The sequence below is a fragment of the Nicotiana tabacum genome, chromosome 15 (genome assembly GCF_000715075.1).
Source record: "Nicotiana tabacum cultivar K326 chromosome 15, ASM71507v2, whole genome shotgun sequence".
NCBI lineage: Eukaryota > Viridiplantae > Streptophyta > Magnoliopsida > Solanales > Solanaceae > Nicotiana > Nicotiana tabacum.
This window is the reverse complement of record NC_134094.1, coordinates 33541320-33613408: the sequence shown is the minus strand read 5'-3', so window position 1 is coordinate 33613408 and position 72089 is coordinate 33541320.

Here is a 72089-nt window from a genome sequence, read left to right as displayed (position 1 = left end):
ATGGGTAATTAGCAAGATAATTTTTGGGCATGAGAGTTGTTTATGTTACATGCATGTGATATCAAGGGATGTAGGAAGATGTTGAACTAGGCATGGAAAAGATTGGGTTGTGGGATGATGAAATTCTCCATAAAAGGACCTTGAAACCTTATGCATACCTAGTGTTTGATAAAATGCTCAAATGAGCTAGAACCATGAGCATCTTCCTAATTTTGGTTCAATTTATTATATTTCTAAAATAGATTGAAGTTGCTAAGAATTCCGAAACACTTAGAGTCTAAGGAAGCTCAAGTGAGGTATGTTGGCTAAACTCTTCTTTAAGAATTGGAATTCCCATTATCCTTGTAAGTTCCAAGATGTTGATTTTAAATCGAGTATTCTGATAAGTTTTGTGATAAAGATATATGTTCAATTCGTGTTTCAAATGCTCTTATCATATTGCATTATAAATTGAGGATATGTTCCAAACTATGGATTGTGTATCCACATGTTAAAATTTCAAGTCGTGACTTATGTCAAAGTTATTATGCCAAGTTGTGTAGAGATTGGGATTGTGATACACCTCCACCCACATATGTTGGGGTGAGGCGTCATGACCGCTTTGTGTAGGGATTATGGTATTGTGGGACTGCACCTCCACCCACATACATTGGAGTGAGGCGGTACGACCGCTTTGTGTATAGTTTTGGTATTGTTGTGGCACCACCACCCACATATATATATTGGGGTGAGGCGGCATAGCCTCTTTGTGTAGGTTCTTGGTACTGTGGTTATACATCCACCCGCATACATCGGGTGAGGCGGCAGAGCCGCTTTGTGTGAAGATGGTTTAGAGAGGATCTCATCTTATATCCTATAAATGTTATTGATAGCTCTTAATAACCTTGCTCTGGTTTAAATGGTTATCTATATTATTCTATTGTCGCTCTGATTCATCATATTCATATTGTATTTCTAAATTCTTAAATTGGTGTTTGGTTTTCATACTAGTACTATTCGACGGTACTAACGTCCCCTTTGCCGGGGGCGCTGCATCTTTAAATTGATTTAGGTGGTTCCAAAGTAGGAGGTATTGATAAGTGATAGCAGTACACCTTCTTCCCAGTTTACTTGGTGAGCCCCACTTCATCCTGGGGTCATGTTTCTTTTGTTCTTTGTATATTCTGTTTGAGGTATAGCCAAGGCCTTGTTGCCGGCATTATTATTGTACTCTTCTTTATCTATAGATGCTCCGTAGACATAGTGTGGGTTGTATATTGGTGCTGTGAAAGACAAATTATGTTATGTTGTGGTTGTATTACTTGTCACATTTGAGACTTTAAAAATGACGAAAACTATTGGTAATGAATTGGTATTGTAGACATGATCATGTTTCTGTCTAATTAATGAAAGTGTGTATTATCTCCATTCGTGGATGAGTTTGGGTAAAGGGAAATCTAACAGGCTTGCTCGGTCGGGTTCACTCGGTTGAGCACCGGTCATGCTCCTCGATTTTGGGGCAGCAGTGCATGTCCTCCAACAGTGCATGTCCTCCAACGGTGCATGTCCTCACTATCTGTGAGAGAATGAAAATTAAAAGATTCAGTTTTTGAAGTCAACCACTTCGCACGATAAGGAATCAAAGAAGTGAAGTTTTTCTAACAGTTCTGTAGCCTCTCGAAGATAAGTACAGGCATCTCCGTACCGATCCGCAACACTCTACTAAACCTGTTTATGACTTGTAACACATATGAGCCTATAGCTCTGATACCAACTTGTAACAACCCCAATTTCTCTCCGTAGAATGTTATGATGGCACCTAGTCTCTACGACTAGGTAAGCAAAACAATTAATAATAACTTGACAAAAATAATTTAACAAATGCTAAAACAAGGCTGAATAACTTATATAAACTTCCGAAATCGGGTCAACAACAGTACTCTCCCCAAGACCGCTGGAACTGAGTCATAAACTCTATAGAATGAAAACTATAATATCTAATACACCACTGTCTGAAAGAAAATACAATAGGAAGTAAAGGTAGGGAAGGTGACTCCAAGGCCTACGGACATAGGGTAGATATACCTTGAAGTCTCCAAAAGGCAGCTACTCAAATCAACTCTAGCGTCTGGCACGAGCAGACGTACTTGGATCTGCATAAAAATATGTGCAGAGCGTGGTATGAGTACACCACAACGGTACCCAGTAAGTATCAAGCCTAACCTAGGTAGAGTAGTGACAAGGCCAGGTCAAGACACCTACTAGGATATAAATAAACAGTATGAAAACGTAGTAAGGATAAATAATGGAAAGCGCAGAAATAACTGATACGATACAGTTAACAACATGAACTAATACCAGAATTGTAAGCACGGAAATAACATGAAGAACCCAATTAAGGAGAACCACAAGACAATATACGGACAACAACTGACAAAAACAAGGAAGAAGAAAACAACAAGAATTACCACCTCATGTACAATAAGAATCACCACCGGGGTACCGCCTCATGTATATATATATCAAGAATCATAACCGAGGTACCGCCTCATGTGTATATATCAAGAATCACAACCAAGGTACCGCCTCATTCACAATTCACAATCTCAATCACAATCTTTTCTTATACCGCCGCGTGAGCCTTACATTTGAAATAGGTTCCGAAAAATATTTTCTCGAAATAGCTCCACGCACTTTAGCCCACCTTATGATGCCGCGTGGCTTCACGTAGTTCCGTAACAAATAACATGCACATAAGTCCCACCTTATACCGCCACATGCACATTAACCCCAAGACTTAAACCGCCACATGCACATCAATATCAAATCACAATAACAACTCGCACCACAAGTGCCTATATATCACAACTTGCCAACAATCAACAATATCAATATTTTCACAATAATAGCCCATGGCTCCACCACAATGGGTATAAGAATATCAACAACAATGATGAATGAAAAATGCTCAACAAGGAAGATGTTTCAACAATAACATATTTGCCTAAACGAGATAACGGCTTTTACAACCTCAACACCAACAACTCAACAATGAGTTAATGCAAAAATCACGATATTAAATAAGAATAACTCACAATGGAGGAGATAACGTATAACAATGACTTAAAATAAAGGAAATCAACAAGGAAAGAGATAACATGAACAATAACTTCAAGTAATCGGAATTGAGAATGAAGGAGATAATACAAACAATAACTTCAAATAATAATAATTAACAATGAAAGAGATAACATGCAACATTAATACAGGCAACAAGTTCAACTAAAGCAAGAGAGCAATTTATCAATTAAAATGTAGGACAAGTGTTAATGAAATTATTTAAGGCATGTAAGGATAGACTAACACAAGCAAGAATAGATTAACTATGAGAATTTAGAACATGATACTAATTCAATTAAAGCATAGAAAGAGTCTAAGTATCCTAAACCGGTCAAATACCACATACAATCCTAAGGGGTAGTTCCCCCCCTCCCCCCACAAAGTTAGGCTAGATACTTTCCTCAACTAGGCCAATTCAACACTCGAAAATAGCTTTTCTCTTAAAATTTGCCTCCACACGGATCACCTCTAACCAAGATCGACTTAATATCATCAAACAATGCTAGGGAAATCAATTGTAATAGATAAAACTAAGATCTTTACATTTTTCCCAAAAAGTCAACCAAGGGCCCGCCCGGTCAAAACCCGGGTCTAATGGTAGATTCCGACTACCCATATATGTGATTAGTTGCAAAATCTGAGTCCAAATCGACTCTCCAAACTCAATTTGTTAATTTTCAAAAACTTGATAAAGTTTCACAAATTTTCACATTGATTCCCATGATATTGATGTTAAAATCTAAGATATATTGATGGAATTTGATTAGAAATAGATTAATATCACTTACCCAAAGTTTGTAGGTGAAAATCCCCTCTCCAAATCGCCTCCTACCGAGTCTAGCGTTTAAAATGAGAGAATGTTTTCAAAAATCCCGTCTCTCTGCCCTTTTACCAGCTACAAATGTTGCATTTGCGACACAGGGTTCGCATTTGCGAACCCTCACAATTGCGGACCAGGGCTCGCATTTGCGAGAAAGGCTTCGCAATTGCGAAGCTGGGAACTTCGCAAAAGCGAACAAATTTCACAATTGCGAACTTAGACCAAATTCTGCTGCCTTCACAAATGCGAAGGGGAAGTCGTATTTCCCATGTCTGCCCTCTACTGTCACCTTTGCAATTGCAAGGCTGGTGCTCGTAATTGTGATAACAGAGCACCAGCACACCAACAGTTCATTTTAAGTTCAAAACCATTCTAATACATGTCAGGAACTCATCTGAGCCCTCGGGGTTTCAAACAAAACATCCACATAAGTCTAAAAATATCGTACGAACTCGCTCGCGTGATCAAAACAAAAAAATAACATCTAAAACTACAAATCGAACTCAAACGCATGAATTTCAAAGTAAGGTTAAAAAATTCCTAGAATTACAACTAAACGTCCGAACCTTATCAAATCAACTCCAAATGACACCAAATTTTGCAGGCAAGTTCTAAATACCATAACGAACCTATTACAAGTCCCAAAATCAATTTCCGAGCTTGATAGATAAAAGTCAACCTACGGTCAAACCTTTTAACTTCAAATTGCCAAACTTCGGCAAATCAATACAAATCAACCTAAGGACTTCCGAAATTAATTTCGGGCATATGCCCAAGTCCAAAATCACGATACGAAGCTATCGGAGTCATCAAAACACAATTCTAGGGTCGTTTTCATAAAATTCAAAGTTTGGTCAATATTTTCTAATTTAAACTTCTATGTCAATAATCAAGGGTCCAAATCAACCGAAAGCTTCCCATCAAAACACAGTTCTTGGGTCGTTTTCACAAAAATCAAAGTTTGGTGAACATTTTCTAATTTAAACCTCTAAGTCAAGAATCAAGGGTCCAAATCAACCCAAAAGCTTCCCAGAACGAAACTAACCGACCCCGCAAGTCATAAAATCATAAGCGCACATATGTGAATCATCAAAAGGGGAAACGGGACACAATTACAGAAAATGACCGGTCGGGTATAACATACCATTTGGGGATATTCTCTCATAGTTGTTGATAAACCGCCTAACAACAAGTATGAGAGGATATCCCTAAAACGGTACTACTCTTGGTGTCTGATAAACTGCAGCAACTTGCTCAAGAGTGTGAGTAGTGGGACTTTGTGCCTCTCCCCCTGCTTGAGAAGTAATCGATGCTACATGAAGTACTTCGGTCTGTGCTAGACCTTACACAAGACCACATCCTAAAGTAATGGGGTAGCAATAAACCCCTCGGGGACCTGTGTTGTTCCAACTAGCTCACCCTGATAAAAAATCTACTCCTCCACCGCAACTACTAGTGGCTCCACAGTGACTGCCCTAGCAGGGGCTCTAACTGAAGCGTGGGCTCCACCTCTACCTTTGTCTCGATCATGGCCTCTCACGGTCCTAGCCTGAGGGGCTGATGCCTGTCCATATGCTCCCGATGAACGTGTTCTCACCATCTATGATAAAATAGAAAGACAAGGATTCAATCTTCGGATCAATAAAGCCGCATGATAAAGAATGAAAGAAGGGTAGTTTCCTAACATCCTGTAGCCTTTCGGAGATAAGTACAAATATCTCCGTACTGATGCACAAGACTCTATTAGACCTGCTCGTGACTCGTGAGACCTACACAACCTATAGCTCTGATACCAACTTGTCATGACCCAAAATCCTATCTCGAGGCCGTGATGGCACCTAGCTGAACTTGCTAAGCAAGCCAATTCACAATCCACAAATAAAGACCTTTTTTTAATTAACAATGATATAGCATAAGTGAAGACAGTAATAATCCAAAACAATATCAACATCTGATAAAGTCATAATACGGCCTAAATGCGGTCAATATCATACAGCCCCCAATACTAGGTGGCACAGGTACATAAGCAAACTACAAAAAAGGGAATAAGTCTGTATACATCACAAGCTGTCTGAAATACAAGTAAACAGAAAATATATAAGAAACAGGGACTCGGGAACTGCAAAGCAGGTCTATGAAGTGCAGCTCACCATAAGTCTTAGTGTAGTCTCTTAGCTCAATTAGGAAGCTCTTCTAGGACCCACTTACGGATCTACACAACAAGATATGCAGAAACATAGTATGAGTACACCATAATCGATACCTTGTAAGTATCAAGTCTAACCTCGAAGAAGTAGTAGTGCGGCTAGATGCTTCTAAATACTTACCGCACAAGTGTAATAATAGAGTTAAGAACTGAAACAGTAGATAACGTCATGAATAACAAGAATACAGCGATCAATAGTTAAAGTAAGAAGCGTGCTCTTCCAGTACAAAAATATTCTTAACGATGCTAAAATATGATGTTAAAAGATAGCATGCTCAAATAACGGAGGCGGAACTCCCAACTAGCGTATAAGGATATCAAGTAATAATTAATTGTTAAATAAATATCTCTAAATAATTCAATAATATGAATGCATGCTCATACTGGTACAAGATCCATGTACCCCGATACACAATCTATATGTCCACGTAACCCAATACAAAACTCATGTATCGACCCATTACAAAATTTATGTACTGACCACGCTCTCAGGGCCCAAAGTAACATGGGTTATCACCTGACTCCGGAGGGACGGATCCAAATCCAAGCGCAAAGCGGAGCATAATAGCATCACTCTTAAATCAATATCCAATGATCATGTCCAATGTGTCATAATCGTATCTCATCAGCACGATTTACCTTTCGTGCCAAAAATCCTCAATCTAAGTCAAGTGTCCTTATTCAAAATGCATGCATATGCTCAAGAATTACATATAAAAGGTGCACAAGGACTTAATAGAAATCATACAGATATGTTCTCATTGAATCTTTATTTGACTGCGGACAATTTAAGAGATTCAACATATCAAGAATAAGTTCTCATGCTTTCACAAATAAGCATACGTCTATGCATGATTTCTAACATAAATAAGAGAGCATATGTAGTCACATAGGTCAAATAAATCATGAATCAAATGAACATATAGTCAAAACAAGGCATAAAATATTTTAATTCTACCCCATCATGACATAAACTCGATAAATGCATATACGCTCACCACCACATATATACACTACCCCAATACCTTAAACACATAGCAAACAAGTAAAATCCTAGTGGTTCTCTCTTAAAAAGATTAGCCAAGAGACTTACCTCCACCCGCTCGCTTAAAATCACCAGAATGCTAAATCCTCAAAAATTCAACTCCAAACGGCTCGAATCTAGACAAATACAACAGAATAATGTCAAACAAAGCTATAGAAATCGAACTCAAATGATAAAGGTTGAATCTTTAATCAAATACACAAAGTCAACCAAAAAATCAACCTTGGTCGGCCTCCCAGAATCCGATTAAACTCATAAATCCGATCACTCATTTCAATACGAGTCCAAATATACAAGTTTCATTCAAAACCGACTCCAAATTAGGGTTCAAATCTCTATCATTCACTTTCAAAAGTTTTACCAAAAATAGTCAAATTTTACTTTAAAATCCAAGCTGTTAGGTGTAGAAATGCATGAAAAATCATGATAAAATTCAAATTCAAGTGTGAATTTCTTACATCTAATGATATAGTAAAATAGCTCTTCAAAATCTCCCACTCTCGAATTTTAGGGCTCAAAATATGATAAAGTGAGAAAAATCCTGAAATTGCAACTTAAAGCCCAGGCCCCTTTGCGAACGCGATAACTGCCTCGTGTTCGTGAAGCACACACTTCCTCCGGCCAGAAATACTTTTTCGTGAATGCGATAGGAGTCCCACGAACATGGAGGCAAAAAGTTCCTCCTCTTTGTGAATGCGGCCAACACCCTCACGAATGTGAAGGTCTACCTCCCAGCTCAGCTTCCTTATTCGTGAACGTAAATGCCCCTCCGTGAACTTAAAGAGTAAAAAAACCCCATCTCCCAAATCCTTCATCGAGAATGCGGAACTACCCCCATGAACGCGATGGACACCAGTAATGATTTGATGATTCAAAACTCATGAAAATGATCCATAACCATCCCGAATCACACTCGAGCCCTCGGTACCCCGTCCAATCATGCTAGCAAGTTCTAATATCTAATAAAAATGCTCAAAACACAATGAATAACATCAACACCTAGAATCAACGATAAAAATACATGCTAAATTTCTCTTAAGTTCAATGATTTCCAAACTCCAAACCAAGCGCCCGATTCTAGCCTAACCAATATGGAATGAGCCCAAAATTTGCACACAAGTCCTAAATAACATAAAGAACCTATATCAAGTTCTAAAATAAAAAATTGACCTCGATATTATCAAAGTCAACCCCTAGTTAAATCTATAAACTCTCTAATCCTATATTTTCTAACTTTTGGTAATTAGAACCAAATACCCTAGGGACCTCCAAATCCAATTCCGAACATATGCCCAAGTCCGAAATTACCATACAAACCTATTGGAACCATTAAAACATCTATCCGAGGTCATTTACACAAAAGTCAAACCTTCGTCAACTCTTACAACTTAAGCTCCAAAAATGCCGATAAGTGTTCCAACTTAGGTGTTGATACTTTTAGAACAGTGTGATGATGATATATCTGTGGTCACATGTACATTTGTTATCAACTTGTAATTGGAATTTTGCAAGGTTTTCGGTTCAAATATTAGAGCATAGTTCTAAATTATAAAATTATTATAATTTATTTTAATAATATTAGTTTAAATCTAAATCAGTTTTGCATAAATTGTATGCATCCAATTATAGCTAAATCATTGGTTATGAAAATACAACTCACAATAAGAAATTTCATATGGATGTGTTATTTAATGTACACCAACACTTGTGTATATCAAGTCAACGCATTATAATAAATTCTCCCTATCACAATTGGTTGAGGGTCTAGAACTAAATAATTACCATCTATAAATTTAGTTTTGTAATTTATATTTTAATTAGTCTACCACGATGCACAAAAATGAGTCCTCAAAGAAGGACGAGGATATGTGTTGGTGATCCCAATATGAGGGGGAGAAAATGGATAGCTGGAAGGTTATATATAAAATAAATTATTTCAATTCTCGTACTAGAAAATATGAACTTGAAGTTCAAGAGATAATCCATTTGAAAAATATTGCTAGGCGCATTTGCCGATCCAAAGCTAAATATCATATTTCAATTGTAAATGCTCCAAATAGAATTAAAGTCCATAAATAATAGAGTTTATGTGTAACGAACTGATTGGTCGTTTTGCTTTTAGGATCCCTGTTCCCCTAATGAATACTCCCCGTATGTGCCTTTACTATTTTATGAGTTGCGAGGATGGTTGGTTCGGGTTTATAAGGGTTCGGGTTGAAATCGGAACACTTAGTTCCTTAATAATGCCCTAAAATGGTCAAGTTTGACTTGAGTAAATATTTTGAGTAAACCACCTCGAACCAGAATTTAATGGTCCCAATAGGTTCTTATGATGGTTTTGGACTTGAGCGTGTGTTCGGATCGGGTTTCGGATGACAAGGGAGTATTTCAACGCTTAATACCGAAAGTTGGCGCTCAACTTAGTTTCAGTTTCAGTATTTATAATTCTTTATTTCAGATGCTTTATATACCAGTGCAATTCAAATGTAGTGACGTCTCTTTTTTCCCGGAGTCTGCATCTCACAATGTAGGTAATGATTTATAGGCTGACGATTCAGAGCGCTAGGATTCTCGTACCAGCTATTTGGTGATCCCTAGTTCTTTCGGGGCATTATCATTACCTTACAGTCTTCAGTATTTTCAGACAGTCAGTGTTTTTAGTGCATCATTAGAGGCTTCATAGACTAGAGTGACAGTTAGGCAGAGTCACATGCATTTAAGGTTAAGCAATGTTGATACATATATGTTTCAGACTTATATTAGTGTTTCCGCATTTGATTTATATCATTTAGACTTTCAGTATATCAGCATGTGTTAGTTTATCTTCCGCATTCAGTATGTTATGATAGCCAGGCACCGAGTGCCGTGTTACGTCTAGGCCCAGGTTCGGGGCGTGACAAAGCTTGGTATCAGAGCACTAGGTTCAAGAGTCCTAGAGAGTCTATGAAGCCGTGTCCAGTGGAGTTTCCTTTATATGTGTGTGTCGGCCACTCATATAAACGGTTAACTTCCAAGACATCCAGGATTGTCTCATTACTTTCTACTCTAGATTGTGCCATGAAGCTTAGAGCAATAGGTAACCTTCTCTTCCTATCGAATTCCAGAAGTATCGAATACCCAAGCGACGGGCAAGAAAAATCCAAGGTTCTAAAGAGGATGATTTTCCATTGGGGTATAATTATGGAGTACAAGTTAGTAACAAATGAGACTTGAGAGGATGTTGGAAGTGGGATGCAATGGATAGTAGTACATATCAGAGCATAACCTTACTAGAAAGTATGAAATTAGTTATTACGTTTTATGGTCATCAGTTTACCTTAGTTTCCAGTTATACAGTCTTTCAGTTAGCAAGTTTATGGTTATTCAGTATGCTAGTTATTAGTTATTCAGTTACCAGATCTCCAATTGTCAGTGTATCAAAATACTGGTGACTGGTGAGTATACAGTGATGCCTATGGGTGCTAAAGGAAAATGTAAGTAACAGTGATTATAGCAAAATCATCGCATATTTTAGGTCCGGATTAAGACCAAGACTCACCGGATGGCGCAGGAAGTGATTTATCAGATGATGGTATACTTTGAAGGATATGTTTGTGCATGGTAGTGTATTCATATGTGTTTTACCTCTTAGAACAACTTCATTTAATTCTTGGAAATGGAACCACAAGTTGGATGATGATAGTTTAGATGTCAGACCCTAAAATTGGTTACTATTGTTTTTAACAGAAAAGAGCCTAGGGGCAAAATACCTAGGAGTCAGGAACGATTGTTATTATCAAAGTTGTATTTTTCGTACGACTCATGTATATGACTAAGAAGACATGATGTACGAAACGAGAACCAAGAGCAGCCGATATTGAATTTTAAGGAATAATTTTAAGTTGTTTAGATTTATTCAAATCAGAACAAGAAAGTACCTTGTTAGTGAATTTGTATAAGAAGTGGCTATTATTGTGAGATAAAAGATATGAAAGTTCCCCTTCAAATGATGTGACTATGTGTTTAGGCCGGAGGTTTATAGTCTGAAGTGATTTTGAAGTGTATGGAAAGTTTGGGGTTAGATATTCCAATTTCATTTAAGATAGATGACCATCCCTAAGTGTGATCCATGTACATAGTTAAAAAAGAAAAAGAAAAAAGAAGAAGAAGATAGTATACGACCTCACAATAGGGTCGGATGATGAAGGAAGTTAGGAATAAGCTTGTGCTTCACTTTAGTTATTCAAAGCATGAGAAGAAAATATGATGCTCGCAGGTTGTTAGTAAAAAGGATAGTAAGTAAGTTTTGAGTAGATACAACAAAGTAGCAATTTCAGCAGAGCTAGTAGGAGTACAATTTGATTTACTTAGTAAAGTTAACACTAGTGAGTGGGTAAGAGTTTGAAACACCGAACGCATGTTAGAACCCGAAATGTTTAAGTTAAACCTGAAGTACAGTGGAAGTGGGTAAAACAATCAGCTAGTAGTGAGAGAGCAAACTATAGAAGAACAGCCTTTAGGAATTATCGAAATGTGATTTCTCGAAGATTGACAGTGTGAGTTGAGTTAAATTATTAAGATTATGTATGATAGTTGTGAATACATTAGCTTTCCATTAAGTGAATAATTTAGTTTTTCCTAGAAAGAAGGATTGCTCAGAAGTAAGTCAGAAGGTGAGTCTTCATTGACGTAAAGTGCAAACAATTACTGAAGATAAGAAAAGTTGTTCGGATCCCAACAAAAGAGAAGGATCCGCAGGTACAAGACCTTAACCTTTAGTCTAAGGGGGAGATGTGAAAATCGTCAATTAATCTAGTTGGAGATTTGAAACCCGCATAGTTAGCATGGGATATAAAAAAAAGAACTGTAAAATCATGCCTAGTTATGTATCACGAGGGCAGTGCCATCGCATGAGACTCTAATCTTCGAAGTATAGACTTAGCTCACAACAATTTTATAAGTGTTTTCAAGAAGTTCTTAAGAAGATAATCAAGTGTGGGAAGTATAACTCATGATTGAGGTAGATAAGAGAACTCTGGTGAAAGAAGTTCACTGCTTAGCCTAGCTAAGAGTTCAATTTGCGTACTCCAAAGATAGTAGATTTGATGTCTAGAATATGACTTGTTCCTCCTTAGTAGCCGAAGTGAAAGATAAATTGTTTGATGATCCCTACTTGTTGTAGCTGAAAGAGGGGATTCACAGGCATAAGATGATGGCTTTTAAACAAGGGCGAGATGATAGTACTTTGAGGTACCACGATAGATTGTGTGTTCCAACCATAGATGGACTTAGTGAGGGAGGAAGATGTTAGAAGCGCATAATTTCAGGTATTCTATCCACCCAAGTTCCCCAAAGATGTATCATGATCTCAAGGAGGTTTATTGGCGGACCAACATGAAAAGAACGTCATAGACTTTGTAGCCAAGTGTCCGAATTATCAGCAAGTGAAAGTCGAGCAGCAGGGAGCCTAGTGTTTTACCACATAATACACATACTCTTGAGGGGAGATTGTAAGTATGGACTTTATAACAATATTATCTCACTCATTTTAAAATCATGATCTTATTGGGTGATTGTAGATCGACTTACCAAGTTGGCTCACCTCTTGCCAATGAAGACTACAAATTTAGTAGAGGATTATTCCAAGTTGTATATTCAAGAAATCATCAGAGTGCATAGGACCCCGTTATCTATCATTTTATATCATGGTGCTCAGTTTACAATGAACTTTTAGAAGTCCTTTCAGAAAGGATTAGGCACACGTTTTCCATCCTTAGAAAGATAGGCAAGCAGAGCGCATTATTCAAACACTTGAGAATATCCTTGATTTTAAAGGTAATTGGGATGATCACATACCTCTCATTAAGTTTTCTAAAAATAACACCTACCATTCTAGTATCAAGATGGCACGGTGCGAGACTCTGTATGGGCTAAGGTGTAGATCGTCAATTGGTTGGTTCAAAGTTGGTGAAGAGGAGTTGTTGGGACCAAATTTGGTCTATTAGACTATGGAGAAAGTTAAGTTGATTCAAGAGCGTTTGAAGACAGCTCAGAGCCGCCAAAAGTCCTATTTGAATGTGTGGCATAGAGACCTAGAGTTTCAAGTTGACGATTGGGTGTTTCTGAAAGTTTCGCCTATGAAAGGCGTTATGAGATTTGGGAAGAAAGGGAAGCCTAGTCCCTTCTATATTGGGCCATATAGAATCTTGCAAAGGATCAATCAATTAGCTTATGAATTAGAGCTGCCACCAGAATTTGCGGCTATACAGCCACTATTTCACGTATCATGCTATAACATTCAAGTTTCTAGTACTTAGTTACTCATGTCAGTTCAATACTCAAATACTCATGTTAGTACAATACCCATCTACTCATGTCAGTCTAATACTAACACATTTATGCCAGCTTAGTACTCAGATTACTCAAATATTCGTGCCAGTTCAATATTCATATATCTATGTTAGTTTAGTATTCATGTATCCATGGCAGACCAATATTCAGTCAATGCAGTAATCATTCAGTTCAGTATCTCAATAGTTCAGTAGTCATGCATTCATTCAGTTTAGTATGCAAGTGTTAATGAAAGTTCATGTTTCCACCAGACCCGTTTAAGGTCCGGAGTTAGCAGAAGTTACAATCCGGACAATCATTCGAAGACGAATGATCCTAAGGGGGAGATAATGTAACACCCCGTACATTCGGACTAGGTGTGGATATGTTAAATGGGTATTCATTTGGTCGTTTAGACATATAATTTCTATCGGGATGAGTACGGGTGAAAATAGCTATTTCAGAATCAAGATGGAGAGTGAGGTGCATAAGATTCGACAAAATCTACTAAGTTTACAAAAGGTCCGTCTTCCAGTAGGATATAGTGAACTTTTATAAGGAATTTGGGAAAACACAAAAGACGAAAGTTGTAGGCCTTTGCAATATGTTTCCAGAAATATATTGTGGATCCTGAACTGAACTATGTGTAAAATGTTATGTGCATTTTACATAACAGTGCACAAAATGCGCGCCCAGGTGCGCGCCCGGAGGGTCACGTGCGCGGCCGCGCACTTGTGGCAGTGCTACTGCCATTTTGCGCAATCAGGTGCATAGTCAGGCCTTCAGGTGCACGGGGGCGCACTTGGGGGGTCATTTTAAAGCCCTACTTTGTCCCCCATAACCCCAAAACACAAAAACTTGCTCTAGGAAGGGGTGCTCTCAAAAACCTAACTCCTCAAAGGTCCCTCCACCATCCAAGGTAAGTTCTAATGGTGATTCTAAGTTGATTTCAATTCCCCAACACCTTATTAACATGGGTAAACCTTTCCAAATCACTAGATATTCGATTGGGGCATCATTGTTGAGAGAAGAAACCCTAGAACTCGAATTCAAGAGGATTGAACTTCAAAAAGGTAATGTCATCACCCTATAATTGATTATACCATTGGATTGATGATTATAGACTCTATGTTCATGATATATGTGTTGATGGGTTTGATAGAAAAACATGAACGGTTATAGGGTTGGGTTGTTGATTGTTGATTATTGGTTAAGGGTGTTGTTTACCTTATGGGTGATGAAGAATGATGTTGATTATAACTATTTGAGACTTTAGAGTTTATCTAGGAGCAAGGGAATGGGTTATTGGGGGTAGAAACACCATAAATAAGGACTATGAAGCTTTATGCCACCAAGTGTTTGATAAAATGCCTAAATGACCAAAACATGACTATTGTTGCTAATTTGGAATCCCTTAGACTTGTATTGATATAGATTAAAGTTGAAAGGGTTGGCGAATGTTGTATTATGCTAAAGAGAAGGCAGTTAAGGTATGTGAGGCTAACTCTCTATGTTTGGGAATGTTAATGATTCTCCCTACACTATGTTTCTTTTACCACATTAGTAATTGCCTCTGAAATATAGTTAAGCTTAGTTCCTTAAATAGTTGCAGAACTTCTATTCTCTAGCTTCATAACTCGTTCATGAATTTCATTCTGAACGTTGTGAAATCAGTGTGTAATCAATATAGACATGGGTTTGGTGCCCATGAGTCTCAGTCTAGATTACTCAACATGTCATAAATAGTTGAAGTTTCAGTTTTCATAATCAGTTCATGAATACATGTCTCAGTCTAGTTCTATTCAACATTCGAGTATCATGTAACTCAATATGATTCAGTATTTCAGTATCATGTATTGTAGTATTCTCAGTTCTTGATTTTAATTCCCTGAATGTTAAACCCTTGTATTTGGCCCTGAGGCCGTAGTTTATGCTTTATGCATCTTTGGGCCTAAGGCCGCAGTTTATGCTTTATGCATCTTTGGGCCTGAGGCCGCAGTTTATGCTTTATGCATTTTTGGGCCTGAGGCCGTAGTTTATTCAGATAAACAGGTTGTTCATCATTCAGAAGAGGGAGTATTCATATCCTTACTTCCTTTGTTAAGTTCAGTTATCAATTATCATTTCAGTTGTCAGTTATCAGCTATCAGTTATCATTTTACTTTCAGTTTCAATAGTTATCATTTCAGTTATCAATTATCAATTCTCAGTCATCAGCTTAGTTTCAATTTCAGTATTTATAATTCTTTCTTTCAGTTGCTTTACATACCAGTGCAATTCAAATGTACTGACGTCTCTTTTTGCCCGGGGCCTGCATCTTACGATGCAGGTAATGATTTACAGGTTGACGATTCAGAGCGCTAGGATTCTCGTACCAGCTATTTGGTGATCCCAGTTCTTTCGGGGCATTATCATTACCTTACAGTCTTCAGTATTTTCAGACAATCAATGTTTTCAGTGCTTCATTAAAAGCTTTATAGACTAGAGTAACAATTAGATAGAGTCACAACATTTAAGGTTAAGCAATGTTGCTACATATATGTTTCATACTTATATTAGTGTTTCCGCATTTGATTTATGTCATTTAGACTTTTAGTATATCAGGATGTGTTAGTTTATCTTCCGCATTCAGTATGTTATGATATCGCATGTTGATTCAGCCAGCCAGCTGGTTCGTTCGGTCATATGTAGTCAGGCACCAAGTGCCGTGTTATGTCCAGGCCCAGGTTCGGGGCATGACAATGATCCTGTAATTACACAAGTTATGTTAAGGCTAAGCCCTTCCTTCATTTTGGCATAATCTCGTAATTACATGTGTTTGATAATGAGACATAAAGAGAAGTTCATACTCCCGAATTTATATACATTATCCTAGTCTCATAAATTACAGTATTCTCCTTATCGGGACTTCATATTTAATTGAGTATTGTCTTCTTCCAGTCAAGAGAGCAGAGAGCCTATATATACAGTATTACAGTATTTTCATTACCATCGAGCTATAATCGATGGGCAGGCCCCTATTGGGCAACCTCTGATCATATGGTAAGTTATATACCGAGCCTACTGTGGCCGAGCGCCTATGAGCGAGCCCAGTTGGCCGAGATACAGAGCCTAGTATGGCCGAGCACCTATGAGCGAGCCTACTACAGCATAGCAGTTACATATACTGAGCCTTATAAGGCCGGACAACTATTTTACTTACAATATTGAGAGAATTGAGTCAGTATCAGCAGGTAAGCATATCTTCAAATTATCTTTGACTTCCAGTTACTTTCAGTTATTATATTATCAGTTCAGTTTCAGCTTTCAATTAATTTATTGCCTTACATACTCGGTACATTATTTCGTACTGACGTCCCTTTTTCTGGGGATGCTGCATTTCATGCGTGCAGGTTCGGATAGACAGACGAGTAGATCTCATCCGTAGGTATTGCCCGAGTTCAGCTTGATCGGTAAGCTCCACGCCTTTCGGTGTTGCCCGGTCTAGAGTTTTATTTGCATCTTATATATATATGTATATATATATATATATATATATATATATATATATATATATATATATATATATATATATATATATATGTGTGTGTGTGTGTGTGTGTGTGTGCTATTCCGATCACAGTACATCCATCAGTAGAGGCTTGTAGACATATCCTGTCAGTTAGTGTAGTATGTTGGGCTTGTAGGCCTTGTATGTATATTTGGTTGGTTTGTCAGTTGTACTAGTTATGGCGGCCTTGTCGGCCCAGCCTTATATTGATGTTTAGTCAACTTTAGCTTCCGTTCAGTTATATATTTTGCTTCGCAAATTGTCTTGGCAATGTGGACCATGGTCAGAGTATTACATTATATGTTCAAAGTCCCTTAGTCGCAAGTTGGTACGCAAGGATAGGTAAGGCACCGGGTGTCGATCTCGCCACCCCAGGTTCGGGGCGTGACAGGGTCACCACAAGTATAACAGGACCTCGACTGCTATGATGACTATCCCTAAAACTGGCCCTATCGACCTGAGTAACCACCCTGAAAACTCTGGAGCGGAGGTGCACTAATAGGAGCTGGTGGTGCACTATAGGCTAGCTGATCGTAATAAGGTATATGAGGGCCACGACCACCTGAAGCACCGTGGGGTGCCTGAATCACTGAATGAAATGGCCTGGGAGGATGGCCTCTACCAAAAGTACCCCTGCCTCTAGACGAGACACTGCTAAACCCACCGGAACGACGAGGCCTCTTTTCAGACCCCTGGCCTCCCCCTGTGCAAGAACCATCTCTACTCGCCTAGCGACATTGGCAGCCATCTAAAAATAATTTCACTCCAGGTCTCCTTAGCCATCTGCAACTTGATAGGTTGAGAAAATCCCTCAATAAACCACCTCACCCTCTCTCTCTCGGTAGGAAGAAGAAGAATACCATGACGGGTCAGATCCACAAAACGGGCCTCGTACTAAGTAACAACCATACTGCCCTGCTGGAGATGCTCAAACTGCCGACGATACTCCTCTCTCAATGTGATAGGGAGGAACTTCTCTAGGAAGAGCTGAGAGAACTGGTCCCAAGTAAGAGAAGGTGACCCAGCTGGTCTGGTCAACACATAATCCCTCCACCATTTCTTGGCGAAACTCATCATCTGAAATGCAGAAAAATCGACCCCATTGTTCTCCACTATACCCATGTTCCGTAGCACCTCATGACAGCTATCAAGATACTCCTGGGGATCCTCTGAAGGTACACCACTGAAGTGAACTGGAAAGAGCTTAGTAAACCTGTCCAATCTCCATAGAGCCTGAGAAGACATGGCGAGTCCATCACCGGCCTGTGCCGCAACAACTGGCTGAACTATCCTAACTGGTAGGGCTACTGGAGTCTGATACTGGGGAGACATTTGCTCCAGGGTTTGAGTAGCAGGATTCAGTGCTCCTCCCCCAGCCTAAAAGACGGCTGGTACCATATGAAATGTACCGGCCTGGGCCACACTCTCTATAAGGCCCACCAAACGTACCAAAGCATCCTGATGTACTGGGGTGGCGATGAACCCCTAAGGGAACTGAGCTGGTCCAACATGCACAGTCTGGGCTGGAACCTCCTCATCAAACTCCACCTGGGGCTCCACTGCTAGTGCTGGTGCTCGAGCTCTAGGGCTAGCTGTGCCCCTGCCTCAGCCTCTGGCGCAGCCTCAACCTCGACCTCTGCCCCTCGTAGGAGCTGCCACTGGGGGCTCCAACTATTGTCCAGCTGAAGACGTAGCATGTGTTCTCGCCATATGCGGAAGGACAAGAATAGAAAAGTTCAATCAGTAATAATACAATAAAATCGCACGACAGAGTAGAATAGAAGTGAAATTGTTCCTAAACTTTATAGCCTCTGGAAGATAAGTACATACATCTTCATACCGGCCCTCCAGACTCTACTAAGCTTGCTCGTGACTTGTGAGACCTAGGCAACCTACTGCTCTGATACCAACTTGTCACGACCCGGAATTCCCACCTTCGGGGCCGTGATGGTGCCTAAGAATTCACTTGCTAAGCAAGCCAACGTTAGAGAACCGTTCAGTCAATTTTAGTCAATTTCAATAACAGAATCAATTAAGCCAACACAAGATAAAAATGAAATACATGAAATACGGAATAACATAAATGCCCATAATATCTACTGCAATTAAGATCTGGAGTCACAACTCACGAGCTTCTAGAATTTTCTACAAACAGAGTCTGAAAGAAATTCAATTGTTCTGAATGAAAAGAAACAGTAAAATAGGGAAAATAGAAGGGGAATCCAAGGCCTACGAACCCCAGCAGATCTACCTCGAGTCTCCAATAAACAAGTCCAGGTGTTGTGCCTCAAGGACAGCTAGGGCCGGTACCAAAATCTTCTCAAGAAGTACAGGGTGTAGTATGAGTACAACTGACCCCATGTACTCGTAAGTGTCGAGCCTAACCTTGACGACGTAGTGACTAGGCTATGACAAGACACTCACATAATAACCTTTGCAGATAACAATATATGTACAAGATAACAACAGATAAAAGCTAATCATGTACTATTGGGAGGGTGACATACTAAAGGGGATACAAGATACGAGAGATACAACGGAAATGATAAACAGAACAATTAATATGCCTTTAACCAGTAAGAAAAATTAAGCACAATGAAGAAAATTATATGGCATCACCCTTCGTGCTTTTATTCTCAATCTTACAATGAAATAAGAACACTGCACGGCATCACCATTCATGCTTTTACTCTCACTTTCAGTATAAATCAATAGATACGGCACGACATCACCCTTCGTGCATTAACTCTCATAACATGGCACGACATCGCCCTTCGTGCATTAACACTCACATACGGCACGACATCACCCTTCGTGTATTAACACTCTCCCTTACCATATAAAATGAAAATAAATAAAAGGGAGACAAAATAAACAAGAACATGCCTCATATCAATAATGTTTCCACAATACCATCCTAAACTTCAGGAAAACATTGCTCAAATATCTCAAATAGCTAGCATATGCGTGCAGAAGAAACAATTTAATAATTAACTAGACTAAGTAGGGATATCATGATCAAAGAAGGAAATAAATTGCAAGAAAACCAGTTTCACCGCATGCTTTGACTCAACAACAATGCATAACTACTCGGTCACCTTACATATACGTTGTACCAAACATCTAAACCTGAAGCAAATAGGGAAACAAGTCATAATCCCTCAAGTCAAGGTTAACCACGACACTTATCTCGCTCCAAAGACCAATTCAAAGCTCTACCAGGTCTTTTCCTCTAGAATTCGCCTCCAAACCACTTGTATCTAACCACAATTGACCCAATAATATTAAATATTGCTAAAGAAATCAATTACAATGCAAAATTGTAGAATTTCCAAACTTTCCCCCCAAAAGTCAAAAATCGACCCTCGACCTGCTTGGTCAAAACCCAAGGTTTGGACCAAAATCCATTTACCCATTAACCCCCGAGCCCGGTTATATAATTTATTTCGAAATCTGACCTCGATTTGGGGTCTAAATTCCACATTTACAAAGATCCTTAATTCTACCCAAACCTCCAATTTCGACCATGAAACACTAGATTTTAGGTTGAAAACCTATGAAATGTAATGGACAATTGAAAGAAATTAGGTTAGGATCACTTACCAACAAATTGGAGAAGAAAAACTCTTGGGAGAATCGCCTCTATTGGTTTCTAGTTTTTAAATTTTGAAAGAATGGCAAATATACCGAGTTGGTTCTATTTTAACACTGGCTGTTAGTTCAAATCCACACAATTTATAGGTATTCCAACAAATGAAGAAGGTATAAACCCTAAAACTGCTCTTACGATCCACTCCAATCCCAACTCACTTATCAAGATTCAATCTTTTGGTTAGTTAAGTCTATTCCAAGAGTTAAGATTCTACCTTTTCCTCATTTATGTCAAGTATAAGCCTAAAGATTCTATCTTTTAGTCCTTTATCACATATATGCCATGAATCAAGTCAAATCAACATAAATAATATGAGATGTAGAGAATGCATGCAATGTAAGTGAATTGTATGCAATGCAAAGGCCAAACACACACTCCTGCAGTAGGTTTCACGTGACCCATGGGGGACTCATGAGGTCCATATACCCATCCGGAATGCCAGAGATCTCCTAGATCACATCGGGTCTCAGTCGCTGGCTGAATATCATCATAACTCCATAGACATGTACCATATCCAAAATCCGTCTTTCCATTTACTAGTCAAATGCTAGCAGTATAATGAAAGAATGAATGGATATGTGTACATCATGCAAATGCAAAATAGCAAGTCAATATCAAGATTTAAGTGCCTTTTTCATAAATCAGACAAGATGAAGAGTGATGAATGCAACTCAGTCAACAAACATAAGTACAAGATGAAGAGTGATGAATGCAACTCGGTCAACAAACATAAGTACTCAGTCAATCATGGCACTCATGGCAAAATAAGCATCAATCTTACTAACCTAAATGGATATATGCACCATTCTCATGGCCCGAAGGCTAAACACATAATCTTTTTCACAATTATACTACTTTCTTATTTGAATTACCCAAACAGATACACTGGTACCTACGCAAGTGTTCGTCACCTCACGAGTATGGGACCCCATATTCTCCTTAATACATTTACCAACACATAACACAACATAAAGGGTCTAGTAAGTCTCAACTTGCCTGAATCCGAAGCCGAAGAGTCACTCCACGTCCTTGTCTTTCCTCTAAGCCTCCAAACGAGTCCACTCTGTTCAAATATATGTTCTAGAAGAGAATATAAAGCTATGGATACCTATATTGTCATATAAAAGAATCCAGATAAAAAAGCCAACCTACAACCCCGTCCCAAACCCCATGGGTAAAACAGTAATTTAACGCTAATTCGGGTTCATTATGTCCATATTATTTTCTGCCATTGTTTCACCATTGAAATTGATAAATTTTAGCAATTTGTTCTAGTCATTCCACCCCTTCAAGGCATAATCGATCGTTTTGACTTGATGAAACTATAGTAGGAACTTCACGTATGTATGCTTCTTGAAGTGGTTCGTTGAACTTTGTAGAGAAATCATTTGATTCAACACATGGGAATGATGTTCCTCGTTTAAGTTCATTGAAGTAGCTAGCTGGTTGAACATGTGGAGCTTGTTGTTTTTGCACTCTGTATTTCTGCAGAAGGACCAAAAGATGAAAGATATCCAACCAAACCTCGAACCTAAAATGACATAACTAGGATATGTTTTTTAACAAATCAGAAACCTGCAGACGGTAGACGACTTGTTTCCGAGTGCACGCTCATCTTTGTAAAGAGTAGAATCCTACTGCATTTAGGATAGTTCATTACTTGGTGTCCCAGTTCTGTAGTTTAATCTAAGTCTAAAAACAAAGAAGATACCCCTTTATATAGAGAGGATATCACAAAATTGTACCTAAAAACAAGGAAATAAAGTCCTAAAGTACTTTGGACAACAAGTCCAATTACCTTAGGAAAGGAAAAATACTAGGAAGCCAAAACCAAATTATTCTTGGAAAGTAATTCCAAAAATCTTAGTAAAAAGAATAACTAACTAGGAAAGCAATAACTATAGTCCCAAAATATATGAAAATAAGTCTCAAACCAATCTTGGATAAAATTTTGAAAATCTTGAAGGAAATTTGCAAGCAACTTGGCACCAACTTGCACTTAATATCTAGTACGCCTATGTACCCTTCTTGGACATCAAGTAAGTCCTTTTTATGCTATAAAAATGTGGCTTTATGTAGGACTTCATGGGCTGCAAGTTTGAACACATTTTATGTGCCAAATTGGTTCAAAAGTGGACTGGCTAGGACCTTCTTCAAAGGATGTCTCTTGGGATCCAAACCTCCTTTTCTTGGACATAAATTTGGGCCATAAAATAATTATAATATCTTGCCAATTCATATCCTTTATCCTTGATCTCTTCATCCCAATTAACAACTTCTTTGCACTTGATGTCTAATGACCTCGTTTGGCAACACTTTAGCTTGACATCTTGTTAAAGGCCCTCTTTGAAATTCTAAAGCTTCATTCTTGTCTTGAATAGATTTGAGCTTCCTAGGATGCTATCACGAAGGGTGGTAGTCACAAGGCTTCGCGAACGCGGCCTAGGTGATGCGAACACAAAGAAGGAAGTAGCTGGGCAAATTGGTTTTAAAATGGGGTTTGGGTTCATTTCATCCATTTTTCACATGGCTTGGGCGATTTTTGGAGTTCTTCAAATGGGAATTTTCATCATCTAATGCAAGTTAAGTGATTCCCGCCTATTTATAAGTTAAATGCATGATTTATATATGGATTTAAACATGGAAATTAGTAAAAATTTGGGATTTTGAAGAAAAATCTAGAAACTGATATTTTTGGATTTTGACCACGAAATTGAATACGAGCTTGGGAATAAATTATATATTTGAGTTCGTAATATTATGGGTAATGTTTATCTTCGAAACTTTCTGGAATCCGAGCACGTGGGCCCGAGGGTGACTTTATCGACTTTTCGAGCGGAGTTAGAAATTTTTATAAATTGGATTATAATGAGTATTAGAGTATATATTTATGGAGTTGCGCATTGATTGACTAGTTTTAGAGCGATGGGGAACGGTTTGAGTTGTTGGAAAAGCTTTGGAGCCGGTTATGGAATTTCGGAGCGAGGTAAGTCTCTTTTCTAACCTTGTAAGAGGGAATTAACCCTATAGGTGAATTGATTTAATATGTGCTTCTAGTTCTAGGGGTTGCGTACGCACGAGGTGACGAGAGTCCGTACGTAGCTACTAATTATGCTTATATCCGGGTAATCTAGGATCCAAATCATGTTATACTTGCGTTGTTTGCACTCTGCTTGTTAATTTAATTTCTTAAATCATATTGAAACTTAATAAAGGAATTGTAAAAGGTTAAACTTCATTTACTTGAGTTTTGGACGGATCACTTGATCGCTAATGAGAATTGGTATTTCTTTAAATATTAGTCTCATAAAAATCTTGAATCGGTTGTTTTAATGTATTTTCTCTTCTTGTGGAGCAGACCAAACGCCTCGATAGCACATAGATACATTTATGGTTCGTGTCGTTCGATCCTCGGCAGTGCACAGTTTATATATTTGTATGTTAGATTGGGCCGTACGACCTCGGCATAATTCGTGTGTAATAATTCTTGGAGTCCAATTATAATTGATATTGTTTCATTGGCTTGAGATATTAAATTTTTAAATAGTGAAAATTAATTTGGGATTTACTACTAGTGAAAGAATTGATTAGTTATTTCTTGTTATCGAGTTTTCAGTTGTCTTTCTATAATCCATGCTTAATTACAATTTTGGTATTGTGTTGTTAGCCCATAGTAAGTGTCGAAGCCGACCCCCCGTCACTATTTCTTCGAGATTAGACTTGATACTTACTGGGTACGCGTTGATTTACGTACTCGTGCTACACTTGCTATACATTTTGTGCAGGTACATATATGTCTAGTAGTTTTGTTGGCACAGAGGCGCGGCTATTGCAGGGACTTAGGTAAGCAGCATCCCATGTTACGAGTCCGCAACACACAGAGTCTCCATCAGAGTTATTTACATTCTCCTGTCTAATTTGTATTCCAGACAGATGTTGTATTTTATCATATTTCCTAGTTAATGCTCATGCATTTGTGACACCGAGTTTTGGGAGTTCCTACTGGTTATTTAAAATGGGGTTTGGGTTCATTTCATCCATTTTTCACATGGCTTGGGCGATTTTTGGAGTTCTTCAAATGGGAATTTTCATCATCTAATGCAAGTTAAGTGATTCCCGCCTATTTATAAGTTAAATGCATGATTTATATATGGATTTAAACATGAAAATTAGTAAAAATTTGGGATTTTGAAGAAAAATCTAGAAACTGATATTTTTGGATTTTGACCACGAAATTGGATACGAGCTTGGGAATAAATTATATATTTGAGTTCGTAATATTATGGGTAATGTTTATCTTCGAAACTTTCTGGAATCCGAGCACGTGGGCCCGAGGGTGACTTTATCGACTTTTCGAGCGGAGTTAGAAATTTTTATAAATTGGATTATAATGAGTATTAGAGTATATATTTATGGAGTTGCGCATTGATTGACTAGTTTTAGAGCGATGGGGAACGGAAAAGCTTTGGAGCCGGTTATGGAATTTCGGAGCGAGGTAAGTATCTTTTCTAACCTTGTAAGAGGGAATTAACCCTATAGGTGAATTGATTTAATATGTGCTTCTATTTCTAGGGGTTGCGTACGCACGAGGTAACAAGTGTCCGTACGTAGCTACTAATTATGCTTATATCCGGGTAATCTAGGATCCAAATCATGTTATACTTGCGTTGTTTGCACTCTGCTTGTTAATTTAATTTCTTAAATCATATTGAAACTTAATAAAGGAATTGTAAAAGGTTAAACTTCATTTACTTGAGTTTTGGACGGATCACTTGATCGCTAATGAGAATTGGTATTTCTTTAAATATTAGTCTCATAAAAATCTTGAATCGGTTGTTTTAATGTATTTTCTCTTCTTGTGGAGCGGACCAAACGCCTCGATAGCATATAGATGCATCTATGGTTCGTGTCGTTCGACCCTCGGCAGTGCACAGTTTATATATTTGTATGTTGGATTGGGCTGTACGACCTCGGCATAATTTGTGCGTAATAATTGTTGGAGTCCAATTATAATCGTTATTGTTTCATTGGCTTGAGATATTAATTTTTTAAATAATGAAAATTAATTTGGGATTTACTACTAGTGAAAGAATTGATTAGTTATTTCTTGTTATCGAGTTTTAGTTGTCTTTCTATAATCCATGCTTAATTACAATTTTGGTATTGTGTTGTTAGCCCATAGTAAGTGTCGAAGCCGACCCCCCGTCACTATTTTTTCGAGATTATACTTGATACTTATTGGGTATGCGTTGATTTACGTACTCATGCTACACTTACTGCATATTTTGTGCAGGTACATATATGTCTAGTGGTTTTGTTGGCACAGAGGCGCGGCTATTGCGGGGACTTAGGTAAGCTGCATCCCATGTTACGAGTCTGTATCACACATAGTCTCCATCAGAGTTATTTACATTCTCCTGTCTAATTTGTATTCCAGACAGATGTTGTATTTTATCATATTTCCTAGTTAATGCTCATGCACTTGTGACACCGGATTTTGGGGGTTCCTACTGGTTGTTTATTATCGTAGTTCATGTAATTATCATTGTTTCACCCTGTAAATTTTATTTCTTACTATGTAATTTCTGAAAATTATGATTTCAAAAATACTAAAGTGAGTAATTAAGTTAATCATTCATTGTTATCTTCCCTGACGATGGTGTTAGGCGTCATCGTGACCTTTAGTGAATTTCAGGTTGTGATAATAAGTGAGCTAGAAAGATAACGGTAGGGGCATTTTTGGCTCAATAAATGGACGGAGAGTATATTTGTACCATATGGTGTGAGGATAGTTTTGGCCATTTTCCATAAAAAGATCAATGTAAATTCCTCAAAACAATTACCCTTGTATTATGAGAAAATACTTAAATATACCCTTCGTTATACTTTCGGTCCATATATACTCCTGCCGTAATACTATTGGTTCAAATATACCCCTCTTCCGTTAAATTTATCCAAGGTGGACATCAAATCCTACATGGTACTAACATTTGCTGAGGTGGATGCCACCTCAGCGCCCCTAACCCATTTTGCTCCTCCCTTCTATTTTTGTTTCCATCACTAAACTTTCCTTTCCCTCGAAGAGAATTTTAGTGATGTAAAAACAAACGTTTAAGGGTCTGATTTGCCCCTCTACTATCATAAATAGGCCTCATTTACCCCCGTTTGAGTTTTCTATCAAAAATATCCCCACTGTTATACATTAGGTGCACATTTATCCCTTACACGTTAAAAATACCATCACAGCTTTTAAAATCCACGTGGCATCCCCTTATTGGACTGACTGACCCGCCTCAAATTTTAATTCAAACTCGCCCGACCCAACCAATTAAACTACACCCATCAGTTACAATTCCAATTTCCTATCTGCTGTTATCATCTCTCTTAGAAAGAAAAAGACCTAGGGTTCATCAGAGGAAAAAAATCGTCCATTGTAAAGTCTTTTTCTCCCACTTTCTTTCTTCTTAACTTCATACATTGGGTTGTGAAGGTTTTCCACCATAGAAATTTTTGTCATGTCAGAAAGTAGTTCTTCATCAAGGAGGAGGTAACATTGTGGGGAAATTGCCAACCACTTCACTTCAACGACTTCATATAATCCCGGAAGGAGATTCTTTAACTGCCCTAAACCCGATGTATGTATTATTTCTTTATTCTGGTTCCATTTGATTTTTTTGATAATTTAATTTTTCCCCTTGTATTAGTGGTTAATAATTGCAAGTTCTATGCTTTGTGTAGTAGATAAGCTCATGCGGTTATTGGGAATGGCAAGATGATGTGTTACCAGATCGACAGCTCATTACAATTAACAATTTGAATTACAAATTGGATGCAGCTAATGTTAAACTCAACTATATGAAGTCGACATTGGATGCAATCATTCTTGAAAGGGATAGATTAAAGGAAAGAGTGGATGTCTTGAAGGCTCTAAAGAATTCGGAAGTGAACAAAGCCAGTAAATTGGAAGAGAAAGTCCTAAATATGAAGATCTTCATTATGATTCATGGGCAATATTTATAGGATTTGTTGCCGCAGTGCTAATGAACTGAAGTTGATATATTAAGTGCAACTTTCTAAGTCAGTGTATTGGTACTTCTTTTGTAAACAATGAAGTGTTGTAGTGATGTTTTAATATTATTCTCTATATTTTCTAGTGAATGTGTTGTTTTGTTGCAAAATTTTAAGTAGACAGAGAACCATGATTTTATATTCCTGTGCCCCTTTCTCTAGGATAAATTTAAATAGTGTTTAGATGAAGTATGGTAATTCATACTAGCATTTACTAAAAGAAGTTGATGTAATAGTAAACAATAATCAACAAAATGATGCCATTTACTTATCTGCATTTGGGTAGCTAAACACCATATTCCAGTCAAGAAGTATAAAAAAAGAATGAAGTTTTAGAATCCAGATTCCAGTCATGAGTTTAGAATGATGGAACATTATGTCCACCAAAGTCATCTTTAATATCCTGAAAAGGTAATAAAATAAATTAGAATGAACAATAAAAAATAAAGGATATGGCAACAAAACTGACAATAAAACAATTCAGATAGGCAACAATATTCCTACTTTACATACTATTTTGAATAATCACCTAATAAAATGGTTCACAATGTTATTCAAAGAGATTGTTAGGGATATATTAGATATGCCCTAGATCCAATTTCATATTTGATGACTTCAACATATTTTTGTGAATGTTATTTGATATAAAAATATATGACATTTGATATTCGTTTATCATAGTTATTATTAATTGCTTGATTAATCTAATAAGGTCCTTGATTAAATTTTGAGATTTGTCATCATGATGGAGATCATGATAATGAGAGTAAAGTCTCTTATAATTTAATCTAAATTTAGTTCCTGACCGTAGGATTATTAATTTGGACATTAGTAATCCGGTTAAATCAATATTTATGTGATCATCTTTATGGGATAAAGATTAGTTGATCTCATTAACTAAATAACATGAATAGATGATGCATATAGAGATATGATCATTGAACCGATTCATTGGATAATTCCTAATGGTTAGAATTATCATAAACTGTCAATAGGATATTCTCTTGAAGAATGTGATGTAAGAGTTTCCTTTGACCTGATATCATCATAATAATTGATAAGTTATTTATTGTGCTTTGATACTAGACACATATGGCCCTAGGGCAATAATTGAAAGGATATTGGGTATAATTAAATACTTGTAGAATTAGTGATTGATCAAGATGGAATCTGTCAACTCTTGGTAATGAGTTTATGCTCCATGTTATCATAAATTATAATGACCAAATTAAGACCTTGGCCAGGCGATTGAATGAAAGAAGGAAAGTGTTTCTTAGGTCATTCAATGGTCGATTATTTTTGACATGAACACATAGTCGGTCGCCTATTAGGATTTGACAGTTGAACCATATCCTAGGGTGACCCAGAGCTATAAAGACAGAAGGAATTAATACATTATTCTTCTACAGGTTCTTGAGAGTAAATTATATACTTCATGCTATCTGGTCGTTAAGGATTGTTGCTAGACGTCACCCTTGATTAGTATATTAATGTGATCAATTTACTACCGGTTTAGTATTGAACCTATGGGGTCGCACACTAACGAGTGTTCTGATCTTTGCTAAAGCATTAATTACTTTATTATTTGATAATTAAATTAAAGAATTTAATTAGTCAAATAAATTTAGTCATTAGTCCAAATAAAATATTATTATATTCTTTGCTAGCACAGAGGATATAATTAATATTGTGAACAAGTTAAAGTTTTTTATTTTAAATAAAAAAATTAAATTACATCTCTTGGTTGATATATGTATATATATATGAGATATATATGCACTTGATAATTATAATTAATATTTGTAGAATTCAATTTAGAATTCAATTCCATAAATGAGTTACATATTTTTATTTTAAAAGTATGACTAAGTTGTAGATTTCAATTTAGAATTGAATTCCATAAATGAGTTACATGTTTTTTTTAAATATTTACATAAAGCATATGATTTGTATTTTCCAATGGAAATTATGTGTATATATGTGTGAGTCCTCATTAAGAATTAGGGACATATAGATCTTACACATATTGTAAAGTCATGTAAAAAAACCAAGAGAGTTATTCTTGAGAAGAAAATTGCTTTGAGAAAGTAATAGTGCAATACAAAGTCAAGATAGAAAACACTAATACAAGAAAATTATTTTTTGTTCTTCTACCTTTGAGTTGAGATTTTTGAAAAACATTTCAACACAATATTTTCATTCAATTTGTTCGCGGGATTTCATTGATCAAAGAGTTGATAGCAAGGATCAGTCTCGGTGTGGATACGCATAGAGTCTTCGCACTATCGAAGAAATTTAAAACGAGACTCTCTTCACCAGGTACGTCTTAGATCCAATCTTTGACATGCAAAATAAATTTTAAACACAAAAAGATCTGCCTAGGATTATTATTGTCTTCCGCTGCGTGTTATGAACACCTCTACGCAATCCTACAGTGATATCAGAGCCGTGGTTTATTGTGTCTAAAATTTATTTACAAATTATTTTAAGATTAAATTTGAAGAGTTCAAACCATAATACATGTGTCTTGTGCGATAGCCAAATTGTTTGAATGCATATGGATTGATATTATTTTATTATGAATAAAATATGTATTCATATAAGTTAAACTATTGAGATAGTTCGTAACTTGAATTTGAAATTTCGTACAAGATACGACTGTAATCTATAATAGGTTATTAGATTATACAATTATTTTAATTGCTATTAGTTTATGAGATATAAATTAATAATAATGTTCTAGCCTGTATTATTTTATGTGACATATAAGATAAACATGTTAGACGATGTTGAATTTCGTTTTTATGTCACGTGCTTGTTCATTACATAATTTTGAATTATTTATTATATGTTATGTAAATTAATTTAGGACTAAGCATGTAGACAACTTGAACTAAATTCACATTCTATAAAAGATTTGATCTTTATATTATTAAAAATTATTTTAGTAACAATTCCCTCTTACTAAAATTTGAGTTCTTAAATAATAAAATATAAGATATTTTATTGTGAAGCTATCCATCAAAATAAATAATTTTATTTATTTCTTATTTATAAGAAGCGGCCTGACAACCATGAGACTTATAGTTCGAGAATATGTTAAAATTATTTATTGCATTAGACATATGGATTGGAAGAATTATTTAATTTTACACTAGACGTCTGGACTACCCGGGAGAGTATAAAATTTAATTAGTTCTTTGCTTTCATGATGGTTGAACCCAACTATGCCAATAGGATCGACCTGACTACCAGGAGATTATTTGACATAGAGCTATTTAAGGATATTGTATGGGGATACAATTGGTAAAAGTACATACCTTTAAAATATACGTGAGAAATGACTTGATATCCAAGGGGCTCAAACATATTGTTAAAGGATTCCTTTACTCCACTAAAAGAAATAGAGATTTCTTAAACTATAATGAGGGTAAATAGTTTAAAATAATTAGTGAAAATATCATTTAAATAAAAGTCCATATCTTTATTATGATATATATGTAAATATGTTCTTATATTATTGCCTTTTCTTTTTCATATTTTAGATTTCTCAATATGTCTGTTATATCACTGTGTGAAATACTTGATACCAACAAGTTGGTAAGACCAAACTTTGATAACTGGTATAGAAATTTGAGAATTGTTCTCATGCATGAAAAGCTCATTGATGTGATTGATAATCCTGCAAAGATAATCCCACTCGAGAATGATGTTCAAGGCACCAAGGTTTATCAGAAACACTTGGAAGAATGCCTTGCTATTAAACGCATCATTCTCGCTTCTATGAGTTCTGAACTCCAGAGGAAACATCAGAATATGGATCCAACTATAATCATTGAATATGTTAAGAAGATGGTTGATACACAGTTGGACATTGAAAACTCTCTAGTTGGACCCCTTGTCAATCATGTGATTATTCTTACCGAAGAAAATGAGAAGTTTGGGTATAAGCTTGAAAAAGAGATTTCTGAAGATTTGATCTTGCAGTCAGTATATGATGCCGAATATTTTCACTGTAAGAAGAATGTGCATTGGAAGAGAAACTGTAAGGAGTATCTTGCAACTCTAAAGGACAAGAAACAAGGTGAGACCTTAATGACAAATATTTTCAAGGTTTCTTTAGCTACTACTAATTCTTCACTGTGGGTATTAGATACTGGCAGTGGTTATAACATCTGCAATATGTTGCAAGGGTTCAAGCTAAGTAGGAGACTAAAGAAAGGATAAGTTAATCTACAAGTTGGAAATGGTGCAAAAGTTGCAGCCATAACTGTAGGATCAATTTCTTTAATAATGCCTTCGGGCAAAGTACTTATATTAGATGATTGTTATTATGTTCCAAAATTTATTTCGAACATAATTTCAGCTTCTATGTTGGACAAGCGTGGGTTTCGCATTAATATAGGCAATGGTATTTGCTCTATTTATTATGGTGATAATTTATATGTAAATGACTATCTCCAACATGATGTTTATATCTTACCTAATGTGAATGTTAATTCAATTATGCATGTTTCAAGTCTTAAGAGGAAAAGAGATGATCAAGTAAATCACATACCTTTGGCATTGTAGACTTGGTCATATAGTGTGATGACCCAAAAGGTCATATTATATTTTAGAACTTGAATCTACACTCTTAAGCCTCAAAAATCTCATTTTTACCTTCCTCGATGTGTGTGCATAGTCCGGGAATGTTTCCGGAAAGCTTTCAAGTTGAAAATTGATAAAATTAAGAATTTATGCCTTAAAAGTTGATTTTTGTTATCTTCGGTCAATATTTTTGGAAAATGGGCCCGGATCCATGTTTTAATGGTCCTGGTGGGTCCGTATCGAATTATGGGACCTGGACGTATGCCCGGAATCGAATTCGGAGGTTTCTAGCTCAAGTTATGAATTTTTTATGAAAATTAAAAGTGTGAAAATTAATTATTTTTAAGAATTGATTGATGTTTGGCATTGTTAGTGCCAGGTCCGTATTCTAGTTCCGGAGCCTGGTACATGTTCATTGTGATATTTAAGACTTGTCTATGAAATTTGGTGAGAAACGGAGTTGATTTGACGTAATTCGGACGTCCGGTTGAGACGATATGAATTTTAAAGTGTTCTTGAGAATTTCATTTGATTTGATGCTAAATTCATAGTTCTAGGTGTTATTTTGGCGATTTGATCGCGCGAGCAAGTTCGTATGATGTTGTTAGACTTGTGTGCAGGTTTAGTTTGGAGCCCCGAGGGCTCGAGTGAGTTTTGGGTAGCCCACGGTATGTTTTGGACTCTGGTATTTTGCTGCAGCAGGTGTTCTGGCAGGTCCTTCTTCGCGTTCGCGAAGGTATTCTCGCGAACGCGAAGAGTAAACTGGGCAGCTGAAGTTTTCTTCTTCGCGAACGCGAAGCTATGGGGGCGTTACCCTTCGCGAATGCGACCAGCTCCTCGCGAACGTGTAGTGTTAGGAACACCTGGGGGAGGGTTGGTTGTTCCTTTATCGCGAACGCGAAGGCCAGGGGTAGTAACCATTGCGAATGCGAGCAGGGTCTTGCGAACGTGAAGGCTTGGCAGCCATTACCCTTCGCGAACGCGATAGTGGCCTCGCGAACGCGGTGCACATTGTCTCTCAGTGCATAAAACAGAATCAAACACGGGTTTAAGCCATTTCTTCAACATTTTTAAAGAACCAAACGGGTAGAGGAGATTTTCAAGAGTCATTTTCTTCCCCAAAGTGTTGGTAAGTGATTCTAAACCATTTTCTTTCAATTACCCATTACATTTCTTGAATTATCAACCTAAAATCTAGAGTTTTCATGGTAGAATTAGGAGTTAGTGTAGAAACTAGGAATTTCAAAAATTTGAGGATTTAGTCCCCAATTTGAGGTCGGATTCCAAAACTAATTACATATTCGGGCTCGGGGTGAATGGGTAAAAGGATTTTGGTCCGAACCTCGGGTTTTGACCAAGCGGGCCCGGGGTCAATTTTTTGACTTTTTGGAGGAAAATTTGGAAATTTAAATTATGAAATATAATTGATTCCTTTAATAATATTTGATATTATTTAGTAATTTTTGAATATATACGAGTGGTTTGGAGGTGAATTCCAAAGGGAAAGCTGTGATTAAGAAATTAAGTGGTCTTCGGAGCGAGGTAAGTGTCGTGTCTAACTTTGGCTTGAGGGAATAGGTATTATGTGTTCATTTGATACGTGTTTGGTTGTTAAACACAATGTATAGGTGAAGTTACGAGCATCTATGCGTCGTTGTCGATTCATACCATGCGAGTGAAATTCTATTCTTGACTATTTTGTAGCCTTAAATTCTACTATCCATGCTTAGCGGGTTATTTGAAATGTTGGGTGACTCACATCTGGTTTCACTGAGATTTGGTAACTTTCGAATATTGATTCAAGGTTGAGCTTACATTATGCTATTGATTATGGGTAAAATGTTGGTTTCTTTTTTATACTCTTATCTATCCGTTGTTATTGATTCTGTGATTGGTGAGGAGGAGTGTAAAGCACGAAGGGTGATGCCGTGTATATTATGAGAGGTTTAATGCATGAAGGGTGATGTCGTGCCGTTCTATTTATTTATTTGGTGAGGTTGAGAGTAAATGCACGAAGGGTGATGCCGTGCCGTTCTATTTATTTATTTGGTGAGGTTGAGAGTAAAAGTATGAAGGGTGATGTCGTGCAGTTAACCTTTGCTGTTTTATTTGCTCAATTCATTTAAGGATTTTCGGTTTAATTCTTTCTTTTCATTATTCTCACTCTTTATATTGTATTTCCCCACTGTATGTCCCCTTCCCGTTATTTCTGCATTATTTCTTTATTTACTGTTGTTGCCACTAGCATGATTATACTGTTCAAGTTATATGTGGGTGTCTTGTCCTAGCCTCGTCACTACTTCGCCGAGGTTAGGCTCGACACTTACCAGTACATGGGGTCGGTTGTACTGATGCTGCACGCTACACTTTCTGTGCAGACTTTGATATCGGCTCAGGTTGATCGAGATTTTGCTATTGGTCCGTTGTCCGGAGACTCAAGGTAGATCTGTCGGCGTTCACAGACCTTGAAGTCCCCATCTACCTTTTATGTCACTGTTGTTTTCTTTCATTCGGACAATTGTATTTCTTTCTTTCAGACTATTACTTGTAGTAAATTCTAGAATGCTCGTGAACTGTGACTCCATATTCGTGTGGTAGTAATTAATACAGTTTTATAATATTCTACACTTATTATATTTCATCTTAGTTAATTATTGTCATTTACTGAATGGAAATAAGGAATTAGTTTAACAATTTTCTAACGTTGGCTTGCCTAGCAAGTGAAATGTTAGGCGCCATCACGGTCCCGTCGATGGGAAATTTCGGGTCGTGACAGTTGGTATCAGAGCACTAGGTTGCCTAGGTCCCACGATTCACGAGCAAGCTTAGTAATGTCTGGAGGATCGGTACGGAGACGTTTGTGTTTATCTTCCAGAGGCTATGAAGTTTAGGAACAAGTTTCACTTCTATTCTTCTCCGTCGTGCGATTTTGCTTTCTCAATACTGATTGAACTCTTCTACTTATATTCTCTCGCAGATGGCGAGAACACGTACCGCTTCCTCAGCTGAGCAGCAGCCAGAGCCTCTAGTAGTAGCTCCTACGCGGAGCAGAGGTTGAGGTTGAGGTCGTGCCAGAGGCCGAGGCAGGGGCAGGGCTCAGCCTAGAGCCCGAGCAGCAGCCCCAGCAGTGGAGCCTCAGATAGAGCTTGATGAGGAGGTTCCAGCCCAGACTGTTCCTGGAGGACCAGCTCAGGTTCCAGAGGGGTTCATTGCTACCCCAGTACTTCAGGATGCTTTGGTCCGTTTGGTGGGCCTTATGGAGAGTATGGCCCAGACTGGCGCATTTCCCATGGCACCAGCAGTCTCTCAGGCTGGAGGAGGAGCCCAGACTCCTACCACTCCTGCTCTAGAGTAGATAGCTCCCCAGTATCAGGCTCCAGCAGCTCAGCCAGTCGGATTAGTTCAGCCGGTTATTGCGGCACAGGTCGGAGATGGGCCAGCTATGTCTTCTGAGGCTTTATGGAGATTAGACATGTTTATCAAGCTCTTTCCTTTTCACTTCAGTGGTGCTCCTTTAGAGGATGCCCAGGAGTATCTTGACAGCTGTCACGAGGTTTTACGGAACATGGGTATAGTGGAGACCAATGGGGTCGATTTTGCTGCATTTCAGATGACTGGTTCCGCTAAAAAATGATGGAGAGATTACTTGTTGACCAGACCAGCTGGGTCGCCTGCTCTTACTTGGGACCAGTTCTCTCAGCTCTTTATAGAGAAGTTTTTTCCTATCACATTAAGAGATGAGCGACGCCGTCAGTTTGAGCGTCTCCAGCAGGGCAGTATGACTGTTACTCAGTATGAGACCCATTTTGTGGATTTGTCCCATCATGCTATTCTTCTGCTTCCCACCTGTCACGATCCAAAATCCCAAACTGTCGTGATGGCGCCTATCTCGATACTAGGCAAGCCGATAATCTCAATAAACCAAAACTTATCTTTAAGGTTGAAAATATAATATTTAAATACAATCCAAACACTCCCCAAAACTTGGTGTCACTGAGTATATGAGTATCTAATATGAATACAAGTCTGGAAAATATAGTCTATAATAGTCTGAGACCAAATACAGTGAACAAAGAGATAGAGAAGGAGAGACAAGGTGTGCGAAACACGGCAGCTACCTCAAAATCTACTGAAAATCAACCGCGCGAAAGGATCAACACCCGCTATGTCCGGGAACACCTGGATCTGCACACGAAGTGCAGGGTATAGTATGAGTACAACCAACTCAGCAAGTGACAATAATAAATAAGGAACTAAAGATAGTAACGAGCTACACAGTTATGGTTCATTTCCAGTAATTCCAGCAAAGAATATGCATGCTATCAAATCTGGCAGTTTAATGTCAAATCAATTTTTATACAGTTCCTGTTCATGTAATCCGTATATCAACAATCTTTCAGAGATTTCACAACAATGACAGATAACAATTAAGTGCAACAACAAATAGAAATCAAGTACAACCTCTTAGGACAACAACCACTCACTGGGCTCCCAGCCCTCATCACTCCCTGGGCTCCCAGCCCTCATCACTCACTCTCAATGGGTACCCTCGCTCACTGGGGGTGTACAGACTCCAAAGGGGCTCCTACAGCCCAAGTGCTATAAACTGCACGGACAACTCACGTGCCATAATATAAATATCTGGATCCGCACGGCCAACTCACATGCTGCACGGCCAACTCACGTGTTGTAGTATAATATAAGGTTCCACACGGCCAACTCACGTGCTGCACAGCCAACTCATGTGCTATAGTATAATATAAGGATCTGCACGGCCAACTCACGTGTTGCACGACCAACTCACGTGCTATAGTATAATATAAGGATCTGCACGGCCAACTCACGTGCTGCACGGACAACTCACGTGTTATGATATCAATATCTCATAATTAGGCCCTCGGCCTCTCTCAGTCATAAATCTCTCCAGTCTCTCGGGCTCTCATTAATCATGAAATCAGCCCAAACAACAATGATATGATGTATCAATAATAATAACAGAGACTGAGATAAAATATGCAAGTAAAAATTAAAAACTGAGAATGAGTACATATAGCATTTAGCAGGCAATTCAACAAGTACGCGACCTTTATAAAATGTGCAAGTAAAAAATGAGACTGAGTACATATAGCATTTAGCAGGCAATTCAACAAGTAAGCGACCTCTGTGGGTCCCAACAGTACTATCACATAGCCTAAGCATGATTTACAGTAAAATTTTATCAACACATAGAGAGCATATAGCTAACAACAAATTATTCAGCTTTACAGTTTTCCGGGACGGACCAAGTCACAATCCCCTCGGTGCACGCCCACACGCCCATCACCTAGAATGTGTGTCACCTCCAAAATAATCACATGATACCAAAATTCGGGGTTTAATACCCTCAGGACCAGATTTAAAATTGTTACTTACCTCAAGCCGTGAAATTCTTTACTCTGTTGTGCCCTTGCCTCGTGAATTGGTCTCCAAACGCCTCGAATCTAGCCATAAATAATTTATTTCAGTCAATAAAATTCATTGAAATTAATTCCATAAGAAAATAATAATTTTCCATAAAAATTGGAAAATTAGCTCAAAAATCGCCCGTAGGGCCCATGTCTTGGAACTCAACAAAAGTTACAAAATTCGGAAGCCCATGTAACCACTAGTCTAACCATACCAATTTTACCAAAATCCGACTCCAACTCGACCCTCAAATCTTGAATTTAAACCAAGAAGGTTTTCAAACGTTTCCAACTTAATTCGTCAATTAAATGATAAAAACAACCATGGATTCGAGTAATTTAACCAATATTGAGTTAAGAACACTTACCTTTTGTTTTCCTTGAAAAACTCCCGAAAATTGCCTCTTCCCGAGCTCAAATCCGTCAAAAACTGAAGTCCCATTTTCAGAACTTAAACTCTCCGTCCAGACCTCTCTTCTTCGCGAACGCGACAGGTCCCTCGCGTTCGCGAAGCACAAAATGTGCTGCCCGACATTTGCTCTTCGCGAACGCGAGACACTGCTCGCGAACGCGATGCTTTAGAGAGCCCTTCTTCGCGAACGTAAGCTCCCCTTCACGAACGCGAAGGCAAAAACCCATGCCTCAATCCTCTACGCGAACACGACACCTCTCACGTGTTCGCGATGCACACACAGACCATACCTTCGCGTTCGCATCCTCCCCTTTGCGGACACGAAGAACAAAACCTCGCACTCAGAAAACACTCTTCGCGAAAGTGAGGGCCCACTCGTGAACGCGAAAGAGAAAATCAGAAAAATGCAGCAATAGATATCAGCAATCTCACCAAGGCCAAAAATGATCTGTTAACCATCCAAAACTTACTCGAGCCCCTTGGGACCTCAACCAAATATACCAACAAGTCCTAAAACATCATACGGACTTAGTCGAACCCTCAAATCACCTCAAACAATGCTAAAACCACAAATTACACCCCAATTCAAGCCTAATGAACTTTGAAATTTCAAATTTCTACAAACGACTCCGGAACCTACCAAGTCACGTCCGATTTACCTCAAATTTTGCGCACGTCATAAATGACATAATAGTTGTACTCAAATTTTCAGAATCGGATTTCGACCTCGATATCAAAAGGTCAACCCCCCGGTCAAACTTTCCAAAAATTCAACTTTCGGCATTTCAAACCTAATTCTACTACGGACCTCCACATAATATTTCGAACATGCTCCTAAGCCCAAAATCACCATACAGAGCTATTGGAATCATCAAAATTCAAATCCGAGGTCGTTTACACATAGGTCCATATCCGATCCACTTTTCTAACTTAAATTTTCAATTATGAGACTAAGTGCCTCATTTCACTCCGAATTCCTTCAGGACCAGAACTCACTAACACGATAAGTCATAAAATAACTATAAAGCATAAATTGAGCAGTAAATGGGGGAACTGGGCCATGATACTCAAAATGACCAGTCGGGTCGTTACATTCTCCCCCACTTAAACATACGTTCGTCCTAGAACGTGCCAAGAGTTGTTCTTAACCTTCAAATCTCTATTCCACCTTACCACGCACATACCCGGGGGTGATCCCACACCACCCTATTCCACATAGGCCTAACAACACAATACAACTGAAAATCTTTAATTTAACCTTAGCCCAAAAACCTTCGAATTCAATTCCCAACCTTCAGAATTTCTTTTCAAGACACAAATCTTACATTTACACATTGTATGAGTCTGAACAAGTTACATCGAGCCATAACTATAATCACGGATATAATCACCTAACATATTACACAGCTTGCCCGCTCGTAGCACCATTCCTGATCACAGTAACTACTTCAAACCAACCAAGTACTAGTATAAAACCCCACATTCAATAGAACTTCATTCTGAAACCTTCGTACACTGCCAATGATGAAAAAACCAATCAAAAACTCATAATCACTCATCAGATCAACTAGCCATGGAGCTCTCTCGCTCCCACCAAAACCACAATCGTCTCCTAAGCCGACTTTCAATATTATCCTCCCGAATATACCATAATCAAGCCTGATAGTACCCATTCTAGGTCCAATGACCTTATTTTATTAAACACAACCATCCCATGAGAAATACTTTAAAAATTCTTCCGTGCCACCTGGCAAAAAAAAATTGAATATCAGCAGTCGATCAACCGGGAGAGTACCGCAACACCAGCGAAGTACCCATAAATCAAAACACACTGCCCCTTCTGAAATGTACACTTTCATCAAGCCATACCAAATAGTAATATCATTTACCTAGTCATCTGAAACCGTCCATGCTGCCTAAGAATTTATGTCCTTCCCTTCAAAACTGAACTGTGATCTTGTACATGTAAATCCTATTCCCGCACAACACACCACATCTAATATGCCATCATGTGAAAAGCATAAGAATTCCATTATCAACTCTGAGTCACTAGCAAATTACATACCTTATTAGTCAGAAACCTTCTTCTTGCTTCTTTCTAGGAGGAAATCTTAACACACAACATGTTTCATACACCGGTAGAAAATATCCGGTTCAAACCATGGTAGAAACCATCAACACATTGAAATCCATTTGCACACAACCAAGCTATCTGAATTGAATTCCTCTAACTCGACCAAGCCACATATGTTGCCAAATCCGATAGTATTGCCACAAAACACCTGTAAAGCCTCACCTCATCATAAGAACCAAAAGAACCGATCATATCTATTACTGTACTAACCCAACCTACTACCAAGCTGTCCTATTTCTCTAAGTCCTTTCCAAATTGCCTTAAAATTGCTAGTTTTTCCTTGTTAGAAAACTACTATCCTTAACTAAAACTTGCCCCACGAACTCTAGCATAGAATCACACTGCCCTAGGGCTTATAAGCCACTGTATTCTTCTTAAGCACCTCCATAAATACCCCAACCGTAACACTCACTCTGAAAATACCTTATACAAATTTAAAATTGTTCCTCTTTCCTTTCTTATACTAAAATGTAGAATCCTTAGTCAAACAGAATTACCGCACGTCCTGATACCATCCATTGTAAATAATTGATTCTAGTGATATACAAGTTCGAAAAATTGTCAATTTCCACATATACATTTTGAATCCATTAGAACCCTCTCGAGAGTCATCCACTATGCTCAAATCTAATTTACTCCGCCCCAAACGGGCCGAAAGACATGTGCTCCTTTAGCACAATCAACACTCAAATAAGTAACCCTGCCTTATCATGACCAATCAAATTCATACTTCGTGTGCACTACATCCTTCAAAATAACATCATGTTTTCATAAAGTGCAATGTATCCAGTATCCAGGAATTTACTTACCCGAGTCATCCTCGATCTCCTCCTCTGTAAGTCATAACTAAACCACAAATATGCCTCGTATCAAAACTAAAATTTAGCACATAACCATGAAATCGAATTGTCAATAGCAGGCTCCCCCACTTAGCCTTAAGTTGCTATTATATAAAATTAGAACCCGAAAGGATTTCTCCTTCTCAATTACCAAGATCTCGCACTGTTAACCCGCCAAATTTCTCAAAGTCTTTTATTAAGCTTTTCATGAATATTCTGAATCGTCAGCCTCAGTCGCACACTCGACCTCTTACCGGGTAGCAAGTAATATTCCTCGCAGAAGCTTCATCAACATCACGTCACCTCTAACTGCTCACAAAAGATAACCCACCTGTGGAATTCTTTATCGACATCTCTCAACGACACTGCACTGGGTGCAACGACCACGCAATCAGTAAATTCTCCTGAGCTCATGCTCGCCCACCATTTGTATAAGTTTGCACTTTCCCTTTTGACATCAACTGAAAGTTCAACAATACCTTCTGAACTCAAGTCATATTGTGCCTGAAACGATAATCAAATCTTCACATCCCTCTTCATTTCAAACAAACTTATTTTTGCCATATTCAATCTTTTTTTGTATAGTAACCATCACTCCAAATACAGTCTGTAGGCCAAATCACATTCTATCACGATTCCAAACCGCTCTACACTTTCTCAAGGTGCACGACTACCCTACCATTGAATGCATATGCCAATCTACCACTCATACTTCAATAAAATCATCTTCTTTAAGAAACTTCTCAACCTCTACTTCTCCTACTTGACTTGCTAGTACTTTAACCACCGCGAAACACTTCCCGTCATGTCTTCCCTCATACTTTGCTACCCAACTGCTGCATCAAATCGAAATGCATCTCTGTCGCACCTGAACCAAAAAAATGTTACCGACTCTACATCTCTTCAAAGATCATCTTTCTCAAGCCATCAACATCAGAAATACCCACCACAATTACTACACAATCACTTACTCTTCTTGAGTCCAAACTCATTGACAAGACATGAGAATTTAATTTGTCTCAAAATTTAACAACATGAAAGATCCTTCAAAACATTCACACTCGAGATCGTACGTCACATCAAAACGAAAATCAAGCGCCCAATGGCCTTCCTTTACATTTCAAGGAATCCCTTATCGTCACATTCAAATCGTCTTAACACATCCCGCAGTTATATCATATTAATCACAAAGTTATTCCACCGCTCATCGAGGCACAAATTCCACTCGTAGGGGCATTACCGGACATATGAGTCCATATGTATAGGTTACAACTGAAGCTACCGAGCCAAAGATGTGGTCTAAATCTGGCCTCAAGTCCTCCAGAATGGCCCATTACAAAAACACATAACACATCTCAAACATCATTCGTAGAATCACAAGCTGGCGCTGTACAACTGATACCGAGCGCTCATGTGCGCATACGAATGCGTGGAAGGAATTCAAGGAGTTATGTTCCAAGATGAATCAATTCCGCACGATAGAATACAAGAAAGTGAAATTTTCCTAAGGGTTTTGTAGCCTCTCGAAGATAAGTACGGACGTCTCCGTACCGATCCGCAAGACTCTACTAACCAGCTCATGACTCGTGAGACCTATGTAACTTAGGCTCTGATACCAACTTGTCACAACCCAAAATCCCAAACTGTCATGATGGCGCCTATCTCGATAATAGGCAAGCCGATAATCTCAATAAATCAAAACTTCTCTTTAAGGTTGAAAATATAATATTTAAATACAATACAAACACTCCCCAAAACCTGGTGTCACTGAGTACATGAGCATCTAATATGAATACAAGTCTGGAAAATATAGTCTATAATACTATGAGACTAAATACAGTGAACAAAGAGATAGAGAAGGAGAGACAAGGTCTGTGAAACACGATAGCTACCTCCAAATCTCCTGAAAATCAACCGCACGAAAGGATCAACACCAGCTATGTCCGGGAACACCTGGATCTGCACACGAAGTGCAGGGTGTAGTATGAGTACAACCAACTCAGCAAGTAACAATAATAAATAAGGAACTGAAGATAGTAACGAGATACACAGTTATGGTTTATTTCCAGTAATTCCAGCAAAGAATATGCATGCTATCAAATCTGGCAGTTTAATGTCAAATCAATTTTTATACAGTTCCTGTTCACGTAATCCGTATATCAACAATATTTCAGAGATTTCACAACAATGACAGATAGCAACTAAGTGCAACAACAAATAGAAATCAAGTACAACCTCTTAGGACAACAACAACTCACTGGGCTCCCAGCCCTCATCACTCCCTGGGCTCCCAGCCCTCATCACTCACTCTTAATGGGTACCCGTGCTCACTGGGGTTGTACAGACTCCGGAGGGGCTCCTACAGCCGAAGCGCTATAAACTACACGGATAACTCACATGCTGCATAGATAACTCAAGTGCCATAATATAAATATCTGGATCCGCACGGCCAACTCACGTGTTGCACAGCCAACTCACGTGCTATAGTACAATATAAGGATCTGCACGGCCAACTCACGTGCTATAGTATAATATAAGGATCTGCACGGCCAACTCACGTACTGCACGACCAACTCACGAGCTATAGTATAAAATAAGGATCTGCACGGCTAACTCACGTGTTGCACAGACAACTCAGGTGCTATGATATCAATATCTCACAATCAGTCCCTCGGCCTCTCTCAGTCATAAATCTCTCAAGTCTCTCAGGCTCTCATTAATCATGACATCAGCCCAAACAACAATGATATGATTTATCAATAATAATAACAGAGACTGAAAAAATAATGTGCAAGTAAAAACTGAGACTGAGTAGATATAGCATTTAGTAGGCAATTCAACAAGTACGCGACCTCTGTGGGTCCCAACGGTACTATCACATTGCCTAAGCATGATTTACAGTCAAATTTTATCAACACATAGAGAGCATATAGCTAACAACAAATTATTCACCTTTACAGTTTCCTGGGACGGACCAAGTCACAATCCCCTCAGTGCACGCCCACACGCCCGTCACCTAGCATGTGCGTCACCTCCAAAATAATCACATGATACCAAAATTCGGGGTTTAATACCCTCATGACCAGATTTAAAATTTTTACTTACCTCAAGCCGTGAAATTCTTTACTCTGCTATGCCCTTGCCTCGTGAATTGGTCTCCAAGTGCCTCAAATCTAGCCATAAATAATTCATTTCAGTCAATAAAATTCATTAGAATTATTTCCATAAGAAAATAATAATTTTCCATAAAAATTCGAAAATTAGCTCAAATATCGCTCGTAGGGCCCATGTCTCGGAACTCAACAAAAGTTACAAAATCCGGAAGCCCATGCAACCACGAGTCTAACCATACCAATTTTACCAAAATTCGACCCCAACTCGACCCTCAAATCTTCAATTTAAACCAAGAGGGTTTTCAAACTTTTCCAACTTAATTCGCCAATTAAATGATACAAACAACCATGGATTCGGGTAATTTAACCAATATTGAGTTAAGAACACTTACCCCGTTGTTTTCCTTGAGAGACTCCCGAAAATCGCCTCTTCCCGAGCACAAATCCGTCAAAAACTGAAAATGGGACAGAACTTAAACTCTCTGTCCAGACCTCTCTTCTTCGTGAACGCGACAGGTCCCTCGCGTTCGTGAAGCACAAAATGTGCTTTCCAACATTTGCTCTTCGCGAATGCGAGACACTGCTCGCGAACGCGATGCTTTAGAGAGCCCTTCTTCGCGAACGCGAAGGCAAAAACCCATGCCCACTATTTTCCCTTCGCGAACGCGATACCCAAACGCGAACGCGATGCACAACATAGCTCCTCTTCGCGAACGCGATACCCCATCGCGAACGCGAAGAGTAAATCCTGCCTGCCTCAAATTCCTCTTCGCGAACGCGAGGGCCCACTCGCGAACGCGAAAGAGAAAATTCGAAAAATGCAGCAACAGATATCAGCAATCCCACCAAGGCGCCAAATGATCTGTTAACCATCCCAAACTCACCCGAGCCCCTCGGGACCTCAACCAAATATACCAACAAGTCCTAAAATATCATACGGACTTAGTCGAACCCTCAAATAACCTCAAACAATGCTAAACCATGAATTATACCCCAATTCAAGCCTAATGAACTTTGAAATTTCTAATTTCTACAAAGACTCCGGAACCTACCAAATCACATCCGATTTAACTCAAATTTTGTACACAAGTCATAAATGACATAACGGAGGTACTCAAATTTTCAGAATCAGATTTCGACCCATATATCAAAAAGTTAACCCCCCGGTCAAACTTCCCAAATATTCAACTTTCGGCATTTCAAGCCTAATTCCACTACGGACCTCCACATAATATTCCAGACACGCTCCTAAGTCCAAAATCACCATACAGATCTATTGGAATCATCAAAATTCAAATCCAAGGTCATTTACACATAGGTCAATATATGGTCTACTTTTCTAACTTAAATTTTCAATTATGAGACTAAGTGTCTCATTTCACTCCTAATTCCTTCCGGACCTGAACTCACTAACACGATAAGTCATAAAATAACTATAAAGCATAAATTGAGCATTAAATAGGGGAATGGGGCCATGATACTCAAAATGTCCAGTCGGGTCATTACATTCTCCCCCACTTAAACATACGTTCGTCCTAGAACGTGCCAAGAGTTATTCTTAACCTTCAAATATCTATTGCACCTTACCACGCACATACCGGGGTGATCCCACGCCACCCTATTCCACATAGTCCTGACAACATAATACAACTGAAAATATTTAATTTAACCTTAGCCCAATACAACATTGCTAGATTTTGCCCTCGGGCAACGGGCAACTCACAGCATCAAAGTTCCCGTGCCATGGTTACGGCACCAGTTGCTGCACCACCTGCTCAGCCATCCAGGGGCAGGGGTCAGGCAGCCAGAGGTAGGGGCCAGACAGTTAGAGGTAGAGGTGAGGCCATTAGAGGTGGAGACCAGCCACCTAGAGGCCGTCCCAGGGATGTAGTTCAGGGTGGTGGGGCCCAGCCCTGGTGTTATGCTTTCCTATCTAGGCCTGAGGCTGAGTCATTTGACGCTGTTATCACAGGTACTGTTTCAGTTTGCAGTAGAGATGCTTCAGTTCTATTTGATCTGGGATCTACTTACTCTTATGTGTCATCCTATTTTGCTTCCTATTTGGTTGTGCCCCGTGATTCTTTGAGTGCTCCTGTGTATGTGTCCACACCAGTGGGATATGCTATTATTGTAGATCGTGTTTATCATTCATGTGTGGTCACCATTGGGAGTCCTGAGACTCATGTAGATCTCCTATTTCTCGAAATGGTTGATTTTGATGTTATACTGGGTATGGATTGGCTGTCACCTTATCATGCTATATTAGATTGTCACGCCAAGACGGTGACCTTAGACTTGCAGGGCTTGCCTCGACTAGAGTGGATAGGGAATCTTGGCCATTCTACCAGCAGGGTTATCTCTTATGTGAAGGCTCGGCATATGGTCGAGAAGGGGTGTCTAGCTTATTTGGATTATGTCCGCAATTCTAGTGTAGAGATTCCTTCCATAGATTTGGTGCCGGTTGTTAGTGAGTTTCCAGAAGTGTTTCCTGGAGACCTGCCGGGGATGCCACCTGACAGGGATATTGATTTTTGCATTGATTTGGCTCCGGGCACTCAGCCTATTTCCATTCTGCCATACCGCATGGCCCCGCTAGAGTTGAAAGAATTAAAGGAACAGTTGCAAGATTTGCTTGATAAGAGCTTTATTAGACCTAGTGTCTCACCCTGGGGTGAACCTGTGTTATTTATGAAGAAGAAAGATGGATCGATGAGGATGTGTATAGATTATCGACAGTTGAACAAAGTCACCATCAACAACAAGCATCCATTGCCGAGGATTGATGATTTATTTGATAAGCTTCAGGGTGCCATGGTGTTTTCAAAGATTGATTTGAGATCTGGCTAACATCAGTTGAGGATTAGGGCATCCGATGTTCCTAAGATAGCTTTTCGAACTTGGTATGGGCATTATGAGTTTCTAGTGATGTCATTTGGGCTAACAAATGCCCCAGCAACATTCATGGATTTGATGAACCGGGTGTTCAAACCCTACTTGGATTCCTATGTGGTTGTGTTTATTGATGATATCTTGATCTACTCCCACAATCAAGAGGAGCATGAGCAGCACTTTCGGATCGTTCTTTAGACTCTGAAAGACAGCCAGTTATATGCTAAGTTCTTAAAATGCGAGTTTTGGTTGAGTTCAGTTGCTTTCTTGGGTCACGTTGTATCAGCAGAGGGTATTTAGGTGGATCCTAAGAAGATTGAGGCAGTTCAGAACTGGCCTAAACCCACATCAGCTACAGAGATCCGTAGTTTCCTAGGTTTGGCGGGCTATTACCATCGATTTGTGGAGGGGTTTTCATCCAAAGGATCCCCATTGACCAGATTGACCTAGAAGGGTGCCCCGTTCAGGTGGTCAGACGAGTGTGAAGCGAGCTTTCAGAAGCTCAAGAATGCTTTGACTACGGCATCGGTATTGGTGTTACCCACAGGTTCAGGATCTTATACAGTATATTATGACGTATCCCGTATTGGTCTGGGTGCGGTATTGATGTAGGGTGGTAAGGTTATTGCATATGCTTCACGGCAGCTGAAGGTTCACAAGAAGAATTACCATGTTTATGATCTAGAGCTGGCAGCCATTGTTCACGCGCTGAAGATTTGGAGGCACTATCTTTACGGCGTGCCATGTGAGGTATTCACTGATCATCAGAGCTTGCAGTATTTGTTCAAGCAGAAGTAACTTAATTTGAGGCAGAAGAGGTGGCTGGAGCTATTGAAAGACAATGATATCACTATATTGTATCATCCCGGGAAGGCCAATGTGGTGGCATGTGCTTTGAGTAGAAAGTCAGTCAGTATGGATAGCCTTGCATATATTCCAGTTGGTGAGAGACCTCTTGCATTGGATATTCAGGCCTAGGCCAACCAGTTCGTGATGTTAGATGTTTCTGAGCCCAGCCATGTTCTAGCTTGTATAGTTGCTCGGCCTTCTTTGTTTGAGCACATCATAGATCGGCAGGATGACGATCCTCATTTACTTGTCCTTAGAGACACATTGCGGCATGGTGGTGTCAAGCAGGTTACTATTGTAGAGGACGAAATTTTGAGGATGTAGGTTCGTATTTATGTGCCTAATGTGGATGGGCTTCGTGAGTTGATTCTTGAGGAGTCCTACAATTCCCGGTATTCTATTCATCCGGGCACCGTCAAGATGTATCAGGACTTGAGGCAGCATTATTGGTAGAGGCGAATGAAGAAGGACATAGTTGCCTATGTAGCTTGGTGCCTAAATTGCCAGCAAGTAAAGTATGAGCATCATAGACTTGGTGGTTTACTTCAGAGGTTAGAAATTTCTGAGTGGAAGTGGGAGTGTATCACTATGGATTTTGTTGTTGGACTCCCACGGACTCAGAGGAAGTTCGATGCAGTTTGGGTTATTGTGGACAGGCTGACTAAGTCAGCGCACTTCATTCCTATGGCAGTTACCTATTCCTCGGAGCGGTTAGCAGAGATTTATATTCGGGAGATCGTCCGTCTTCATGGTGTGCCCGTGTCTATAATTTCTGATCGAGGTACACTGTTTACCTCGCACTTTTGGAGGGCAGTACAGTGTAAGTTGGGTACGCGGGTTGAGTTGAGCACAACATTCCATCCTCAGACGGACGGGCAATCCGAGCGTACTATTTAGATCTTGGAGGATATGCTTTGCACTTGTGTCATAGACTTTGGAGGTTCTTGGGATCAGTTCTTGCCCCTTGCAGAGTTCGCCTACAACAACAGTTACCGGTCGAGCATTCAGATGGCTCCCTATGAGGCATTATATGGTAGGCGGTGTCGGTCTCCAGTTGGGTGGTTCGAGCCGGGAGAGGCTCAGTTGTTGGGCACAGACTTAGTACAGGATTCCTTGGATAAGGTCAAGATTATTCAGGATTGACTTCTCACAGCTCAATCCAGGCAGAAGAGTTATGCTGACCGTAAATTTTGTGATGTTGCATTCATGGTCGGAGAAAGAATATTACTTCGGGTATCACCCATGAAGGGTGTAATGAGGTTCGGAAAGAAGGTCAAGTTGAGCCCTAGGTATATCAGGCCTTTTGAGATTCTGGAGAGAGTGGGAGAGGTGGCTTACAGGCTTGTGTTGCCACCAAGTTTAGCAGTTGTTCATCTGGTATTCCATGTGTCCATGCTTTGAAAGTTTCATGGCGATCCGTCCTGTGTTAGATTTCAGCTATGTCCAATTGGATAAGGATTTGACTTACGAGGAGGAGCCGGTGGCAATTCTAGCCCGGCAAGTTTGCTAATTAAGATCAAAGAGTTACCCTTCAGTTTGAGTGTAGTGGAGAGGTCAACCTATTGAGTCAGCTACTTGGGATTCCGATTCCGATATGCGGAGCAGATATCCCCACCTTTTCACCAGCCCAGGTACTTTTCTATGTCCGTTCGAGGACGAACGGATGTTTTAGAGGTGGAGAATGTGATGACCCAAAAGGTCATCTTATGTTTTAGAACTCGAATCTGCGCTCTTAATCCTTAAAAATATCATTTTTACCCTCCTTGATTTGCGTGCATAGTCCGGGCATGTTTCCGGGAAGCTTTCATGTTAAAAATTGATGAAAATAAGAATTTATGACTTAAAAGTTGATTTTTATTGACTTCGGTCAATATTTTTGGCAAAAGGGCCCGGATTCATATTTTGACGGTCCCGGTGGGTCCGTATCAAATTATGGGACCTGGGCGTATGCCCGGAATCGAATTCGGAGGTCCTTAGCTCAAGTTATGAATTTTTGATGAAAATTAAAAGTCTGAAAATTAATTATTTTTAAGAATTGATTGATGTTTGGCATTGTTAGTGTCGGGTCCGTATTCTGGTTCCGGAGCCCGGTACAGGTTCATTATGATATTTAAGACTTGTCTGTGAAATTTGGTGAGAAACGGAGTTGATTTGACATGATTCGGACTTCAAGTTGTAAAGATATGAATTTTAAAGTGTTCTTGTGAATTTCATTTTATTTGGTGCTAAATTCGTAGTTCTAGGTGTTATTTTGGCGATTTGATCATGCGAGCAAGTTCGTATGATGTTTTTAGACTTGTGTGCATGTTTGGTTTGGAGCCCCGAGGGCTCGGGTGAGTTTCGGGTAGGCCACGGGATGTTTTGGACTTTAAAAATCTGGTATTTTGCTGCAGCAGGTGTTCTGGCAGGTCCTTCTTCGCGTTAACGAAGGTATTCTCGCGAACGCGAAGAGTAAACTGGGTAGCTGAAGTTTTCTTTTTCGCAAACGCGAAGGCTTGGTCGCGAACGCGAAGTGATGGGGGCGTTACCCTTCGCGAACGCGACCAGCTCCTCGCGAACGCGTAGTGTTAGGCACACCTGGGGGAGGGTTGGTCGTTCCTTCATCGCGAACGCGAGCAATGGTATGCGAACGCGAAGGACAGTGGGAGTAACAATCGCGAACGCGAGCAGGGTCTCGCGAACGCGAGCAGGGTCTCGCGAACACGAAAGCTTTGCAGCCAATACCCTTCGTGAACGCGACAGTGGCCTCGCGAACGCGATGCACACTGTCGCCCAGTGCATAAAACAGAATCAACCACGGGTTTAAGCCATTTCTTCAACATTTTTCAAGAACCAAATGTGTAGAGGCGATTTTCAAGAGTCATTTACTTTCAATTACCCATTACATATCTTGAATTATCAACCTAAAATCTAGAGTTTTCATGGTAGAATTAGGGGTTAGTGTAGAAACTAGGGATTTCGAATATTTGAGGATTTAGACCCCAATTTTAGGTCGAATTTCAAAACTAATTACATATTCCGGCTCGGGGGTGAATGGGTAAAAGAATTTTGGTCCGAACCTCGAGTTTTGACCAAGCGGGGCCGGGGTCGATTTTTCGACGTTTTGAAGGAAAATTTGGGAAATTTAAATTATGAAATATAATTGATTCCTTTAGCAATATTTTATATTATTTAGTCATTTTTTAATAGATACGAGTGGTTTGGAGGTGAATTCCAAAGGAAAAGTTGTGATTGAGAATTAAGTGGCCTTCGGAGCGAGGTAAGTGTCGTGTCTAACTTTGGCTTGAGGGAATAGGTATTATGTGTTCATTTGCTACGTGTTTGGTTGTTAAATACGATGTATAGGTGAGGTGACGAGCATCTATGCGTCGTTGTCGAGTTATAGCAAGCGAGTGAAATTCTATTCTTGTCTATTTTGTAGCCTTAAATTCTACTATCCATGTTTAGCGGGTTATTTGAAATGTTGGGTGACTCACATCTGGTTTCACTGAGATTTGGTAACTTTCGAATATTGATTCAAGGTTGAGATTACATTGTGCTATTGATTATGGGTAAAATATTGGTTTCTTTGTGATACTCTTATTTATCCGTTGTTATTGATTCTGTGATTGGTGAGGAGCAGTGTAAAGCACGAAGGGTGATGCCGTGTATATTATGAGAGGTTTAATGCACGAAGGGTGATGCCGTGCCTTTCTATTTATTTATTTGGTGAGGTTGAGAGTAAATGCACGAAGGGTGATGCCGTGTCGTTCTATTTATTTATTTGGTGAGGTTGAGAGTAAAAGTACGAAGGGTGATGTCGTGCAGTTTTCCTTTATTGTTTTATTTGCTCAATTCGTTTAAGGATTTTCGGTTTAATTCTGTCTTTTTATTATTCTCACTCTTTATATTGTATTTCCCCACTGTATGTCCCTTTCCCATTATTTCTGCGTTATTTCTTTATTTACTGTTGTTGCCACTAGCATGATTATACTGTTCAAGTTATATGTGGGTGTCTTGTCCTAGCCTCGTTACTACTTCGCCGAGGTTAGGCTCGACACTTACCAGTACATGGGGTCAGTTGTACTGATGCTGCACTTTGCACTTTCTGTGCAGACTTTGATACCGGCTCAAGTTGATCGAGATTTTGCTATTGGTCCGTTGTCTTGAGACTCAAGGTAGATCTGTCGACATTCACAGACCTTGAAGTCCCCGTCTACCTTTTATGTCAGTGTTGTTTTCTTTCATTCAGACGGTTGTACTTCTTTCAGACTATTACTTGTAGTAATTTCTAGAATGCTCGTAAATTGTGACTCCATATCCGGGTGGTAGTAATTAATACAGTTTTATAATATTCCGCTCTTATTATATTTTATCTTAGTTAATTATTGTATTTACTGAATGGAAATGAGGAATTGGTTTAACGATTTTCTAACACTGGCTTGCCTAGCAAGTAAAATGTTAGGCGCCATCACGGTCCCGTCCGTGAAAAATTTCAGGTCGTGACATATAGGAGAGAAAAGAATTAACAAGTTGTACAAGGAAGGGTACCTTGACAAATATGATTTTGAATCATATCCAACTTGTGAATCTTGTCTCAAAGGAAAAATGACCAAATCTCTATTTACTGGAACTGGAGAAAGAGCTTCTAAATTATTGGGACTAATTCATACAGATATTTGTGGGCCCATAAAAATTCAAGCTAGAGGTGGATATTCTTACTTCATCACCTTCACTAATGATATGTCAAGATATGGATTTGTGTATCTTATGAAACACAAATCTGAATCTTTTAAAATGTTCAAAAAGTTCCGTAATGAAGTTGAGAAACAGACTGGTAAAAGTATTAAAGTACTAAGGTCTGATAGAGGTGGATAATATCTTAGTGAAAATTTTACTAGGTATCTCAAAAAGAATGGGATTCTCTCACAGTGGACACCTCCTGGAACACCACAACACAATGGTGTGTCTGAAAGGAGAAACTGAACCTTATTAGATATGGTGAGAACCAAATGTGGTTCATTGATCTTCCAATAAATTTATGGGGATATGCTTGGGAAGCAGCAATATACTTACTTAATAAAGTTCCCACTAAGTCAGTCTCTACAACACTATATGAGATATGGAAAGGACGTAAGCCTAATCTTAGGCTTATGTTAAGAGATTTCAATCTGATAAACTTAACTCAAGATCTGAAAAGTGTAGGTTCATTGGGTATCCCAAAGAAATAATGGGATATTGTTTTTATCACCCTTATGGCTATAAAGTGTTTGTGGCTAGAGGAGCAACCTTTTTGGAAAGGGAATTGCTTTTGGAAGGAAATTATAGTGGAGAAATAGAACTTGATGAAGTTCAAGAAACAAATGAATCAACACAAAATCAAGATCATGAGACACAAGGGGAAGAACATTTATTGGATGTTTTGAAGTTGACAAGGAAGTTTCCATCTTCAACGGTTGAAGTTCAAGAACTAAATATAGTTCAAGAACAGGTTAATGAACCAGTTCCAAACCAAATTGAACAACGACCAAATCCAGCACAAGGTGAACAAGTTGTACAAGCAACTCTTAGAAGGTCTACACGAGAACGTCATGTACCAACTAGATTAAATCTAATGGTACAAGATGATGTATCAAATGAGGTTGATCATAATGATGACGACCCTGACCTATCAAGAGGCTATACAAAGTTTTGATTATGAGAAATGGCAAAAGGTCATGGAATCCGAAATCGAATCCATGAAGGAAAATAAAGTATGGAATTTAGTTAAACCTTCAAAGGATATAAAACCTATAGGTTGTAAATGGATTTTTAAGAAAAAGATTGGAGCAGACAGAAAGGTGGAGACCTACAAAGCCTATCTTGTTGTCAAGGGATATCATCAGAAAGAAGGATTCGACTATGACGAAACTTTCTCTCCCGTGGCAATTCTCAAATCAATTCGTATTTTGCTTGCTATAGCATCCTACTATGATTATGAAATATGGCAAATGGATGTGAAAACAACTTTCCTTAATGGTGAGCTAGAAGAGGATGTGTACATGACACAACCTGAAGGTTTCACATCTCTGTCTGATCATAATAAAATTTGCAAGCTACAAAGATCCATTTATGGACTAAAGCAAGCTTCTCGAAGTTGGAATATTTACTTTAACAAGACAATTAAAAAGTTCAATTTTGTTAAATGCGAAGAAGAACCTTGTGTATACAAAAAGGTTAGTGGGAGCACAATTATATTCTTAATACTTTATGTTGATGATATATTGCTCATAGGAAATGATATAACGACATTGCAAAGTACCAAGATTTGGCTATCTGAACAGTTCTCCACGAAAGACTTGGAAGAAACAGCTTATATATTGGGAATAAAGATCTATAGAGATAGATCTAAGAAGCTGCTTGGGCTTTCCCGATCCTTGTACATTGATAGCATCTTAAAGAGGTATAACATGGATAATTCCAAAAGAGGCTGTCTACCGATAGGTACTGGAATTACTCTCAGCAGGGAGAATTGTCCTAAAACACCTGAAGAGAGAGAACGCATGAGTAGAATCCCATACGCTAGTGCAGTGGGAGCTATCATGTATACCATGACATGTACACGTCTTGATGTGGCTTATGCACTAGGAGTGACTAGCCGATATCAGGCAAATCCTAGTGAGGAACATTGGAAGGTGGTGAAGACCATTCTTAAGTACTTAAGAAGGACTAAAGACCAATTCCTCATTTATGGAGATTCTAAGTTAAAATTTGAATGTTATACTGATGCAAGTTTCTCTTCAGATAGAGATGATAGCAAATCTATTTCTGGTTATGTATTCACCTTAAATGGTGGGGCAGTGAGTTGGAAAAGTTCCAAACATGCTACAGTAGTTGATTCAGTGACTGAAGCAGAATATATAGCAGCTAGTGAAGCTGCTAAGGAAGTTGTATGGATGAAAAAGTTCATAAATGAACTTGGTGTGGTTCCTTCAATAGAAGGTGCAGTTCCATTATTGTGTGACAATACTGGAGCCATTGCTCAAGCAAAAAAACCAAGATCACACCAAAAATCCAAACACGTCCTGCGAAGGTATCACTTGATAAGAGAGATCATTGAACGTGGAGACGTCGAAATTCAGACCCATTCACTAAATCACTTGGAGCAGAGGAGTTTGACAAGCACAAGTGGAAATTGGGAATGAAGTATAAGAGCAATTGGCTCTAGTGCAAGTGGGAGATTGTTAGGGATATATTAGATATGCCCTAGATCCAATCTCATATTTGATGATTTGAACATATTTTTGTGAATGTTATTTGATATAAAAATATATGACATTTGATATTCGTTTATCATAGTTATTATTAATTGCTTGATTAATTTAATAAGGCCCTTGATTAAACTTTGAGATTTGTCATCATGATGGAGATCATGATAATGAGAGTAAAGTATCTTGCAATTTAATCTAAATTTTGTTCTTGGTCGTAGGATTATTAATTTGGACATTAGTAATCCGGTTAGATCAATATTTATGTGATCGTATTTATGGGATAAAGATTAGTTGATCTCATTAACTAAATAACATAAATAGATGATGCATATAGAGATATGATCATTGAACCGATTCATTGGATAATTCCTAATGGTTAGAATTATCATAAACTGTCAATAGGATATTCTCTTGAAGAATGTGATGTAAGAGTTTCCTTTTACCTGATATCATCATAGTAATTGACAAGTTATTTATTGTGCTTTGATACTAGACATCTATGGCCCTAGGGCGATAGTTGAAAAGATATTGGGTACGATTAAATACTTGTAGAATTAGTGATTGATCAAGATGGAATCTGTCAACTCTTGGTAATGAGTTTAAGCTCCATGTTGTCATAAATTATAACCGACCAAATTAAGACCTTGGCCAGGGCGATTGAATAAAAGAAGAAAAGAGTTTCTTAGGTCATTCAATGGTCGATTATTTTTAACATGAACACATAGTCGGCCACCCATTAGGATTTGACAGTTGAACCATATCCTAGGGTGACCCAGAGCTATAAAGACAGAAGGAATTAATACATTATTCTTCTATAGGTTCTTGAGAGTAAATTGTATTCTTCATGTTATTCGGTCGTTAAGGAGTGTTGCTAGACGCCACCCTTGATTAGTATATTGATGTGATCAATTTACTACCAGTTTAGTATTGAACCTATGGGGTCGCACACTAACGAGTGTTCTGATCTTTGCTAAAGGATTAATTACTTTATTATTTGATAATTAAATTAAAGAATTTAATTAGTCAAATAAATTTAGTCATTAGTCCAAATAAAATATTATTATATTCTTTACTAGCACAGAGGATATAATTAATATTGTGAACAAGTTGAAGTTTTTTATTTTAAATAAAAAAATTAAATTACATCACAAGTTAAAGTTTTTTATTTTAAATAAAAAAATTAAATTACATCTCTTGGTTGATATATGTATATATATATGAGATATATATGCACTTGATAATTATAATTAATATTTGTAGAATTCAATTTAGAATTCAATTCCATAAATGAGTTACATATTTTTATTTTAAAATGTTAACTAAGTTATAGAATTCAATTTAGAATTGAATTTCATAAATGAGTTACATGTTTTTATTTTAAAAGTATGACTAAGTTGTAGATTTCAATTTAGAATTGAATTCCATAAATGAGTTACATGTTTTTTAAATATTTACTATAAAGCATATGATTTGTATTTTCCAATGGAAATTATGTGTGTATATATGTGTGAGTCCTAATTAAGAATTAAGGACATATAGATCTTACACATATTGTAAAGTCATGTAAAAAACCAAGAGAGTTATTCTTGAGAAGAAAATTGCTTTGAGAAAGTAATAGTGCAATACAAAGCCAAGATAAAAAATACCAATACAAGAAAATTATTTCTTGTTCTTCTACCTTTGAGTTGAGATTTTTGAGAAAATTTTCAACACAATATTTTTATTCAATATGTTCGCGGGATTTCATTGATCAAAGAGTTGATAGCAAGGATCAGTCTAGGATCCTTCACCATGTACGTCTTAGATCCGATCTTTGACATGCAAAATAAAATTTAAACACGAAAAGATCTGCCTAGGATTGTTATTATTTTCCGTTGCGTGTTATGAACACCTCTACGTAATCCTACAGTGGTATCAGAGCCGTGGTTTAAGAAATGCACCAGCTTGTTCTTTTCGATTCTTCCTCATAGTTATGAGGAAGACTTTCAGTTTGTTCTTTTCAATTTGGATGTGTATGATTTCAATTATGGACTAACTCAAGTTTGTGGAAAGGGTTCTATGCATTATTTCAGCTTATTTGCTTCTTTAAAAAAAGGTTAAAGTGAAAGCTCTTCAAATGACTGTTAAAACAATAAAAAAAATGTTATCAAATAATAAATTAATGGACCACAAGGAAAGACAAACATGGGGAACTAGAAATACAAAAACAATATGCAACGACATGACCACATACAATAAGAAAGTGAAGTCCCACTAGCTTTAAAATATTCAATTGGGGAGTCAACAACCATACACCGACAAAACAAACCTTAAACCCCAAACTTAAGACCCCACAATCTCAGTTCCGCCACCAATATTTTCATTAAACAAACAAAAAAGCCAAAACCACATAAACCACAAACTACCCAAAAATCCAAAAACAAATCTATCTCGGCAAAAATCCTAACGGAAAAACTACCTAGACAACCCATGCAAACAAAATCCACTCATAAACAAACACAGCCAACAGTCAACTTTAAAGATTTGAGCTCATGCTCAAAACCATAACAATATTAAAGAACGAAATCCCTAAAGGTGACTAATTCGCGACAAATTTAAGCAATAAAAATACATATAAGAGCTTAAGCAAACAGTTGCTTGAAGAAAGCAATGTGTCACGACCCCAAATCCTCTAGTCGTGATGGCACTTAACTCAACCCGCTAGGTAAGCCAACTAATAACTATCTATTTCCAATGATATTAACAAGACAAATAAACAATAGTAATTTACTGAATTTTATACATTTCCCAAGGACTGGTAGTACAAATCATGAGCTTCTAAGAATAGAGTTTACAAAGGTGAAATGAAATAAATACATAGTTTGTTTGAAAAGTACATAAACCGAGTTTTATAGATCTAAGACTACCACGAACAAGAGGCAGCTATAACCGAGATGCAGGTACATCTTCAATCCAGCTCCCATTGAACACAGCAACATCAGCAGCTAACATCTGCACGCAAGGTGCAGAAGTGTAGTATGAGTACAACCGACCACATGTACCCAGTAAGTAACAAACCTAACCTTAGGTTGAAAGTAGTGACGAGCTAACACAAGGTCGGGTCCAATACCAATATCTCACAACAGTTCATAACAGCATAATACAAGTACAAAAAAGGTATCTCTGAAGTGAAATTGCTCAGCTCGTTCACAATTCCAGAAAATGGTCATGCTTTTCAGGTATCTTAGTGAAAACTCAAATCTTTTACCGAAAACCCTAGAAATGCGAGTAAGCCCACATATCAATGTGTATAATAAGTCATTGACGTGATACCGTATAACATAAGGAAAAGTGCATCTCTATGCCTGTATGTCATGCGTGCATGCAAATGCCATGTGTTTGGGAGATGAATCATGTACTCATACTCGTAAAGTACTCAATCTCATTGTTTCACATCCTCTCTCACTATGCTCAATGCTCAACACGCTCAATAACTCAGTGCTGTATAATAACTGTTGTGGCGTGTAGCCCGATCCACATATATTTATAGTCGACTGTATTCATTAGGGGTGTACAGACTCCGGAGGGGCTCCTACAGTCCAAGCGCTATAATCTGCACGGATAACTCACGTGTTGCACGGACAACTCATGTGCCATAATATAACTATCTGGATCCGCACGGCCAACTCACGTGTTATGATATCAATATCTGGATTCGCACGGACAGCTCACGTGTTGCACGGACAAATCACATACTATGGTATCAATATCCTCACAAACAGGCCCCCGGCCTCACTCAGTCACCAATCTCTCCAGACTCACTCACGGACTCATAATGTCATGAAACTAGCCCGACAACAATAATATGATATAGCAATAAATAACAACTGAGACTAAGATATGATATGAATGCATGAATATGACTGAGTATAAAATATCAATGAAATCTGTGAAATGACAGCAAGAAACGACCACTATGGGTCTCAACAGTATCGGCATAAAGCCTAAACATGATATCTAGTATGATTAACATCACAATTACTTTATCACATGGTGAAAATATAGATATCAACAAAATAGGGCCACTATAAAATGCCATGGAAACAACAGAGTCCCAATGGTGCATGCCCACACGCCCGCCACCTAGCATGTGCGTCACCTCAATACCAATCACATAACATGAAATGCAGGGTTTCATACCCTCAACACTAAGTTTAGAAGAGTTACTTACCTCGAAGAAGCTAAATCCAATACCTAGAAAGCCAAACGATGCTCCAAATATGCCATCACGCCCGTACCGACCTCCGAATGGCTCAAACTAGCCAAAGCAACTCAAATACATCAAATAATGCCAAAGAAAACAAACCCAATCAATAAAGGTCGAATCTTTAATCAAAATCCCAAAAATGACCAAAAAGTCAAACTCGGTCCCGCCTCGGAACCCGACAAAACTCACAAAATCCGATAACCCATTCAATTACGAGTCCAACCATACTAGTTTCGCTCAAATCTGACTCTGAATCGATGTTCAAAAATTAAAAATGCACTTTATGAAATTTTAGACAAAACCCCCAAATTTCACATCTCAAAGTACTAATTAAATGATGAAATCAGTGATACATTCATGTATATTAACCAAATCCGAGTTAGAATCACTTACCCCGATGATTTTCTTGAAAACCCTATGAAACATCATCACAAACCGAGTTCCAAAAGTCTAAAATATGAAATAATACCCTAACCCTCATTTATATAGTACCAAAACTGCCTTCCAAAGTGCTGACCGCACATTTTCAAGTGTGGTTGCATATCCCAGGTCCTGCAGCCGCAAACCAAATTTTGTGCGGCCACACTACAACAAATTCTTCCCTACCAGGCTTTAGTAAAATTCCAAATGATGATTTCTTTACTTTTTTGAAAACTAGACACAGAGGGCTACAAATTTTATTTTTGAATCATCTCCAAATTCCTTGTGGATCAAAAGATATAAGCTTCCGAAGTCGGACCAGCGAACCTGCAGAACACCCTGAAGTGCGGCAGCAGAAAATATTGTGCGGTCCACACTTTTCCTCTGTGGTCTGCACATTTTCGTCTGCTGCAGCACTTTTTCATCTGCTACAGCACTCAAAAATGTGCCTCAGCGCATGGAATTATGTGGTCCGCACTTCCAACATTTCGGAACAACATTAGAGTGCCGAAATGCCCGGACTCGCTCAAAACTTACCCCGAAATTCACTCGAGCCATTCGGGACCCGTTTAATTATACCAACAAGTCCTGTAATATAATACGGAATTACTCGGGGCTTCAAATCACACCTAACAAGGATAAAACATGAATCATCCGTCGATTCAAGCTTACGAACTTGTGAACTTCTAAATTCCACATCTGATGTCGAAACCCATCAAAACACGTCCGATTGATCTCAAATTTTTCACACAAGTCATGAAATGACATAATGGAGCTATTAAAATTTTCAGAATTAGATTTTGATCCCGATATCAAAAAGTCAACTCCCCGGTCAAACTTCCAAACTTAAATTTCCGTTTAGCCATTTCAAGTCTAATTAAACTACAGACTTCCAAATAATTTTCTGAACACGCTCCTAAGTCCAAAATTACCATGCGTAGCTATTGAAATCATCAAAATTTTATTTCGGGGTCGATTACACATAAATCAATATCCGGCCAACCTTTAAACTTCAACTTTAAACCTTGAATATCATTCTTCCAAACTAAGTCTGAAATACCTGAAAATCAAAATCGATAATTCGCACAAGTCATAATATATCGTATGAAGCTATTCAAGACTTCAAATAGTAAAAAGGAGTGTACATGCCCAAAATGACCGGTCGAGTCATTACACAATGACCTTTAAATGCAGTTGTAGAAGAAAGCATGTGGAAGAGAAAGACTTTACAATTGACGATTTTTTTCCTCTGATGAACCCTAGGTCTTTTTCTTTCTGAGAGAGATGATAATAGCGGATGGGAAATTAGAATTGTAACTGATGGGTGTAGTTTAACTGGTTGGGTCGGGCGGGTTTGAATTAAAATTTGGGGCGGGTCAGTTGGTCCAATAAGGGGATGCCACGTGGATTTTAAAATCTGGGAGGGTGTTTTAACTGGTAAGGGATAAATGTGCACCTAATGTATAACGGTGGGGATATTTTTGATAGAAAACTTAAACGGGGGATAAATAAGGCATATTTATAATATTAGAGTGGCAAATCAGACCCTTAACCGAAAAACAAATATGAGAAATTTTCATAAATTACTATTTTTTAGTGACTATTAACTTTCTATAGCTACCATATACATAATTACTTTCCGTAGCTACCTTTCAGTTGTTATGGTAATGTATTCGATGTATTCGAGCTACTGTATTAAAAAATCGGCTAAAAATAGGGTAGTCCAGCTGTCAGCCACTGTGTTCACATGTATTCATACCATGTATTCATGAATACAACATAATAATAGGTCTTTCCAGTTGTTTAATAATGAAAAGCTTCTAAATTAATGGGATACACTCCTAATATAACTCACCTAAATCAATTATAACACACAATATTATCAATCCAATTAATGAGAAGATTTATCAGACGCTAAACACTAAAAAACAGAGCATTCTTCAGAGTTTCGGTCCCGCTTCTTTTTTCAGATACAGTTCGAGTTTTTTTTTTCCTGACATTGTTCGAGGTTCATAATAAACCTAGTGCTTGTATTCGATTTTCTGTATATGAATACATCATGTATTTATATTGGATACAACATGTAATAGTAACCTACTGCCTGCATATTTTATAATAAACCTAGTGCTTGTATTCTGTTGTATCTAACAGTTATGTTCAATGTATTCAAGTTTATTTTTGTATTCACAACATTTTATTTATTCCTAATATATGGTATTGCTACTTTATTGAGTATATTTCATTGGTTGTATTTATTGATTTTCTATTTGTATTGAGAGTATTTTACTGTATTTAACTGTATTGATGTTTTAAATAAAGAAGGATACAGTTAGGTTGAAAATACAGATGAATACAGTTAGATTCAATGCATAACTAATTGATGAATAACATTAAAATGATAGAACTAACAATGTATTTAAAAATGTTATTGTATGAACTCAAATACACATAAATACATCTAAATACAACAGTCAAAAATCAATGTACAAAATAAAAATCAGTGTATCCTTTATCGAATACATATAAATACATCTAAATACAAGAAGAGAAAACCATCGTACAAACTAAAAATCAATGTATTCGGACTCGAATACATATAAATACATCTACAATTAGGGTCATTGCGTATTTTTATTCTCCTTTCGACTTCAATGGTTGCTGATAAACCTGCAAAAACAGGTTCCTCTTGAGTGACTTGCAAATCGAAAGATGGCCCATCGAAATTGAGTGCTTTAGTGGGTATTATGCAGAAAACCTAACAAAATTTTATAGTATCGAAAGATGGCCCTTCGAAATTGAGTGCTTTAGTGGGTATTCTACAGGAAATCCAACAATGGTGAATATGTTTTAAAAAAACTATTGAAGAGAAAAAGAAGAAGCTTTAACCGGTCAAAAAAACCCAAAAATCTTAACAATTAGCACAACTTTTTTGGAGCAAAAAATATTGAAAATTGAGGGAGACAATGGCGCTGATAAAGGAGAGAGTTGTGGAGAGAAATTTGGAGCAAACGATATTGAAAACGGCCATGGAATCTGCTAAAGGAGAGAGAGATCGTGGAAAGAGAAATAAGATTCTATGCAGTGATTTTGGAAACGAATAAACTGAAAGAGTGAGAGAGAAAAATATTAGACAACGTATTTAATGGCTTAAAGGTAGAAAGTGACCATAAATACATATTTTGCTATAAAATCTGAAAGGTGGCTATAGAAAATAATAATTCAAAGGGATTTTTATTTATAATAAACTGGTAAGTTTACTCGCACTTCGCGCGATCCTAAAAGACATTTGTTAGTTTACGAAGAAATCAATAGACTAATACCGAACTTAAAATACTATTAAAAAGAATTATTATAAACAACATACATTTAGGTTAAAAAATGTGTTAGTCCATAATATGGATTTATTTAAAGCAAATAGTCCATAGAAATGTATAGGTATATATTATCAAGAAAGCTTATATAAGTTTTGTCTAACTAAGAATGGCTCAGAGTAATTTAGTGTTAGAGAATTTGCCATTCCATTTTCAAAGACAACCGAGTACAAATTATATCGTATGCTTTACTTTCCGATTCTATCATCCGTAAATGATGATTGATCGTAAGGAACTTTCTTAACTGAAGATTTATCACCTAAAAGCTTTTGAAAGAAGAGTGCATGATTGATTGCGATGAGGAAGGTGACACGTCGATTTTGTTACGTTACTACTTTAAATTACAACAATCATGTAACGTTCCTATTGATTAGGCAGGAATTTTTTTTTTATTAAATGTTGCAGCGATTTCACAATTTTTAAAAGAATACGATCTTTGAGAACATAAAAAGCAATCCTAATTGGTCGTAATTTGAGAATATAGCTGGTAAGCTTCTTCTATAGGCACCTTTTCAAGGAAGATGTTTGGCTTTTAGTTTAATTAATGATTTAAATGGGAAAATAGTACAAAATACCCCAAAAATAGAGGAAAAAGATAAATGAGAAACGTGTAACAAAATAGCAAACACGTTTAGGAATAAAATTCACAAAATATTTATATAACATTTAAATTGAGAAAATGTCAGTTACACAAGACTTAAAATAAGAAAAAGAACCAAAACTAATTTTGTGCATATCCTATAAGTTGAAAAATTATTGCCTTACTTACCGTTGCTCATGCATTTCAATAATTTGCAAACCAGAGCACTTAAAAATTTTAAGAAAAAATCAGTCAACAAAATGTATATTTAAGTAAAGAAAGAACAAAAATTAATTCCATTGACTGTTAATACTGGAAATAATTACCATGTAAAAAATTGTTTTATTTTGTCATTCCCTCGTACCAAGATGAGACTTGTACTCATCAAGATTCAAAGTATATTGAATCTATAAAATGACCGTTTTTAATCATCTACGACGCAAACACACAAGTTTAGTGTATAATTATCTATAGTGTTGTACTATATCATTGTTAGTGAATAATTTAAATTAGTATTTTTAGTTACCTTCAAAATGGATGGATAAATGGTTGACTTGCTTGGCACTACCTTCACAATGAAACGTTGGTGGTGGAACTCTCATTCTCCCTATCAGTTATCCTGGTATTATTATCGTATTTATTTTTCTCCAACATTCATTCTTTTTTTATGAATGGCAATGGCAGGAATTTTGAGAAAGAATTTAGATTGTGAGGATAATAGAACGTAGGAAAAGGATAGAGCCGAAGAAATGTACACGCCTATTAAGAAATTAAAGAGTAATGATTGTTGGAAAAGATATTTCAAAGAAAAAGAAAAGGAAAGTAAACTTAGGTGCATGCAGATAAAACTTATTGTGCAAGCGTTACAACTGTTGGGGAAGTGGTGGGAAAAATAATAGGAGAAGTAGAAGGAAATAGAGAAAGTGCAATTAAGAGATTTGAAGAAGTGCCTTTTCGATTTGTAATTAAGATAGCAAATAAACAGTCAAAGAAGGCAAATTTGTGATAATTAAGAAAAATGTGTATTCTCGTCAAAGAGACATGCCATGTCATCAGCCAATACCCCTCAATTATATATATATATATAATGTTTCTGATAGACCATTGGCTTAATAGTTGATGATATAAATACTATTATTCACGAGCCAAATAAGAAATAAGAAGCTTATATATCATGTTGAATACGCTTTACAACTTTCAATATTCTGTAGTGAATCAATCAATTGCAACCCTTTCAGATTACTAGAAATAGAGTTTTCAAGAAATTAATTATTATACATGGTAATGGGAGACAATAGAATTTTGTATTCATAATTTCTTTGCATGTGTATGTATTTAATCTAATTGAAAAACAGAAAGTGAATAGTTTCATGACGAAACATTGTTGGAGATGCTATGCCGAAGTATAGTCAAGTAAAGACAATAACTTATGTTCTATAATCTGAATATATATATATATATATATATATATATATATATATATATTGGAATGATCCTCATGGAATATATGCTATTGTAAGCTCTTTTTATTGATTCCCTTAATATTAAAATTAAAGGAGGAGAGGGAAAAAGAAAAACAAAACAAAAAAAGAACAAGAAAGTCAAAAACAAAAAAAAGAGTGTAAAAACAAAAACCAACACAAATTTTGACATCGAGATGATAAATTTTATTGTATTTCTACAACTCTTTTCTTTGTTTTTATGTGTCTTCAAGGAAACGTGCTCACTGCCAGTCTTTCTATGTAGATGGAGTAGCCGTCAGTTCCTCCCTCTTGGTTACTGAAATTTCTATATTTTTTTCACTAAAATAAAGATCATGATCTTAAAGATTATAATATGATAGGTACTAAAGAGGATGGTAAACATTTAGTAATTGCAAAAATAATGAGTAACGTATATTTAGGAGTTATAACAGAAACAATATTATGTGTAATAATTATAACATATTTAATAGTAAAAAGTTCACTGAAAAGGGAAAAAATTTTGGACGAAAAAATAACAAAGAATGAGAAATATAACCGCGCGAAGCGCGGATATACTCACTAGTTAATTATTATGATGTGTATATATAGGTGTAATACTTTTGCTATATGAGGTAAAATAGGGAGGTATAAAATGAGCAGGGGTAACCTGAAATTCGTAAACCTGAAATTTCCAGATCAATGTAAACTCCCAATTCTTCTCACTTTTGTGTACTTGAGTATCTTAATTTTCTAATTTATTTGCTAATTGCATTTTTGGATGCAGGAGTTTTGGTTTAGGTAAAATAAGTTTTCTAGTAGTCCTTTCTTCTTTTCTGCTGCTGACGGCAGACCTAATTCTTTTTTCTCTGTTTGAAGTGCAGCGATGCCGCCTGTTCATTCAAGGTTTCAATTTGAGGTCTCTCCTCTTCCGGTTGGTGATGGTATAAAGTGTTATGATGCCGTCGTGAACTTCGATAGGGAAGGACATCCTGTGCTGTATGCTCTTGATATATCATCACATAGGACACTTGCTAGTGCAATACCGTATCCCGACTTTCAAATGGCTGCCCATTTCTATATTCGATGAAGGAGATTGTGGTTCAGTCTGGGGGTCGATATATTGCGAAACCTCTGGGGTACACAGAGCGCGGCGATGGCATAGGGATTTTATTTGTTGAGCGTCTGTATACCACGTCTATAAAGTTTGAAGATAGCAATCCTCTCTGGAAACAGCATCCAAAAACCCACAAGATTGTTTCGTTTAGCGAAAATTATACCGAACGATTTCGGTAAGTACATTCTTCTCATTTATTTAAATAGTTCAAAGTTCCTTTCCTTCTTATAAATGGTTACATAAGTTTTTAAAATTTACAGTCAAATACTTAGTGGCCTCAAGCAGATTCATGTGCGGGAATATCGTCATGGGGATCTGAAGAAGGGAGTCTTGTTCGGGAAGGATGGAAACATCCGACTTTTTCGTTTCACTCACTCTACAATACGTATGTATTTGATTTTTTGTCCTTATTTCTATTAAGTATTTCAATTTTTTTTTCTCTATATAAGTTTTGTAATGTTTGAAATTTTTGTAGCCGATGTAAATTTCATGAAAGATGATTTTGAGGCATTCTCATCCATAATTAAGTCTGCTATCAGCAGAACTGGATTGACTGAAGGGAACTGGCCCCCTCAAGTTAAAACATTCTTTCTAATGTTGGGCGACAATACTTGGCCAGGTGGCCATGCCAGCAACTCAATGCTTGTGTAAGCATGTTAATAATGTATCAGTGATGCATATAGTATACGATTATAACTGTAAGCCTGCTTATATTTTAGTTTCTTTACAGAGACTATGCGGACCGTTTCTACGATTCACCTCTTTTCTGGAGCGATACTAAGAAGGGTATTTTTATTGATGAGCTTGCAAGAGTGCTGAAGGAAGGTAAGAATGCAGCTACCCGATGTTTCAAGATGGAGTTTCCTAAGCAATGGGGATACTTTGAACATAACTCTGCATTCTACAAATGCCTCACCTTCAAGTTTGAAGACTTTGCCGGTTCAACATATAATGACTCCCATGATATTATACCATTCTCACGAAACTATAGAGTACACTATGATTTCGGCAATGATGCCGTCTTCGAGTTGGAAGGAGAGTTTCCGTAGCTTATTGCTAACGCATATAGTACTTGCATTACTGGTACATTTAAGGATCAACCCATCAGTTATAACCAAATTGATTCGCTGAAAACTGGTTCTATCATGTAAGATTCTAAACTTAGTAACATTACTTGTCTTAACTTTAACCTTACATACAAGGATCAACCCAGCTTGCTGGAAGTATTTTTTTTCCAGCTTCATACCTTGTCTATAACGTTCATCAGCTCTCCATTTTTTTCTCGAGGATTAAATCAATCTGAGTTCAAAAGCTCTGCATGGTTCGTAAGAGCATTTTGGAGTATATACTTGGTTATTCTCTCTTACCCTAATTTTCTTGGATCCCGTACTAAACATACATAATTTAGAGAAGCTTAGTGTTGTCATCTAATAAGGATTTGCCTCTTTGGGGCAATTTATCTACCTCTGCAACCTCAAGGTTAAAACGTTTTGTGCATTTCAAATCTTAGCAACTTCTTCACTCATCCACATTAGGTTACAAACTTTCTATTGACGTGCATTCGTAGGCACCATTACGTGTTAATTTAATTCACATCGCCTTAGTCATTTCGGATGTGGTCGAGACTCCTATATGTATCGATATTCGGTGAAATGCTTTGACTCCCATAAACTCGTTTCTCTGGCCAATGAAGTATATCACTTGTCATACACATTACTATTAACTCTTGCAACATGACCATGATTATGGCCCGGCACGTAGAGGGTTGCCTGGTCCCGATTGACACTAAGGAATTCCTTCCTCAACATGTCCTTTCTTTCATTCCTGGAAGCGTACCTTGAACTGTACTTAGCACCATAAAGTGCTGCTTCTTCTGGAGCCATAAAATATGTGTTACAACATTCATTGTTTCGCCTTACTTTGACCAATTGGTCCTTGCTTGCTTTCAAGCCTTCTCGTTAAATCTCTTGGTAATTTTATTCTCTTTGTTCATACCTGATTTGATTTCTTTAATGGTAGTCGTCATAGTGATTGACTGTCTTGATGTGTCGATGAAACTCATACGTAGCTTTGGAGACTTTACCTCTTAAAATGTCCATTATCCATTTGGTTTGTGATCTCCTTACCCAATTTTCTTTAGAATCTTGGCATCTTAACGGATGATCACAGCTTGGTAGTGGCCTCATTATAGGCCTCAACTCCAATCCCAATACAAGAGTGACTATTACCTTATATGCACTATACGCCAAGTAGCTTGTGTCACTGCTTATGTGTCAATTCTTGCACCGTTCGTCGTTCCATGTGTCAACCTGTAACGACCCGGCCGGTCGTTTTGAGTATTATAACCTCGTTCTCTCATTTACTGCTCAATTTATGCTTTATAGTTATTTTATGACTTACCGGGTTAGTGGGTTTGGGTCCGGAAGAAATTTGGAGTGAAATGAGGCACTTAGTCTCATAATTAAAAATTTAAGTTAGAATAGTGGACCGGATATGGACCTATGTGTAAACGACCTCGGATTTGAATTTTGATGATTCCAATAGCTCTGTATGGTGATATTGGGCTTAGGAGCATGTCCGGAATATTATTTGGAGGTCCGTAGAGGAATTAGGCTTGAATGCCGAAAGTTGAATTTTTGGAAAGTTTGTCCGGGGGGTTGACTTTTTGATATCGGGGTTGGAATCCAATTCTGAAAATTAAAATTCCTCCGTTATGTCATTTATGACATGTGTGCAAAATTTGAGGTCAATCGTACGTGAATTGATAGGTTCTGGAGTCGTTTGTAGAAACTAGAAATTTCAAAGTTCATTAGGCTTGAATTGGGGTGTAATTCGTGGTTTTAGCGTTGTTTGAGGTGATTTGAGGGTTCGACTAAGTCCGTATGATGTTTTAGGACTTGTTGGTATATTTGGTTGAGGTCCCGAGGGGCTCGGGTGTGTTTAGGATGGTTAACGGATCATTTGTGGCCTTGGTGAGATTGTTGATATCTGTTGCTGCATTTATCGGATTTTCTCTTTTGCGTTCGCGAGTGGGGACTCGCGTTCGCGAAGAGAAATTTCAGACAGGCAGGATTTACTCTTCGCGTTCGCGAAGGGGAGCTGGGTTGTGCATCGCGTTCGCGTTTGGGGTATCGCGTTCGCGAAGGGAAAAATAGTGGGCATGGGTTTTAGCCTTCGCGTTCGCGAAGAAGGGCTCTGTAAAGCATAGCGTTCACGAGCAGTGTCTTGCGTTCGCGAAGAGCAAATGTTGGGAAGCATATTTTGTGCTTCGCAAACGTGAGGGACCTGTCGTGTTCGCGAAGAAGAGAGGTCTGGACAGAGAGTTTAAGTTCTGAAAATGGGACTTCATCCCATTTTCAGGTTTTGACGGATTTGAGCTCGGGAAGAGGCGATTTTCGAGAGTTTTTCAAGGAAAATAACGGGGTAAGTGTTCTTAACTCAATATTGGTTAAATTACCCCAATCCATGGTTGTTTTTATCATTTAATTGGTGAATTAAGTTGGAAAAGTTTGAAAACCCTCTTAGTTTAAATTGAAGATTTGAGGGTCGAGTTGGGGTCGGATTTTGATAAAATTGGTATGGCTAGACTCGTGGTTGAATGGAATTTTGGATTTTGTAACTTTTTTCGAGTTCCGAGACGTGGGGCCCACAGACGATTTTTGAGCTAAGATTCGGATTTTTATGGAAAATTATATTTTTCTAATGGAATTAATTTCAATAAATTTTATTGACTGAAACGAATTATTTGTAACTAGATTTGAAGCATTCGGAGGCCGATTTGCGAGGCAAAGGCATAGCAGAGTGAAGAATTTCTCGCTCTGAGGTAAGTAACAGTTATAAATCTGTTCCTGAGGGTATGAAACCCCGAATTTTGGTATCATGTAATTATTTTGGAGGTGACGCACATGCTAGGTGACGGGCGTGTGGGCGCGCACCGAGGGGATTGTAACTTGGTCCGTCCCGGGAACTGTAAAGTTGAATATATTGTTGTTAGCTATATGTTCTCTATGTGTTGATAAAATTGACTGTAAATCATGTTAGAAATCATGCTTAGGCTATGTAATAGTACTGTTTGGGACCCACAGAGGTCGCGTACTTGTTGAATTGCCTGCTAAATACTATATGTACTCAGTCTCAGTTTTTACTTGCACATTTTATCTCAGTCTCTGTTATTATTATTGATACATCATATCATTGTTGTTTGGGCTGATTTCATGATTATTGAGAGCCCGAGAGACTGGAGAGATTTATGACTGAGTGAGGCCGAGGGCCTGATTATGAGATGTTGATACTATATCACGTGAGTTGGCCGTGCAGATCCCTATATTATACTATAGCACGTGAGTTGGCCGTGCGGAACATGAGTTGGCCGTGCGGATCCAGATATTTATATTATGGCACGTGAGTTATCCGTGCAGATTATAGCGCTTGGGCTGTAGGAGCCCCTCTGGAGTCTGTACACCCCCAGTGAGCGCGGGTACCCATTGAGTGTGAGTGATGAGGGCTGGGAGCTCATTGAGTAATGAGGTCTGGGAGCCCAGTGAGTGATTGTTGTCCTGAGAGGTTGTACTTGATTTTCGTTTGTTGTTGCACCTAGTTGTTATCTGTTTTTGTTGCGAAATCTCTGAATGATTTTATATACGGATTACATGAATATGAACTGTATAAAAATTGATTTGACATTAAACTGCCAGATTTGAAAGCATGTCTATTCTTTGCTGGAACTACTTAATATGAACTGTAACTGTGTAGCTCGTCACTATCTTCAGTTCTTTATTTATTATTGTTACTTACTGAGTTCGTTATACTCATACTACACCCTACACTTCGTGTGCAGATCCGGGTATTTTCGGACATAGCGGGTGTTGATTCTTCCATACATCTGATATTCAGGAGATTTTGAGGTAGCTGTCGTATTTCGCAGACCTTGTCTCTCCTTCTCTATCTCTTTGTTTACTGTATTTGGTCTCAAACTATTATAGACCTTATTTTCCAGACTTGTATTCATTTTAGATGCTCATGTACTCAGTAACACCAGGTTTTCGGGAGTGTTCATGTCAGTATTTATGGGATTTTGTATTGTATTAAATTATTATAATTTCGAACTTAAGAGAAATTGTGGTTTATCGAGATTATCGGCTTGCCGAGTATAGAGATAGGCGCCATCACGACAGGTTGGGATTTTGAGTCGTGACAAGTTGGCATCAGAGCCTAGGTTACATAGGTCTCACGAGTCATGAGCAGGTTTAGTAGAGTCTTGTGGATCAGTATGGAGACGTCTGTACTTATCTTCGAGAGGCTGCGGAACCCTTAGGAAAATTTTACTTTCTTGTATTCTGTCGTGCGAATTTGTTGATTCTGGAAACTAAATTTCTGCTATTCTATTCTCTCACAGATGGTGAGGACACGTACTACCGGATTGGACGGTCATCCACCAATGCCACCAGTTAGGGCAACGAGAGGCTGGGGCCGTTGTAGAGGCCGGGACCGAGGTAGAGGTCGAGGTGTAGCTCGTACCACAGTTGGACCAGCACCTGTAGTACCACCAGTTGCTCCAGCTCAGGATCAGATTCCGGATATAGCTGAGCCAACAGGATCAGCTCAGGCACCAGCTGTGCCCATTGAAATTCCAAGCCTTCAGGAGACT